This window comes from Nicotiana tabacum, chromosome 15 (assembly GCF_000715075.1).
Source record: "Nicotiana tabacum cultivar K326 chromosome 15, ASM71507v2, whole genome shotgun sequence".
NCBI lineage: Eukaryota > Viridiplantae > Streptophyta > Magnoliopsida > Solanales > Solanaceae > Nicotiana > Nicotiana tabacum.
The window spans coordinates 114,591,663-114,663,751 of NC_134094.1; the positions used below are offsets into that span (position 1 = coordinate 114,591,663).

The 72,089-nt window shown below is 39.7% G+C and overlaps 2 protein-coding genes and 1 long non-coding RNA gene across 3 annotated transcripts; all 3 read right to left on the reverse strand.

Annotated features, from left to right (window-relative positions):
• Positions 1–24,964: 24,964 nt before the first annotated feature.
• On the reverse strand, positions 24,965–30,041 carry LOC107770972 (uncharacterized). The gene is made up of 3 exons (XR_001644718.2): positions 29,757–30,041; positions 29,546–29,659; positions 24,965–25,504 (listed from the first exon to the last, which is right to left on the reverse strand). It is a non-coding gene; the product is annotated as an uncharacterized LOC107770972 (long non-coding RNA).
• Positions 30,042–31,799: 1,758 nt separating this feature from the next.
• On the reverse strand, positions 31,800–34,516 carry LOC107770971 (1-aminocyclopropane-1-carboxylate synthase-like; the record flags this gene model as incomplete). The annotated part of the gene is given in 4 exon segments (NM_001325086.1): positions 31,800–32,888; positions 33,614–33,774; positions 33,893–34,024; positions 34,343–34,516. Coding segments are annotated over 4 exon segments (1,452 nt in total). The 3' UTR covers positions 31,800–31,900.
• Positions 34,517–58,663: 24,147 nt separating this feature from the next.
• On the reverse strand, positions 58,664–59,098 carry LOC142169806 (uncharacterized). The gene has a single exon (XM_075231724.1). The coding sequence runs from the start codon at positions 59,096–59,098 to the stop codon at positions 58,664–58,666; it is 435 nt and encodes a 144-aa protein (XP_075087825.1).
• Between the last annotated feature and the right edge of the window lie 12,991 nt (positions 59,099–72,089).

A 72,089-nucleotide genomic window follows, 5' to 3' on the forward strand; every position in this document is an offset into this window, starting at 1 on the left:
GGAGTAGCTTTCCAATTGCTAAGCTTCACATTTGGCCCAACAAGTTGCACATCGGCGTTACTGGAGCCTTCCCCGATTTTTACCATATTAACCTCATCAAATAGACTCTGGAACCTCTTGATCAGCTCTTCATCAAAGTCGACCACATGTTTTGGGACCGCTGATATTGGGCGTTTTGTGACCCCTGGCTTGACAAAAGACTTGGAGATGTGTGGAACAGGCTTAGGAAGTGACCATACCTTCCTTTTCAAACTTTTAGCCCTTTTCACGTCCTTCCCTGTAAGTGTGAATCCCAAACCAAATGTACCAAAACTCTTACGCTGACACACCGAATGCACAATACCCTACAGAGATGAACCCAGACCTTTGCTCGGCACAAAACCATTCTTCAACATTTCATTTGCTACCATGACGGACGCAGAGGGTAGCTTCGGACCTGGAATGCATTCTCCCTCAAGAATCTTCTCGACAGACACTGTTTCGAATGTTTGGTAAACCCAAGGCCCTTTATCATCTTCAATTTCAATAAATGGAACAATTGTGTCATTGTAAGCAGATAAGTTCTCATCACTGTGCACAACTATTTCCTGCCTGTCCCATTCAAACTTTACCATTTGGTGTAGAGAAGACGGGATTGCCTTGGCAGCATGTATCCAGGGCCTGCCCAACAACAAGTTGTAGGAGACAGCCGCATCTAGCACTTGGAACTCTATAGTGAACTCAACTGGCCCTATTGACAATTCGAGCATTATATCACAGACAGAATCTTTCCCTCCTCCGTCAAAACCTCGAACACATACATTGTTCATGTGGATCCTTAAAGTGCCGATTTTCAACTTTTGCAAAATGGACAAAGGGCAAATATTTGCACTAGAATCATTATCAACTAGTACCCTTGAGACAGCAGAATCCTCGCACTTCACTGTGAGATAAAGAGCTCGGTTGTGCTCTGTACCTTCCATAGGAAGTTCATCATCTGAGAAAGTGATCTTGTTTGCTTCGAAGATCTTGTCAGCAATCTTTTCCAAGTGGTTTACCGTGATCTTATCAAGAATATGGGCCTCATTCAAAATCTTCATCAGGGCTTTGCAGTGTTCATCTGAATGTATCAGCAAAGACAAAAGAGAGATCTGAGCTGGTGTTTTCCTTAACTGCTCCACAATGGAATAGTCTTGCATTTTCATCTTTTTCAGGAACTCTTCAGCCTCTTCTTCGGTGACCGACTTCTTTACTGGGATGTGGCCATCCTTGAATGGCTTGGCTTTCCTCAGTTCCTCCGGGGTAAAACATCTTCCACAACGAGTCAGTCCTCCGGTTTCATTGACTTCTTCCTCTACTACTTTCCCTTTATATGTCACTATCACCTGCTTATAATTCCACGGTACGACCTTTGTGTCAACCATTGGTAACTGGGTCACTGGCTTAATAATAACGAGGGTAATACGAGCCCCTTCCACAATTATGATAGGCTTGCCCGAGATCCCTGGCACGACCACTTTTTGCTTTTCCTGGTTCGCTCTAACACCAATCGGAGGCCCTTTCACAACCAATATAGATGGCTTCACATAGAGCGTGCTTAGATTCTCCGTCGCCCCTTCAACTGTCAAAGGCATTTCTTTTGCAGAATCTGGAGCTTTAACTGGATTGCTTTCGCTAGCCCGGATCATCATGACAGACTTGGAAGAATTCTTGGGCTCCCCATCCTTATGAACTATCTCAATCATATGTGTATCTGCATGGGCCGACAAAGGATTTTGGTTGATGTTTGGCACCTCCGGGCTCTGGACCACAATTTGATTTGTATCAATAAGCTCGTGGATCGCCCTCTTCAAATGCCAGCACTTCTATGTGTCGTGCCCTGGGGCATCAGAACAATATGCGTATCTGAGGGAATAATCAAGGTTCCTTGGAGGTGGATTTGGTATCTTTGGCTCAATCGGCCTCAAGACGTCCAACTGCCTCAACCTTTGAAACAAACTGGTATACGACTCTCCAAGAGGGGTGAAGGTTTCTTTCCACTGTTGCCTCTCTTTTCTATAATCTGGCCTTGGTCGAAAGCTTAGACCAGTAGGGTTTCGGTATGTTTGTGGGTGTGGATAAGGATTTTGTTGAGTTGGAGCACGCCATTGCGGGTAAGGAGGGGGTTGAGCATATGACTATGCGTGGTGAACATAGTATTGGGGTGGTCTGACTGAATATTGAGGGTCTTGTGATGGGAAATAATGTTGGGATAGATTATATGGAGCTTAGATGTAGGCTTGAGGTTGGGGTCGAGGTTGGGTGTACTGATGAGGCGAACTCCTTGGGCCACGCCACGATCCAGAGACAAACATAGCGACATCATCTTTCTTCTTTTTGACTAACAAGCTTTCGGTGCCACTTTCAATTGCCTGTGTGGTTACTTTTATGGCGGAGTAGCTCATGATCTTGCTTGACTTGAGTCCCTCTTCCACCATTCCTCTCATCTTTACCACATCGTTGAAGGACTTACCTATGGCTGAGATCAAATGGCCAAAGTAAGTAGGCTCTAGGGCTTGAAAAAAGTACTCGACCATCTCATCTTCTTCCATTGGAGGATTGACCCGTGCAGCTTGTTCTCTCCATCTGAAACCATATTCCCTAAAGCTCTCACTGGGCTTCTTCTCTACCTTTGTCAAATATAGGCAACCCGGGACAATGTCTATATTGTACTGAAAGTGCTGAGCAAAGGCCTGAGCCAAGTCATCCCATGTGTACCACCTGCTTGCGTCTTGATGGGTGTACCATTCCAGAGCCGCCCCACTCAGACTCTAACTGAAATACGCCATTAATAATTCGTCTTTCCTACCGACGCCTCTCATCTTGCTGCAAAAACCTCTCAAATAGGCCACGGGATCTTCATGTCCATCGTACAGGTCAAACTTGGGCATCTTGAACCCAGCGGGCAGTTGGACATTAGGGAATAAGCATAAATCCTTGTAAGCCACACTTACTTGGCTTCCTATCCCTTGCATGTTCTTCAAAGATTGCTCTAAACTCTTCACTTTCCTGAATATCTCATCCTGCTCCACGTTCCGGGATGGTTTCTCAGTTTCAACAGGAGGTTCAAAGTGAGGGGTGTAGGAATAAGGATCCGAACGCGGGTTCACTAGAAGATCGGTAGAGGGTAGCTCGCGGAGGGGCAACGAAAACAGGAGCAGATGTCGGAGCAGGGTATGCGGTTGTTTTGGCTGGTGGAGCATGGAAAATTTGGGATGAGGTGTCGGGGTAGTGGTGGTAAGGGGTAAAACTCGGTGCATGCTGAGGGGAAAGATCAATGGTAATGGGAACCTGGGCTTGTGGCAGTGGTGGAATGGAAGCAGGGTTTTCTGTATAGTTAGCAGGGAATGAAGGTGGAGGATGTCCCCTGATCCAGGCCTGATACATTTCCGCCATTTAATATTTCAACCTATGGACCTCCTCTTTCAATTCAGACTCTGATTCTACAATCTCCCTCGGCGGGTCAACTACACCCATGTCCGATTCTTTGCTAGTCATGACTGCCTTGCGTTTTGACCTGGTGTTGTATGGGTGACTTGCCAGGATGCCAACAAACTAACCACCTGAACAGAACCTATACTTATCGCATCCAGCAAACTTGTTAGTTTTGAGATGCTTAACAGATTGGAAATCGAACATTGGGATGCAATGCACCTAAACAGTTAAATGCTTCTACCATGTGTTTGAACGGTTGCATGTTTCATCCCGACTTTAACTAACCTTTTTTCACTTTGTACCTCTTTTCTTTCATTTCTGCCTCCCTTTAATCACTCTTGATTTTCTCATTTTGTTTCTGCTGCTCTTTTATTTTTTGGCACTCTCTTTTTATCCTTTTGTTTTAGCCACTCTTTTCTTTCTTTTTCACTCACTTTCTTTTCTCTTTTTTTTTCTAATTTTATGGCTATGATCGAATCCTATGGGGATTGCCTACGTATCATGATGCCTCATGAATCAGATCATTACGTAGTTCAAGGATATAAATACGAAATGAAAGAAAAGAATTTTTTTTTGGGTTTTTCGATATTTTATTAATAAAAGACATCTTTTGAATTTTCTATTACAAGGACTTAAAATTAGTGATGACTACAAAAGAAAATCTACAGACTCGAAATAAAGCAATAAACAGCCTTGACAAAGATGAACAAAACTCGAGAAAAAGTAAAATGCAGACTTAAAAACTGAAAAATCAAAAATACATAAGAGCCTCCGCTGGTTCTCCGGGGGCCTGCAGGACATCAACCGGTCTCCGCACGGGCCTACGGGCAGTATCTTCTTGAAGGTGGTCTAGGTCAACCATCACCTAGCGAACGAATGTCATCACAGAAGCAAAAAACATAGACCTGGTCATGTCTTCACATTTATGGCATTTCATTACAACATAATCAGCTATCTCTTTAATCCTCATTCTGATGACACCCTTTTCTTGAAGAAAACGTCCAATCTGCTAGGCCCGAGCTTCAACACTTGTGTATCTGTGTTGTTTTGGTCTTGTAACTGCTGCATGCTTTCTTGTAGTTGATAAATCAATGCGTAGTAATGCTCTCTTTCTGCCTTGAAATCCTTTGTTTGCTTGACCATTACATTCTCAAGGGCAACCAGCTTTTTCTGTAAAATTGCTACTTCTTTGTCATATTTTTGCTTCAACTGGTGGGCTAATCTAGCTTGTTCTACCGCACCTTTGGCCAACTTTGCTTGACAATTTAACAAGTCTCTTTCGGCCTTTGTCAAATCAGCCGCATAGTCATGCACCTTCATCCTTAAGTTGCCGATGAGTTTTACATCTCTCTCGCTTCTCACGGGCATTTCAGCGACTATCCTCATGTCCGGAGTTGGGCTCGGAGCGCCTCATTTTCCCGAACCAATCTCTTCTTTTATCATTCATCCTCGGTAGCCTGCAAACTACTATCAAATTTGATTTTTCCGATTTGTTGTTCTAATTTACTTATGGTGGCCCGGTATCCCTTTTCTTTGGCTAACCAAGCCCACTGCTCCTGCGAGGCGTCGACAAAATCTTGGTTATGAGGTCTTTTAGTCGGTCGTTCAGATTCATCATTCGTCGCGACTCTCTTTCCATACCAAGCAACATAACTAGGTAAGACCTCGCCCCTAGACAAATCACGTACTCAGGTGTTTGCCCCCAAATACTGGCATTCGCTCCAAATTTAGCGAACCACTTCTTCAGGAAATTGGGCATCAGAGCGGATTTCGACCACATAAGTGCTAAGATCTTCATCTCTAGGAATTGTCTGGAATCTTCCAAGTTGTCTCAAAACCCGGTACGGATCATAGGGTTGGATGCTTCGGAGACCCATTAGCAAGAAGTAGGGACCAGTGGCGGGCATATAAACAATCTCATCAATGAGAAGCCAACCCGATGTCCACTCTATCTGATCTGCGATTGTAGATCGAAGGCGGGTAATCTAATCTTTGACCCCTTCCGGCATTTCGAATCCTGTTACTCGTGTACCAAACTCTTCAATGCAGTTTTTCCCCGTAGACCCATAGTTCATGTATCGAGGACGGTGACAAAGGTGCTCGATCATCCACATTTGCAACAGCAGATTGCATCCCTCGAAAAACCCGACTCCGGCCATACAGAATGTGAGGGCTCGGAATATATCTGATATGATCATGGGTGCGATGGTACTCTTGGCTTGAGTAGTCAGAATGTGGACAACCCCGGCTACCCGTAAATCAATATGCCCGCCTTCCCTTGGAAATACCAAAAGGCATAAAAATGCCACCATGAAGGCAAAACATCTATGGGTCTCCTATTTTGATCGGTTTCCTTTACTACAGAGTCCATTTTTCGGGTCTTGGAATCCCCTTAAATGCCCGTATCACTGGTATAGAAAATGAAAAGTGGAAGTTCCTCCTGCTAGACTTCTAGTCTTGATTTGTGTGCTTATTTTTAGTAAGTCCAGAAACTTGCGGGGAGTAACAGTCCTTGGAGATACCAGGTACTTGTGTCTTAATCCCTCCGTGCTCCCAGTATAACCCGCCATTTCTTCCAAAGTAGGCGTAAGCTCAAAATCTGATAAGTGCAAAACATTATTTGCGGGGTCCCAGAATGCCACTAATGCCTCTATCAGGTCCCTTCTAGGTTGAATTTTTAATAGTCCAGTGAGCGCCTCCAGGTATTAGTTGACCATGTTTCGTCCTTGTTTTCCCAAATCCTCCCACCACATGTGGAGTACTAGTGGAATCTGATCCATAACCTTAACAGGTATGTTTTGAACGGTGCTCATTCTGCACATTTTTAAACTAGGGTGACCAGATTAAAATTTTGTATAAAACTGACCATGAAAAGATTATTTTTGCAAAATCTAACCGAAAACAAATCACGGCTACTTTTGCAAATACGGCCCTTCAACACTTCGGAGGAGAAGATTTTAGGGCTGTGTTTGCTAAGTGGCCAAATTTGTTTTTTTGTTTTTTTAAAACAAAACCATGAGTGGCTATTCTTGCAAAACAGCCTTCCGGCGTCCCGTTGGGATATTTCTGGCTATTTGGGCAAAAAGGGCATCGCTGAACTTTATTTATGACAACATTTCCCTATTTTGATTATTTTTGTAAAAATGGGGCTGGACCCGATGAGGGTTGCCTACGTATCCCACACCTGGTGGGAATCAATCCTGCGTAGTTCGGTGAGTTTTGACGCGTGGAAAAATAGGATTGAAAGATTCTTTTTTCTTTTCTCTTTTTTTTTTAAATTTTGGCAGAGTTTCGGGATATTTTGGACACTGGTATTTTTAGAATCGGATGTTTCTCTATCCTACCTCACTTCTTGGTTTTGCTTGATTTCTTTCCTTACTCTAAAAGCTGATCAACATACAAGCCGAAACCGATAAATGCACAAGTAGCTCGTAAAAATGCATCAGAATGGTCTTTTAAATTGGGTACACCTGTCCTAGACGGACCCAACCCATGTGTTGAGTCCCCAAAGTCAAATGCACGTAATGCAAACAAACGTACCTACTAGGGATCCGGCATGAGGCTATGTTATTCTAGGTTTAAAACTCTGGGTGTATGGTTTTAGACATGGCTTACCCGAGCGGATAACTCGAGTCGAGAGGGGCCAACGTACCGGTAACCAAAAGACCATCCGGCTTTGTAATTGATCCGATCCTCGTTCTAAATTAGGGTATGACACTAAACAGAAAAGAAGTCACGCCAGCGTGCACTTCCCAGAAGATTTAGATGGCCTAGAGAGAAGAAGGGTTTCGTAACAGTTTATATACAGTTCAAATAATATCAAAGCGGTAAAAAGTGGCATTTAGCACATTAGGCTCAAACATGTAATATCAGACAATCACAAGTAACCAAGTATAACAGTTATTCCAAGCTCGAATTCTGAACCCTGAACCAGAGATTCTAGGTTCGTTCCCCAGCAGAGTCGCCAGAGCTGTCACACCTCCTTTTTCCTGAGGGGATATGGAGTTTTTCTAATTAAAGTGACAATAATCGAAATGAAATTATTTATTTGATCAGAGTCGCCACTTAGAATAATTTGTGGTGTCCCAAGTCACCGGTTTATTTTAAATCCCAAATTGAGGAAATTTGACTCTATTTAAAGTCTGCGAAAATCAGAAGACCGGGTAAGGAATTCTGTTAACCCGGGAGAAGGTGTAAGGTACTCCCGAGTTCTATGGTTTTATCACGGTCGCTCAATTATTAATAATTGGCTTAATTATCTGATTTAATACATATTTGAAGCCTATGGTGCATTTTTACGTTTTAACCGCTTTTAATTATTTATAAAATTATTTCTGGAACAAGTCACGATGTCGTGCACTTGTCGTTTTGATACACATTGCAAACCGCGCCACATGAAATGCACCCGCGATTTATGACATGTATATTTTTATTATTATTTTAAGTTATGATCGATTCACGTGAAACGCACACTCGAGTTGGGATTTACATACCATGACCATGCCACGAGAATCATACCCATAGCCACGATAATTTATTAATCGCGCTTAAAGCAAGCTACAATGTTCAAGAGTTAACTAATTTTCTAAGCTTGAGATTGTTGTGAGGCCATGAATTATGGAGTACTTGAGCCGTTTAAGATGTGAAGATCCTTAAAATGTCGCTGTGTCATTTTTCTATGTGTTGTTACTAAGTGAGATTTGCAAAAGATGAATTTAATAATACAAGGAAAAAAATAAAACAAACCACTCTGACCCAGCATACAAGAACGTCATTTAATATTATAAAAGATTAAGAAAAACTTGGACCTAAATACTTCAAAATAGACTCAGATATCAGACAAAATAAGCTTCAAAAATGCTTGGCTAAATTTGGACTCAAACAGAATTGGAATAACTCAAAGAGAAAATTCATGAACTTACTTCCAATTAGGAAACTAAAATAAAATTCACGGGGAGACCTAGCAGACATATGCTACTGACTCAAATTGAAAGGAGAATCTAAGAACATGATATGATACATACTAACGGATCCCAACAACGATGAATGAATTTGCGCGAATACAATGACTTCATCTTACTTCAAAAAAATCTAGGAGATTATCCAAAGCTTCTATCCATTTTAGAGTTTAAAAAACTGAAGAAAGACAATTAAGCAACATGTTATCGGTTCCTCAGAATACTAACCGAACATTTAATACAAATTAAGCATAGTAGTTATGGAAAAATGGACATAAAAACATGCGTTCAACTTGTTATGACCAATCAACAGAAGAGACTGAAGAAGAAAATTAATACAACTAATGTGATTCAAACCAAAAAAATTAAACGAACCCCCCAACTATCGCTAATTAATTTGCTCTATATTGGCTCATCTGAGGCTTAACTCACATAAATAAGATTAAAACAAAGACTATAGGAGTAGAGATAAACCTGTTAAGTACTTCTCTTTTAATATGTAAAGAAAGTTTCTGCAACAGATTCAACAAAATGAAGGCCCGAAGAAAATATAACGACCATATGAAGCAGGAACCGCGAACTCAAACCGAGAAACGATCTCGAACGGAAAATCCGAATCGAATACCCACTTCAACTTGAATCCATTCTTGAAACCAAATTCCGAAATTGAGAAGATGAAAATAAAGGAAAGAAAAACAGAATATATCTTCTTTTTTATATTTTTCTTGAAAATTTGACTTAAGCTCAAAATCTAGAAGAAGCCACAAAATCAGAAGATCTATCCGAAAATCTCCTTCCTCTCCCCGTCTCGAAAATGCTCCCCCCTCCCCCCTCCCCCCCCTTAAATACTCGATCCTAGAACCTTCTATTCCCCTTACCCAAGAAATCCGAAAAATCCAAAAAATGAAAAAGAAAAATCTCTCTGAAATCAACAAACCTCAAGGCAGATGGATGAAGAGGATTAAACACTTATTAATCCCACGGCTCCCATCCCTCCTTCGTTTGTTAAAGAGAGATAAACCACGTGAGATGAGAGAATGAAAAATATTCGGGGTTGTTATATGTCAGGCCACGTGGAGGGAAGAGAGAGGAGTGACGGGGGAAAAAACTCGCGCCGAAAAAGAAAACTTCCAGTGAGATTGGGTTGCGGCAGCGGTGTGGGGTGGGTGGTGCGACCGGTTTGGAAATTAGATTAGGTTTAGGGTTTGATGAATATTTTGTTTATATATAATGGTGAGGAAATAATATTGGCCATTAGACGGGGGAGGGATGGATGACTAAGATTTAGAGGAGAGATGAGGCGGGTCAGGGAATTAAAAGAGGGGAAGTGGGCTGCTGAGGTTAAAGTGCTATTGGGCTCAGAGAGGCTGGTCCGATTTGGGCCATCTATTTGGACTTTTTGAATTAAGCCAAGACGAAAGTTAGCCCCGAAATTTAATTCTCTTTGCAAAGATAAGATCAAAAACAAAACACTACTAAAAACTAATGAACTTTAACTACAACAAAACTCATATTAAAATGAAACTATTCTTGTATATATATTTTTGATTTTTAAATACTGAAACAATAAAATTAAACTAATAAAGTGGTAATAAAATGGATTAAAAATCTATCATAACTCAAGTAAATATTTTAAAAATACTAAAACTAACTTTAAAAATTGTGTGGGTCAAAAATTACGTGCTTACACTTGGCGCCATGTAATCTGAAATATGAATTCGCTTGACTTTAAGATGAACTAATAGCGATTTGGAAATTGGGCCAGTGAAAAATTTAAATTGCGCTAGTGAAAAATTTCATCGTTTGGAACTTGGGCCAGTGACTTCATAATAATCGTCCATTCTTTCTGAGTTTACCAAACAATTTGAGGGAAAAAGCATGTCATCACTTGAGGAGATTATAAATCAATTACATACTTTCTCGCCTTTCTATTTCTCCTTCTTGCTTTGGTTCGAACATACATAAAAATCAATCAAAGGAATTCTGATGACCACGTGGCTGGATTAAAACAAACATTTTATTATAGGTTTAGATTACTTGCATTAATCATTGATAATTTAAGCTCGCTAAACAATTCACTTATGACTATCCTATCTTTTTTTCGTTTCTACGTCCCTTTTATTCTGTACATTTTGTGAGTTTAGCCATTTTTTTAGTGCTTTTAAATTAAGAATACTAAAGGCGCGGCAACAATCGACGTATTTTCTATGCGTAAATGGATGAGTTACTGAAATGATCATAAGTTGGTACCAAATAACTTAAATCAGGATTGAAGCCAGAACATTTTGTCATTCAACTTCTCTTGAAGTGCTAACCAAAAATTGCAAAAATATGACACTTTTTGGGGCCCCATGGGTAGAACTTCATAGTCAAAAATTAAAAGTATTGCCTATAGGGCAAGCGAGGGGCAATTAAACTTGAAGCTCTACCATGGGGTAAGCTAGGACAAAAATTCAAGACCATCCACTTTGAGGGCTATTTGTGTACTTCACCAAAGTGCTAATTGTTTGGAAAGCCCAGATTAAATATGCTAATTAAGATAGTTTTGGACTTTGGTTGTCACGGTCATAATTTAAACTTGCTAAATGGGTCGATCCAACCTGACCGGCCTACTTATAGAGGCCCATAATAGGCCCTTAACCATATGTAGAAGATCAAAATCTCAAGGTAAGTTCAAAACAAAATAATTAAAGGTGACTAGGCATTGAAGACTTATATCAATGTGCATGAATTCTTGATTCACGTGTTAATAAGGGGCTTTTGATCTATACCCGATTTTGAGGTCACAATTGAACTTATACCCACTTTGCAAAAACAATTGCAAGCTTACTCACTTTACGATCAACTTAAAACTTATCGGGTCTGAAGTTAAAAAAAAAATTAGTCTAAAGTGAAAAAACTACACTTCAGATGCACTTAAGGCAAAATAGGTCTGAAGTGCAAACAATGGTTTTTATGCACTTAAGAATAATAAGTCTGAAGTAAAAAATTACACTTCACATGCACTTAAGTCCAAAAGGTCTGAAGTGCAACAAACGTTTCCTACACTTAAGGCCAATAAGTTTGAAGTAAAAAATTGCACTTCAGATGCACTTAAGGCTAAATAGGTCTGAAGTGCAACAAATGGTTTCATGCACTTAAGGCCAACAAGTCTAAAGTAAAAAATTGCACTTCAGATGCACATAAGGTCAAAAAGTCTGAAGTACAACCAACGTTTTCATGCACTTAAGGTCAAATAAGCTTGAACTGCAAATTGCCCACAAACAGAAATATGTTTTTCGAATTTTAACAATCCAATATACGATTTAATACCTAAATCTACTCCAAATGAGCTCAATTTTGAAACATAACCTCCAAGTATCATTAAGAACAAACTTCAATCATCAATTTGTCAAAACAACAATAAATCTAACGAACCCATTTTGCAATTAAGAAAAAGAAAAGAAAAACTCTAAGCAATAGTAAAAAATAAATCGCCATAACAGCTCACCACTGTAAAACATCATAAACTACCTTAAAATATATTCACAGACACCATATAAAATCATTGTTACCCGAAGAAGAAGAAAGATGAGAAAAATGCCTGAAGTTATTTAAACAATGGGTACAAATTAAAATAAATTAAAAAGTGAGTACATGTTAAATGGGGGCGACCAAATAGGACGCCCGTGTAATTTATATTACAACTTTAGTGAGTTGAATAGAAAAAAAATATTTATAAGGAAACGAGGTAGAAAGAACTGTCATGAGAGTGAAAGAAGCTTTAATTTACACTAATTTGCGTGAATGTTTTCTCACTTTTAATGACAAACGGTGAAATAATTACTATTACTTTTTTGTCAAGAATTCTGTTAAGTTTAAATGAAGTTTTATTTAGTCCATGTTATGTTTTAGTGAGTAGTTTACATTATGTCAATTAGGTCCCTTAATTTAGTTTATCTACTCCAATTAAGTCCATATGGTTGTTATCAGAATTAGGATAGGAGTCAGTCTGAGAATTAATATAGTGAATCCAATGTCAGATTATTGATTTATATGCAAAGTATGTATGTGGAGTCTTACAGTTAATGAAATTATTATTTCTTCTTATCCTCCCCCTCTTTATCTTCTCTCTCTCTCTCTTTCTCTTCCTCTTTCCCTTTCTCAATTTTAGTAACAGAGTTCAACTTCTGTTACAATGGTATCAGAGCCAAATGGGCTCCCTACTTCGACTGCTATGTCACAAACCTCAGAATTTCAAGGATTACATAATGAAATGCAAGGTATGCATTTACAACTTTCATCAAATGTGGAGGATACCGGGAAGAGATTTGAATCCTTTGAATCCACTCATACTCGGTTCCAATCGCAGCTAGATGAGGTCAAAGAAGTGAGCAAGAAGTTGGATTTCATCATGGCAAACATGGGTCTGCCGACGCAAGCTCCGTCAAGGCCCTCTACACCATCTCTGGTGATTGTCAGTACTCCCTTGCAGCTGACACCAGCAATAGTTAACTCCTCATTACAAACCCCCCAACCTCTGCTCGTGCGGCACCGGCCATGTATGAACACGGTGGAGTGTCAAATACTAAATCCCTAACCACTTCACATGCTACAGTTACCCCTTAAACTTTTCCAGTTGAGAGGGGATTTACATCTTCACCATCCCTTTTGTTTACCAACCCCCCTTTGTTTCAAAACCCGACTTACTCCTCTTCTTACCCCCTATTACATATCCTTGTTATTCCTGCTGCTAGTCCTGATTCTCCCCATAAAATCTTGGAACCCAAAATGAATTTTCCATAATTTGATAGATGCAATCCTCGTGGTTGGCTGAGAAAGTGTGAAATATTTTTTGAGTTGTATGAAATTCCTGAGCATGAGAAACTAAGTTATGCTTCCATGCATGTGAAAGATAAAGTGGATGTGTGGCTGGATAGTTATTTGGTGAACCACATGGGAAGAATATTTTGGCATAAGTTCTGTTTTGAAGTTTGTAGGAGGTTTGAAAACATTTGACCACATGACATTGTGGACGAATTCAACAAAATCAAGCAGATGGGTAGTGTAGATCAATACCAGAAAAGGTTCGAGGAACTCATTAGCCACATGACCATTATTAACCCCTTATTAAATGAAACCCATTTTGTATCCAGTTTCATTAGTGGTTTGAGACCAGAATTGAAACCTTTAGTAAAGTTGGGTAATCCCACTACCATTATGGATGCATATGAGGTAGCAAGGCTATATGAGGAATCTTTTGCTTCTTTTGCTACTCTTATTCCTTACAGACCTACCCAAAATTTTTCTCACCCTAGACCATTGGCCCTTACTTACCCAAAAAACCCACAAAGCACCAGACCAGCCTAACTTCCAGCTCCTACCCAACCTTTAAGAATTACCTATCCTCACCAGTAAGCACCAACCAAAAACAGAGCTCCCATCAAACCAAACACCATGGAGAACCTCATAGAACAAACACTATGTTATAAGTGTAAGAAAAAATACTTCCTTGGTCATCAATGTAAGCCGAAAACTCTACATGCTATGGAAACTGTGGAGGTAGAAGGAGAACCTGAAGTAAAGGAGTTTGTGGATGTGCCTGAAACTTTAGAGGAGGTAACAGAGGAGCAAACAGAAGTTTCCATTAATGTAGTTATGGGGTTGAGCACTACTGGAGGAGCAACTTTCACCATTAAGTTGCTAGGGTATGCCAAAAAGATTCCAGTAACTGTATTGATAGACAGTGGTTCAACTCACTCTTTTATTGATCCACACATTGTTAAGATGCTGAAACTTCCTGTACAACCCATGAAAACCCCTTCAAGTGTGGTAGTAGCCAATGGGCAAACAATGTTTTGTGACAAAATGAGTCCCTTATTTAATTGGAAAATGCATGATGAACAATTCATTGTCAAAATCAGACTGCTCAAGGTAGGAGGTTGTGACATGGTTCTAGGGATGGATTGGATTAATCATGTAGCTCCAATTATACTTAATACCAGGCCCCATAGTATAAGCTTCATGAAGCATGGAAGAATGGTGACCTTGATGGGAGTCAATGATCAGCCCTGTGTGTCAACTGTGGACACTAAAACATTAGAAAGAATACTGCACTGTGGCACCTGTGAGGTAATGGCTGAAGTAAAAATGTTGAATTCTAGTCCAACAGTCAAAGGAACATAAAGATTGGAGCCTGTTGTGGAGAATGTGCTTTCAACCTTCTTTAAGGTGTTTAAGAAACCAACAGAACTTCCACAAAAGAGAAATTGTGATCATGCTATCAACCTGGTCCTAGGAGCTCAACCATTCAACTTAAGGCCTTACAGGTATTCTGATGACCAAAAGAATGCCATAGAGTCTATTATTAATGACATGTTAAAGGCCAATACTGTGGTCCCTAGTCAGTCTTCCTTTGCTTCCACTGCCTTGTTAGTTAAAAAGAAAGACTCAACTTGAAGGCTTTGTGTAAATTATAGGAGATTGAATACTTTGACAGTCAAGAATAAGTATTCAATTCCCACGGTAGATGATCTGTTGGATGAATTGCATGGGGCTACTATGTTTTCCAAAATAGATTTAAGGGCAGGATATCTTCAAGTGAGGATGAAGGCTAGTGATGAGCATAAAACTACTTTTAGAACCCATCATGGTTTGTGACAATTTAGAGTTATGCCATTTGGACTAATAAATGCTCCAACCACCTTCCAATCCTTGATGAATGCAGTCTTTAAGGAGCAACTCAGAAAGTATATACTAGTTTTCTTTAATGATATTCTAGTATACAGTCAAAATATGAAAGATCACTTGAGGCACTTGGAAATGGTTTTGCAGTTGTTAAAAAAAAAATCAGTTGTTTGCTAGAAAGAGCCAGTGTGCATTTGCTCAACCTCAAGTGGAGTATTTAGAACATATCATTTCAGGAAAATGGGTAAGCACTAATCAAAATAAAGTGTCTGCCATATTGGATTGGCCCCAACCATCTACTGTGAAGGAGTTAAAGAGTTTTTTTTGGATTAACTGGATATTATAGGAAGTTTGTGAAGAACTATGCTCTACTTAGTAGACCTTTGACCAATATATTGAAGAAAGGAGGATTTCAGTGGAACCCTGAAGCTACTGCAGCTTTTAACAGTCTCAAACAGGCCATGACAAATGCTCATGTCACGACCCGAACCTGGGGGCGAGACCGGCACCCGGTACCTTACTCAACCGAGTACTAACATAACGTATCTTTCTTATTACATCATCATATACACGTGACATACGGGCCTAATACGCCAACATGATCAATTATAAACTCAAAACATAGGCCGACAAGGCCGTACAATCTTTCACGCACACGACATATGTCTACAAGCCTCTAAGAGTACATAAATGTCATAAAGGTCGGGACAGAGCCCCGCCATACTAATCAGTACATGTCCTAATTATACTGACCACATAAGCAACTTCAGAGCAAATAGAGCGCACCAACACTTTCCGCTGAGCTGATAGCCTACTTGGAAAACTCTAGACCTGTCTATCAGGACCTGCGGGCGTGAAACGCAACGTCCCCAGGCAAAAGGGATATCAGTATGAATAATGTACCGAGTATGTAAGGCACATAAATAAGTACATAACAAACATGGAAGAATTATAGAGTAAATGACTAACCTGTAAGTCTGGGTAACTTTGTAAATCATAAAATAATTATAGTGTCATGCATATGCGTATGAATGTCATGTCGTGCATAGGTACATGTTTCATAACATCATCAGGCCTCTGAGGGCATCCCATCATATCATCTCGGCCACTGTGGGCAAAATCATCAACGTATACCAGCTGATCAGGTGGTGGTGCGTATATAATGCCGTAACCTTTTCCCATATCCCATATACATATATTTACACATATACACATATATAACGTCCCATATACATATAATATACATATATACGCGTATATAACGCCATCTGGTCATGGGTCAATGTACATGTATAAATGTATGAAATGCATAAGAAATACGTTAATAAAATTTCTCGGAATGTCATAAAAACAATATGCATGTCGGATAAACTTTATCAAATACGTATTTTTCTGAGACCCATTAATAAAAGATATAATAATAATTAAGAGATAACAATATTTTTTTTATATGGGAAAACCATTGTGTTAGTGCTGTTAAGCCTTGCTGCTCAAATATTTCAATGATAAGAGAATCAATAACAGAATATAAGCGAAGCAAGACGATACATGATGGTACATTCAACCTTTTCTCTACAGCTTTAAAAGCCTTTTACAATCATGTGCACTTGCATACAGTCTAGCTTACTGGACTCTTTCCATTTCAGTGATAGATTGCTCAATTATGGCTTATATTTATATTTTATCTCTCTTTGCTCCTTGTGCTGTGATTAATTACTAATTCATATGGGGAATCAAGAATATAGACACCTCTAGTATTTCTATAAATAGAGTCATTTATGGAAGTTGTGTATTTGCTCGTTTCGCTTGTGTCGTATAGATCATGCTAAAATAAATTAAGGGATAGCCTTAATATACCTGGAGTAGGGAAAATCCATATGATATCCTTGGAAAAGGTTACACCGTACTCCTTTAGAACCGCAACATTTTACGTTGCTAAGGAAGAAGGTATACGATTCTTACTTAATTGTTTAATGTCCTAGTGAAAACCAAACTTGAATGTCTTGTAAGTAGACTTATGACTAAGGCATATTACACGTAAGTAGATTGTAATGAGTCTTATTTTAGATAGCCACCTAAGACAATATGTCTAAGATTCATATGTCTTAGTAGTGGCTGCTGCCACGTAGGGGGGGTTATTCTTATGTTATAATTTATTAATTAATTAGGTAATGTCCGGTTATCTGATAATTAATCAATTACCCACATAATTAAGAATTATCTCAAATTACTTAAAATTCTACTTATTTTTAATAAACTTGATATATCCTATTATCATGGTCATATGGTACCTTGCATGGTACTAGTCCATCAATATCGGGTATTATCGCTCGGCCCGTATTTTATCCCAATATGTCAAACTTGGACGAAAATTTATTTTCTTTGATTCGCTTACCACTTTCACCGTCACGAATTTACTCATCATTTGTTTGAAATAGCATAATCCTTATAATCTCCAAATAATCTTTTCCTTGGACTGATGTCAATTACCTACAACAAATTCAACGTACAATACTACAAGGTGCAACATCGTCGTAATTTAATATTGCGAAACGTAACATCATCGTAATGTAGTACTGCAAAGCGTAACATCATCGTAATATAATACAGCAGGACGTAATATCGACGTAATATTGCGAGGCGTAACATCATTCCCCCCTTTGGAACATTCGTCCTCGAATGTTGACTCATGCTCTTGTCATTTTTATAACTTATAGCTCTTGTGAATACCTTAATACTCTCCTTGTCATTTAGGCAGTTGTTCTGTGAATAAATCCAAAGGCCAAGGCATTCCCCCCTTTAGGCCTCTTTCCCACGCCATGACTTGTGATCGAATTCCTTCCAATCTCGTAACTGTTGCTACCTTCTATCATGCAACCTCTACGATACTGACCTTGTAAGTGTGCTTATGCGACTCTCCTCTCCTTTTTCCTCCAGCTTTTAGCCAATCTCTAAGCCTTACTTTATAAACATATACAAGGCTTAATAGGATGCCTCTCTGGGCATCTATAGGTGTACTGAAGTTCTTCGCTCGATACTTTGTAGAACTTGCGAATATGGCTATATCTTATTTCATAGACCTGGTTATCCATTCGTATGACTTTACTGTATCTATGTAGGTCATACTATACCATAATTCTTACTTCGATTTATCGTTATTGAGGTCTGCAACCAACTCCAGGTTACTCTCGTTGCTTATCCTTAAGACTGATGGTCCAATCTCATCTCATACTGTTGAACTTTTATCCATCAATTATTAATTCGCTTCAATATTAATCTACAATATACCACTGATAACTTAAAACTTTTTACGTCATACCTTGCCACTAAAGCTTACGTTGCATCGAGAAATATTTGAAGTGATTTTTCTGATCCACTTAGGGGTGATACTGTACTTCAATGACCGTATTTTTTAGCATCCCAATGTGATTCATTTACGTGGGTATTTTAATCTCGTACACTCCATGGAATCCTCTTCAAATCATTACTCAATCGAAGGCCTAAATGTCATCCATTATCCATCACAATTACACCCTCATTGTACTATCAAGGCAGCATTCCATCTCTTCTAAATGCTACTGGTCTTAGACTCCTTTGAGTTCATTCAGACTATATTGAGCTTTCTATAACTTAGAGAAACCATCAGCTCTTCATGTCTTCATGGATTTAATCCCGAGGACTTATCTATTCTCGTCACCTTCTCACTCGCCCTTTCTTATCCTTACTCCTGTCTTCCTACAACCTTGTTGCTCTACCATACTTTTAGCTTGCAATCCATACATATCCATTTATACTACTCGCAGCCTTCTTTCAACTTCTTTTCACCATAGACTTCCTTGTTTTATTCTGGAATATCAAGCAAGACATTACCTCGTCTCTAACTCTTCTTTATTCTCTTAAATAGACCTCTCAGTACCTATAAACCATAGGTTGGAAGATATGTCACTGACGACGCTGCTATCATTCCTGGATACTGAATCCCAGTGCTTCTAGTCTTTTACCTAAAGTATGGACCACTCACATCCTTCTACACTTGAGTATTTCGTATGCTGTTCACCTTTACCTTACTTATTTTAAAATATCACCTCACATTCTTTTATCTCTTTCATAACCTTCCCCCACCCCCCCACCCCCACATAGGTATAAATCACATCCACCATTTGAAGCTCTATTATAATACTTGTACCTCTGGTGCCTATACAATCCGGTAGGAGCTCCATACTGAATTCTTATGAGGCTGGTATTTTCCTAACTGGCTTTATCGTAGAGCCGTTATAGAATATGGTTGTTGTACTATCTCTTTTGCACATCTGATATTAAGAGTGATTATGCTATGTTCTCAATCATGATTCCTATAACTTCTGGGTCCAATAATCGAATTCCTGATTTACTTCGTCGATGTAACTATTTAGTTTCCTCCTTCTTCTGATCGGCCTTTATGTAGGCTTAAGTTGTCTCCCGATCTGCAGTTCATGGTATTAGTTATTCTGTTTAGCCTTTCGTGGGCGCTGAGGAATATTCATGATACAATCCTTTAACAATTCAATCCTTCGTCTATGACCTGGGCTCAATTCTTTCTTTTAACGTATACCAGAATCTTCTACGATTGTATATGTTGTATGTATAAAACTCCGAACCCTTAAGTGCGTCCATAATGTAACTAACCCTGGATCATTAATCGAATAATTCTTTTGGTTCCATCTCAGCTTTCTTCAAACGTAAGCAATTACTTTTCCTGGTCCTTCTGCCCCCTTTTTTGCGTGCATACTTAACTTATCTTAGTGCCCACGCATATTGAAATTCCATACAACTCACATGACCTTGAATATCACGGCTGATTTTACTTTTCGTTCATTAGCTATGGTAGGTTCTATTTTCTTATGGAGTGCATACAATATTGTTGTGAGATTGTTTTTACATGACCATTTCTTCTTCAAGGTACTATGCTTAGGTTGAAGTCTTCTGCCATATTTCCTCAACTGGTCTTCCATTGTAGTACTTAGGGAGGACCACCTGATTTTTGCAAGGCTGCGAGCTTATTACCTTGTTTACCCGACGGAATTTTTGATGTCCTTCATCGCCTATAATTATCCGTAGTTACTTACCTCCACGCCCTTATGCTTGTAGGTTTGCTTCTAAACTTGATATTTTTACTATCTTCCCAACGGCATTCTCTTTTATTTCTGTAATACTCATACGGTACCTTTTTAACTCCCCCATATGAATAGAATCTATCTCAAGTATTATAATGTCATAACTGTGAGGCTGAATCCCCCATTTAGGGAAGTACTAAGATTTAGCGCTACAATGATCTACGTATAGATGTTTTACCTCATTGGCATCTTTTCACATTATCGACGACTCTTACCCGCCTTGCGGTAATCCTTCTGCACTAAGGATAATAAAATTCCTTACTCACGAGGGTGACACTTAATGTAACTGGCACACTTAGTCCTTTAAGCTTAACTTTGCTCACATTGCTTCCTTTTAGGAAAGTGTCTTCTTGAATGACCTTTCTCTGAATTCCTCATGAATATTCTTCTGTTGTCCATTCTTTTATCGCCGGAACGAAATCTGAAATTCTCATGATGCTGACTATTATCAAATCACTCAGTCCCTAATTCATGTTTAATTTATCTTGTTCACCAATCCATACTGGTTTCTATTACTCTGGGGTCTAACTTTTCCTTCTGTTAATCACGTTAGAGTCGCGAACTTATTTCTCGAAATTAGGATGTGACTGTATGGCCTATACTCTCTTGTTGTCTTAAGGCACATCACCTCCCGTATCCTTTTTTCATTTGACTATAGATTCTGTAACACTCTACTGTTGCCATCCATGTATCACATCTCACCCATAATGCTTCATTATCCCTCTTCGTACTTCCCTGCTAATATTTCTATTTATCACTTTATCCTGAAAACTTTAACAAGACATTTTTTCGCTTTTTACCTTCCCTTGCTCCATCTACTGGCTCTTCGGGCTGCCTAACATTCTCCCTCTACTAGGGACGGGAGCCATACTAAGATAATATTTATCCATTCAAGGTTTCTAGTTCCTATCTTTGTAGTACTCATATCTAGCTGTACTATTTTAGTGTGCATCATCTGGGTGTCTCACAAGGAGATCTATTAGCACATTTGCAATATCCTTCAGAAATGTCAACTAACGCAAATAATTCATCCACCATTTTGGCTCACCCTAACCCCAGCCGGATTATGATATTATGTCCTTCTCTTAAACCATATTTGTTAGCTCCCATAGAGCATAACTCAGATCAGTGTGGCCAATTATACATACCTATGTTACTGTTAAAGGTAACTCAAAATGCTTATATCTCTCTTCCTGAATGGTAAATAAGGATAATCTTTATTAACTGGGTACCTCGTACCCTTCTTCACCTTGCTTCTTTTACTTGCTGCAATGCGTGTCTAACTTTCGATTCCGTTATTCTATTTTACCGTAAGAGTGGATAAGTATTCTTTCCTAAAAACTCCTTATCAAGAACCGTACACCTTTTAGTATACGCATGATCTGCTTAAGACCTCTTATTTACTCATCATAAGCAAGATGCAAAATCGAGTTTCCTTTAACTTAACACTTCCACAGCTATATTTCTTATCGATCGTCTTTCTGAATGTAGGCATTGACTTATTACGAATAGAAGTTCGGGATTTAAATTCTTATAAGTGAGCTCTACCACACGATCTAGAGTAAGAAAAAAGAGTGACAGTCCTAAATGCCCTATAGCCTCCTGCTTATAAGTATGGTGCACGACACACCCATAAATAAAACTCTACTAGACACGGCTTGTAGACATCCCTAGGACAGAACTGCTCTAATACCACTTTTGTCACGATCCAAACCGATGGGCCGCGATGGGCACCCGGTACCTTACTCAACCGAGTACCAACGTAACGTATCTTTCTTATTACATCATCATATACACGTGACATACGGGCCTAATAGGCCAACATGATCATTTATAAACTCAAAACATAGGCCGACAAGGCCGTACAATCTTTCACGTACACGACATATGTATACAAGCCTCTAAGAGTACATAAATGTCGTAAAGGTCAGGACATAGTCCCGCCATACCAAACAATATGTGTCTAAATCATACTAACCAAACAAGCAATTCCGAAGCAAATAGAGCACACCAACATCTTCCCCTAAGCTGATAGCCTACTTGGAGGACTCTAGACCTGTCTATCAGGACCTGCGGGCATGAAACGCAGCATCCCCAGGCAAAAGGGACGTCAGTACGAATAATGTACCGAGTATGTAAGGCACATAAATAAGTACATAACAGACATGGAAGAATTATAGAGTAAATGACTAAACCTGTAAGTCTGGATAACTCAGTAAATCATGAAATAATTATAGTGTCATGCATATGCGTATGATTGTCATGTCGTGCATAGGTACATGTTTCATAACACCATCAGGCCTCTGAGGGCATCCCATCATATCATCTCGGCCACTGTGGGAAAAATCATCAACGTATACCAGCTAATCAGGTGGTGGTGCGTATATAACGCCGTAACCTTTTCCCATATCCCATATATATATATATATATATATATATATATATATATATATATACGCGTATATAACGCCATCTGGTCATAGGTCAATATACATGTATAAATGCATGAAATGCATAAGAAATACGTTAATAAGATTTTCTCGGAATCTCATAAAAATAAGAGTCATACTTTGAAAAAGCCTTGGCTGCCACATTTTTGTAGTTAAGGTGTAGTAACTGTAGTTAGTAGTGTTAACTGAAGTAAGATAGTTAGTTATAACTGTAATTAGGAGTGTTAAGAAGGTCGGTTAATTATGTTGAGAAACACGTGTATAAAGCCATGTACAGCTATTGAAATATTCATTCAAAAAATTTCCAAAACTCAGTGCACAACTAATTGCTTCATTTCTTCTCTCTAAAACTAGCTCCCTCTCGATCTGCATGTGTTAGGGCTCACAGAGATTGTGAGCCATGAGTTGAGAAATGATATTCTTCACATGGTATCAGAGCCCTAGCGACCATTAATGTGGACGTATTCTTCAATTGAAGCTTTATTACACACGGAGTTTGTGAGAAATATGGCGACAGAGGTAGACAATGAAGTACCAAAGAAATTGAGCCATAATCATCCTCTTTTCCTTAATTCTACCAACAATTCAGGGATTGCGTTGATCTCTATGCAACTGACATGATCAGAAAACTACTCAGTGTGGAGTCGTGAGATGAGAATTGCAATCCTAGGTCATAACAAGTTAGGTTTCATCGATTGAACATGTAGGAAGGAGAAGTTTGGTCTGAATTTGACTGGTCTTTGGGAGAGATGCAATGCGATTGTGTTGTCGTGGATAATAAATTGTGTTTCAAGTCAATTGCTTAGTAGAATAGTGTATTCATCAAGTGTCAGTGTAGTTTGGAGTGATTTGAAGGAGAGATTCGACAAAATTGATGGATCTCGAATATTCCAGCTTCACAAACAAATTGCGATTGTGACTTATGGAACCAGTAGTGTTGCTACTTATTTTTCAAAATTACGCTTGTTGTGGGATGAGGTTGATGCCCTACATCTATCTCCATGCGATTGCCTTAGATCTCATGTTTATGTGTAGTTCATGAAGAGACAGAAGTTACTGCAATTTCTGATAGGATGGAACGAATCATATGGGCAAGCTCGTAGCCAAATCCTAATGATGATTCCCATACCAACAGTGAACAAGGCTTACTCGATGTTGATTGAACAAGGCATGGAAAATGTAGTAGAAAACTCAGTCAATTCAGTCAACATGGCAGGTAATGATGCTATTATTGCTTTCTTCATAGGATCATAAAACAAAGAGTGGATTATAGACACTGGAGCGACAAATCATATGACCTCTAACTTGAGTCTGTTGGAAAACACGGTTAAAGTAGGAGATCCAAAAGAAAAAAGAGTTAATCTACCTAATGGATCCTTCACGCATGTGACTCATTCAGGGACTTGTAGATTGACAGATAAGGAAGTAGTGAGCAATGTGCTGTCCTAGATTTTAAGAATAATCTACTATCAGTGTCAAAGCTTACAAGAGAATTAATATGCTCAACTTTATTTTTTCCTGAATTCTGTGTGTTCCAGGACCTTTGCAGTGGGAAGGTAAGGAGGATTGGTAAGGAAAGAGGAGGACTATATCTGCTTACATAAGCTCCTACTAAAGACAGTGCAAATCAGTTGGTTAGCTTGGTTGCAAGCAAGGAGAAACAAGATGTTGAAATTTGGCATAATAGATTAGGCCATGCCTCTTTGAAGCCATTGAGTCAAATTTTTCATTTTTCTCAGAATAATTGTAGAAGTCAGTTGAAAAAATGTGGTGTGCCCATTATCTAGACACACTAGATTGCCTTTCCCAGACAGTACTAGTAGAGCTTGTGAAGTTTTCAACTTGTTGCACATTGATGTATGGGGGCCTTATAATGTACAAACCTTTGATGGAAATAAACTCTTTCTTACTATGGTAGATGATCACTCTAGAATGACTTGTCTGTACTTATTAAAGCTGAAAAATGATGTGGTGGTTGTGCTAAGAAACTTCATTAAACTGTTATTGAATCAGTTTAACAGAACAATCAGTGCAATTAGATCAGTTAATGGAGGAGAATTTTTAAGCAATGGGTGTAGTGATCTCTTACAGCAATATGGAATTGTGCATTAGAAGACTTGTGTCTATACTCCTCGGCAGAATGGAATAGCTGAGAGGAAGCATAGACATATATTAGAAGTAGCAAGAGCCTTGAGATTTCAAGGAGGAATTCCTTCGAGGTACTTGGGGCACTATGTTCTCACTGCAGTCTACATCATTAATAGACTACCATCAGTGGTTCTGAGGGGTAAAAGTCCATATGAAATATTCCATAAACACAAAGCCAACTTGTATCATTTAAGGACATTTGAATGTCTTTGCTATGCCAAGAAACTGAACAGCCATGATAAGTTTGATACAAAAGCTATAGCAGTTGTTCTAATGGGGTGTTCAGAAGTGATAAAAGGCTATGTGTTACTTGATTTGAATAATCAGAAGTTCTTTGTGAATAGGGATGTTATCTTCAGGGAAACAGTCTTTCCTTTCAAAAATAGGAGGCAATCACAATACCATCTGTTTTTGGAACCAGATGACTCTTATAATGATGCATTTCCTGGTGTAGAAACTCCTTCTATAACAGAACCAGATGACGCATCTTCTCCTCTTGAGGATGTGAAAGTGATAGATCAACCTAGTACTCCATATGTACAGGATATTGACATTGGCCATGAGGACCATCTGAATTAACTGCCTACTCCAAATGTGCAGGACATTGGTTATGAGAACCAACTCAACCATGAGTCTCATGCACCTCAGGAGCCCATATTGCCTTCCTCTGCACAACCTGTTGTTCCAGATATGGAGCCTTTGAGAAGATCAGATAGAGATAAAATGAATCATGCATGATGAGTGACTACATTACAGCTACAACAACACTAGACCCGATATCCCATATGTTATGCAGAACTATATTAGTTATGATAAGCTAAAGCCACACTATCAACACTACCTAGAAGATTTTACATCAATCATTGAACCAAGAACTTTCTCAGAAACTTCACAGGACCCACGTTGGATGGAAGCAATGAAGGCAGAGATACAGGCCCTTGAAGAGAACAAAATATGGAAAATTGTTCAACTGCCACCAGGGAAGTCTCCTATAGGCTGCAAATGGGTCTTCAAGGTTAAATATCAAGCCAATGGTACTATAGAGAGATTTAAAGCAAGGCTCATAGCTAAAGGGTACAATCAGCATGAGGGAGTTGACTATCAAGAAACCTTCTCACCAATGGTGGAAATAGTGATTGTTAGAGCAGTGATTTCTATGGCAACTGCTCAAGATTGGTATCTCCGTCAAATGGATGTTTACAATGCCTTTTTACAAGGCGACCTCTATGAAGAGGTTTACATGCAGCTCCCAAAAGGTTTTGCAAGCTAGGGGAGAATAAAGGAGCAGTTTGTAAGCTTGTCAAATCCTTGTATGGACTCAAGCAAGATAGAAGACAGTGGAATGTGAAGCACTGACCAAGCAAGATTTTGTGCAAAGTAACATGGACTATTCCTTTTTCACAAAGAAACAGAGAAGCAACATAGTGATCATCCTAGTGTATGTGGATGATATGTTAGTGACAGGAAATAACTTAGCACAAATTCTTGCTACAAAAGGGGATTTGCAGGAAGCTTTCAAAGTAAAAGACCTTGGTGAGCTAAAGTATTTCTTGGGGATTGAATTTTGTAGGTCACAACAAAGAATCTTGATGAACCAGAGAAAATATTCTTTAGAACTCATCTCAGATGTGGGACTGAGTGCCTCCAAAACAGTAAACACACCTCTTGACAACAATCAGAAATTCACCAGCAAAGAATCAAATGATGTTGCAGGGGAAAACACTGATGAGCTGTTTGAAGATAGAGAGCAGTACCAAAGGCTGATTTGTAAGTTATTGTACCTGACATTAACCAGACTTGATATTGCTTTTGCTGTGCAGACACTTAGCCAATTCATGCAATATCCTAAAAGGTCTCATTGGGAGGCATCATTAAGAATTGTAAGGTATATTAAAAGGGAACCAGGAATGGGAGTATTGATGAGTAGCAAGAAGAGTAACAAAATAACTACATATTGTGATGCGGACTGGGCATCATGTTCAAATACTAGAAAGTCAGTCACAGGATTCATAGTAAAGAATGGTGATTCACTTATTTCTTGAAAATCAAAGAAAAAAATACTGTGTCAAGGAGTTCAGCAGAGTCTGAGTAAAGAAGCATGGCTTCTACTATGTCAGAATTAGTTTGGGTGATTGGATTGTTCAGGGAACTTGGAACTAAAATTGAAATGCATGTTGAGTTACACTGTGACAACAAGGAAGTACTACAGATAGCTGCAAATCTAGTGTATCACAAAAGAACAAAGTATATCGAGATAGATTGCCACTTTATTCGAGAAAAGATCCAACAAGGAATTATAAAGATTGTTCATGTCAATACAAGGGACCAGCTGGCAAATATTCTTACAAAGGCTTTAAGAAACCCACAACATGAGTACCTGATGTCCAAGCTGGGAGTGCTTAATGTTTTTGTACCAACCAGCTTAAGGGGGAGTATTGAGAGTGGGATTGGTTAAGTAACTATGGTGTAGTAACTATAGTTAGTAGCACTAACAGAGTAACTTTCGTTAGTAGTGTTAACTGAAGTTGGATAGTTAGTTATAACTGTAATTAGGAGTGTTAAGAAGGTCGAGTAATTATGTTGAGAAACACGTGTATAAAGCCCTGTACAACTGTTGAAATATTCATTCAGAAAATTTCCAAAACTCAGTGCACAACTTTTGCTTCATCACTTCTCTCTGAAACTAGCTCCCTCTAGATCTGCATGTATTAGGACTCATAGAGATTGTGTGCCATGAGCTGAAAATTGATCTTCTTCACAGGAACTAATTAAGGGTGGTCACTAATGACCGCAGTCATCCTCACTTTCTTCTCACTTCCTCTTTTCTTTAGCTTTTGCAGTTGTATCTGTACATCCAATACTCTTCTACTGCAAGAAGTTTACTTATATAAAAAATATAATTTGTGTCCTCATATCTAACTAAAAACTTTAAGAAATATTATTTACAATCGAATACTTTTAAAGGATATTGTTGGGTCATGCTTTAGCATGGAATAACCACATGTAATTCTTTTATAAATAGAGCCCCTAAGCTTTTGTCGTCTATGATAACAACAAACTTTAAATTAATAACTCGTACAATTTTATTAAGAGTATCCGCATACGAGGCCTTGTAGCCACAAAGATGTCCTTGCTTGATAGAGGTTCAGAAGTTTCTTTCTTTTTTTCCTGATTATATAAAAAGTGGTGTATACCAGATTAAAGTTAGTAAGTTCATATTTAAACGAATAATAAGAAAAAAGACTAGCGACCAAATCAGTAATATCTCATGAAACATTTATCTAGCTCTCATTCGCCATGTAGAATATTTGATTCTTGTTGCTAGCTCTCAATAAACATTATTTGATTCTTGTTGCTAGCTCTCATATCTTGATAAAAAACAAATGACGAATTTTGTCTTTCTCACTTTGATTTATTATGGTTTCTCCACTCGTATGAGGTTGCTGAAGCCAACATGTCACTTTCTGGAGATTAATAATATTTCTTCTGTGGGTTTTTATAGGAAAATCTCAATAAGAGTCATGGTGAAAACTCTTTTTCCTTCTTCAGGGATATTAATAGCACCAAGTCAACACCACTTTTGATTGGGAGGAAACAAGATCCTTCTGAGGGGGGTGCCACACGAATGACTTCGTCACTCTCAAACAAGTTTCAACCGTATGTTTACCCACACCAGTTGAGGCAAAAACTACAGATTCAATAAAATCATATAGCGTACACCCTCAAACAAGGTGAACTATCCAGACTGCTAGTGTACTTCACTCATGGCATTCGTCCCCTTTGGATCAGTTCAAAAATGAAAAGCTTGTGGCAGATGAGAAGTTATATGGACCTATCACCTCGAATACACAATCAGTTCTCACAGAGATATTAAATGCCATGAAAGTGTAAGGTCTTTCATCTATCTGCAATCTGTCACTCTGATTTATATGTGTACCCTACTGAATAACCAAAAAAGGTAATATTGGATGCCTTAAATTTCTAAAATTGCTTCACTAGAAAGAAAGAAAGAGAGAAACAGTGCACGGGCATCATTTCTGGAGTAGTCTGGTGAAGTTTATGGTTCAATAGCTAAAACGAATGACAATTCAATCACGTTTTACTCCTCGGATGTGCTCTGTTATGAAGATAGTCAAGCAGCTTAGTAGTAAAACCAACAATCTGGCTAGTAAATTAAGTTTATCAAATGTAAGGCTGTCACATTACTCTTGTTCAAATTGAATGTTGTGAATTATAGGAGCTCTTAGACTTCTTTAATAATCTTATAGGATAAAATTTAGGATTCTTGAAGTAAACTTCCATTTCTACACGTTAAAGCTAAGTGGAAAAGTTATCTTGTTGGCTGCTCTGTTGAATGCCTTTTTACAGTGACCAGTTCTGTGTTTTCACGGCGATATTGTAAAGAATAATAGAATGACCAGTTGTGTGTTAGTGAAGGAAGAAACGGAAGCTAATGAATCTCTGATGAAATAGGAAGAAAGATCAGGGACAACTGAACATTGTAAGAGAAATTACAAGTTTCCTAGACAAGAGAAAAAGGCAAAAAACATCACAAGTTTCCATTGTCATTTAAGATAAATATCATCAAAATCCAAACTTTATAAAAATTTGTACTGTTGGCTCTACTATGCACAATTTATATATCCTCCACAAAAATGAAATCACCATAAAGATACAACTAAAATATAATGTAATAAACTGAGCAGACCACAACTACCTTGATTTTTGACTGTAGTAACAACACATTTCTCTCTCCAATCCAAAGACGAACGACTATCAACAATAGCAATATCACTCAAAACTCCAGTAGAAGACGATCCACATTAATAATCTAAAATTCAAGAACTCGGTGTGGGTTACAAACGACCTAAAATTAAAGAAAAAGGAACGATTAAAGGAAAAAAACCAAATCAGATAACAAAACTTACATATTCGTTTAGACGGCTTCTCCGATTCTAGCATAAAATTGATTTTGGAATTTGGGGATTTGGGAAAGGTTAGAAACTATCCTTGAGATGAATCTATAAGGATATGAAATACATTAGAAGTAGAAAGATCTTAGGGAAAGAGAGGATTTTGAGATGAATCTATTTCTGGATTTGGAGTTTAGGAGTGAAAGAGAGGATTTTGAGGGAATGAATCTTGAGAGGAAAAAAGAAGAAGATGGGTTCATTGGATATATCTAATGAACCGGTGGGTGGGTTTGCTGGGAAAAGGAGAAAAGGTTTTAATTAACTTCATATTTACATTATTAAAATTAATCAAAAATACAAAAAAAAAAATGGGGGTTCATTTGGCGGGTTTACCAAATTTCGGGGGGGAAATGAAAAGGGAATGAAAAATTGTTCCCATAAAAAAACATCCAGAACCGTTCCATAAATCTGTTTATTGGAACGGTTACATTCTATGGCAACGGTTCTGCTACAATTGGAACGGTTTGACAGTTAAAGTATGCTGATATCACCCAAATGCTATTGTAACGGTTGTAACGATTACTATATCCTCTTTATGGCAACGATTTGTGAACCGTTACTAACAAACTGTTGCCATAGGCCCATTTTCTAGTTGTGTGAAAAGATCTCTCAACACTGAGAAAATGGCAACCTCTTCTCTTCAACCCCAACTAGCCAAAAGGTTTTTGCGTTTGCTTTTTGTTATGGATTTAAATTATATATATTAGCAATATAAAGAACTTTACTATCGATAAATCTTACTAGTATTTACCTAGTAAGTCATGACTTGCATGTAATAAGTTACTTTCTTCTTTTTTCATGGTTCACTCTAGTTCTTAATCTCGTACCCGTTATTATATTATAAAAGTAGAAAAAAATCATGAAAAAGAATCATACAAGTCATTGAGAAAAGAAAAATGCATGTTAGTCTAGTCCTTAATTAGTCTTTGAGTAAAACCATAAAAAGAAAATCTATTTTTTATAAGAAGAAGAGAAATGCATTTGCAACATGCATATGTTTTAGCATTTCATTCTATTTAGCGGGATGGATTTTAATTTTTAGCTTGTCAAGTTGGGTGTACGGGGGATTTTCTATATTTTGTTTGGGTGTTAATTATTTTATTTTGTCCAAAAATATAAAAAGTTCTATATGGACTACCATGTCATATTTTTTCATCGGAAAGTTTGATAATTTCTGTTGAGTGATCATTTGTGTACAATAAGAATAGTTGAGTGACTTTCATGTTACAAACGAAAAAAAGTAACTTTAGTCCATAATATTTTGAAGTTGGATAATCATCTGAGTAATGAACTCTTAAAATAATGCCAGCTTAACTTTCAACATATTTTATTATTCCCTCCATTCCCTTTTACTAGTCTTATACTAAAAATAAATTTTTCCTTTTACTTTCTAATTTTAGTAAATCATGAGACATTTATTATTATTTTTCAATATTATCGTTAGTATTAAGTATCTGCACTTTCCAAATAACCCCTTGCATTGCCAAATCAAATAGAGGACTAGTAAAAGCTAGATAATGGAGGGATTTTAAGAGATTTAGTTGACTTGTTGATGATAGTCAAAATACTAATGAGTTGGAGTTTGGATGGTTTTAACATCAATTTGTGTTGAAGAGTGCTTTAGTCCAGATACTCTGAACTCAATGGATATTAGAGAATTTAGCAGCCTAATGATAAGCTCCACCCTATTTTTTAAGTGCGTACGGATAAGTCTTACCATCCAATTGAAATGGCAACCGCGTACCAACATTTTATTAAATTTATGCTATTCCTAAATAAAGTAATATGTCAAATTGTACCAAAAGAGAGTCAACATTGTATTATTGTATAACTGTACAATTTTGGAAACACTTTTATTACGTCCTTTTAATTTAAAATTTCAAATAAGGTAAACCCCACCAATCCTTTTCTTCAGTAAAAAAAAATTGAAAGCCAAGGTAAAAAATGTTCAAGGCCGAAGACTGAACAATACAAATATTACTAAATGCAGTAAAAGCGGTGGTTAAGACTTGATTATTCATTCAATTTCGAACAAGGAAATATAAAGAAAAAGAAACATTACAAGTTCTAATAAGTAATAACCCCCCTTTTTTTAACTTTTATGTCCTAGCCTGGACCAAAGGCGAAGACATTGGAGAGTGAGGAGAGTTCATAAAATCATCCAATTTTCTGAACGATAAACTAATCTCCAATTTACTCCTCCGACATTGTAATTTCTTGACTCCTCCTTCAATCCCTTTACGTTGAATCACAAAGTTGTTAATCCTTCTTAAGGCAATCCTCATAGTTTCATCATCCATATTTGCAAAACAAACTCTAAACCAACCAGGCTCTGAACAATGAAAAGAACAACCGGGCGAAACATTAAGTTTAACTTCATTAATAATTATTCGCCAAAGTTCGAGCTCAGCTTCGAATGTAAGCTCCTTAAGAAGCCTTCTCAAATCCATCCATATAAACAAGCCAGCGTTACTCTTCAATGTGTTAATCCCCACTTGTGCAAGTCCCCTAGTAAACATGCCATGTCTTTTTTGTAACCTTTCACTACTCTCACCAATGAATTTCGTAACGAAATTTTCGTCCGATAGCATGTTTGAAATCAAGAATTGAGTTTGTGTTGAAACTAACCCGAAACTTGACATTTTTCGGGCACAATTTGTTACAACATCGTTGTATGAGTAAATAATCCCGACTCTGAATCCAGGAAATCCCAAATCCTTTGACAGGCTATAAACAATGTGTATTAAATCGCGGTCACATTCAACATCTTCCTCCATTATTACTTCGGATATGCTGATGAAATCGGGCTTGTTAAAGATTGTGGCAGCGTATATTTCGTCACATACGAGGTGGATGTTTTTCTCGTTAATGAACCTTACTGTGTCTTTTAATGTTTCCCTGTCTAAGATTGTGCCCAGTGGATTAGATGGATTGTTTAAAAGCAAGCCCTTTACTGTAATATTGGATTCTTGAGCTTTCTGGTATGCAGCTTCTAAGGCTTCTTTTGTGACCTTGAAATTGTTAGAGCTTTCACAAACAACAGGAAAAAGTTGCACCCCAGTTCGCCACCTCAAATCTCTGTCAAATCTGCAAATAAAAAAATTTGAAAATACTTATTAGTACTTCAATATTTTGTCCCAGAAAAAAACTTAAGGAGAATTTCTTTCCGGGTGCTGAAGACAAAATAGAAAACCATGCATGTTACACGATCCGTCCTGTAATTTGTTTGGTGGTGTTTGATCGAACACGAATTTAAGTAAAAAAACAAAGGCTTCTACATGAGAATTAACTATCCTTAATTAAAATATCAAAAGTATATCGTTATTACTAATGTAGAAGTGGTACTATTTGTTTATGCTCCAAAGAGGCATACTATACACATCGTGTCAATTCCTATAGGAGTTGGTATGAAGAAAAAGTAAATATTTAAATATATAATGCTGTTAATCTTTTTTGGATTAAATAAAATAAAATAAAAAGAAGTCGTGGAGGAAATATTATCTTTTACTATACTAGAATATAATTTCCAATATTCGTAGTTTCATATAATAAAAGGGGTTATTCATAATGCTAGGGTTTGGGGTGAATGACTAAGGTATGAGAATCACCATGGGCTGTAGTGGAATGAACTAGGACCTCTCGACTCTTAATTGGAGATTTCGAGTTTGAGCTCTAAGAATGAAAAAAATCCTAGTAGAGAACGATTCTCCCTTTAGTATAGGCCCTATATGACGCAAATTAATTAGTCGAGACGTCTGTAGGATACTGGAGGAGAAAGCAAAAAAATACTAAGATATGAGATGGTGCTTTACCCTGGATAATAGGGTGTAGGAACCAGAAATGCCTCTCCAGGATCAGCCAAGCAGAAGGCCAGTAATTCATGAGCTCCAGTTGCCCCTCCACTCATCACTATGCGCTCTGCCTCAATTCTGATTCTGTCTCCTCTCACTTTTTCCATAAACCTTGCAACAGCCTGCACATATATACAACACTGGTTTAAAAAAAGGTAAAAGAAAAAGAAATGTTGATATAATAACTTTTCAGGTTTTAGTTAATGTTGGTATAATAATTTTTCAGTTTAAAGTTCATACACTTCGGAATTCTGGCAAACCATGATAATCTTGATAAATTGCAATATCCTTGAAATCTTGAGACCCTTCAGCTGTGCAAATGGAGGCTTTTGGATTCTTCACCACCCATTCTTGTATTAAATCAAAGCAAAGCTGCAACAACATCAACAAAAACATAAACCTATGTTTCTGGAAACGCATCGTTTAAACAATATATACTCCCTCAGTTTCATTTTAAATGGAAATGTTTGACTGAGCATAGCGTTTTGAAAAAGAATACTTTTGACACATACCAAAAGTTCTGTTTTAGAGGCTTGGGGGCTATAAAAGTATATCATCAAAGATAAACGAAAAGTTTAACATCAAAAAGATCTAAATATATAAAGATAACATTCTTTATTTTAGAACAGATTAAAAGAAAAGAGTATCATATGGAACCGAGGAAGCGTGTTACTAGTTTTTTCTTGTTACCTGATTTTCTGCGAGACCCATCTGAATAACCCCATCAGAATTTTGTGTTGGATGAAAAGGATCAATTTCATAGGCCTTCCAACCATCAAAATAGGCTGAGTTTTCACCATGCCCATTATTGGTTGCTACCTTAGAAAGCAGCTCATTGTCGATGCTTGAAATGAACCCCATCTTCTCAATCTTAATTTCTTGAAACGGGAGAAGAATAAAAGAATAACAAGAAAATGATGTACGTATATCGTAGCTAATTAATATTTCTCTAGAATTCTAATCCTTTAGTAGTTTTCAAAATTTGTAGAATGGATATCTAAGAAGTAGTCATGTCCTATTTATAGTTGTTGTTCACAAGCTCTATTGTTTAAGTGGTAAAGAAGTTTCCATGAAGTAAACGACCTAACCATTCGAAAGCTCTCCCTCTGAAAAACTATTTTGAGATACGGTGGGCGGCTTACTATGTAATAGTGTGTTAATAACGCACTACTTATGGACTGGACATGGCCCCATCTTTCGTTAATCTCCTCTTTCCTCCCTACTAAACACAAGTACAATTAGGATAAAAATGAAATTAAATAGTATGATTTGATTCTCAACTTATGTTTTCAATGTCTTAATGGTTGGATTATGCTATGGAAAAAGGCTCTAATTGTTTAGTGCCATATAGGTGAATACGGGCATTGCATGTCAAATAATATATACTCCCTCTATTTTAAAAAGATTGACATAGTTTAGAGTCAGAGTACTTAACTTTGACGGTGAATTTGGGCATAAATTCTTCAAGTTTTTTTAAACAAAATTTATATTTTTGAAAATTACATAAAAAGTATTATAAGTCATAATAATTCATAATTCAAAATATTTATAAAACTTTTAAGAAAAACGTGATCAAAGAACAATCTCGTAGACTTTCCAAATAGTAGTGATGCCAAAAGTATATCTTATTTTCCGGTTTACTAAAGTGATATGATAGTGTAAGAAAATTTATTATGAAAAATAAACTCTTAGAACTATGTTATATGATGTGATCACAATCATGTGGGATCGTGTCTTCATACTTTTGATTAAATGCAATACGCTATTAACTACCCAACATTATTACCTTCTTACACACATATGATATGTTTTGCTTAAAACATAAAGTTGAGTAGAATAAGCCATATAATTACCTCCTCGTTAAAGCTAGTCATGCTCATAAATAGGAAAGGGAAACTCGATTGAATAACTGTTCATTTGATAACATTAGCAATCTCTCCTAATTCCAACAACAGATGTGCGGTCGAAGCATCACATGTTTAATTTCTTAACTGATATTCGCATATGGTGTTATCGTCACCTTTATTACGGAGTGATTTACTCCCAATATGAGATTTTCCGATATAAATTTAACGGACTTCAATACAGATACCGGATAGTGGATGAAAAATAAAAAATAATATTTGTACTATAAATAACCTATTATAAAAGTTAGTAATTAATCACCAATTAAAGTTTAATTATAAGTTATAACAAATATTTACCTTTATATACTTTTTGACCTAATTTTATAAATATTTGTATAACGTAAATACATAAAACTTAAACTCACTTTCATGTTCGCCATAAGTTTTAGCACATAAAAAATGTTTTCCATATAAGGGAAATTTTTGATATCCTAACTAGGCACTATCGCACGCATTGTTGGGGTGGTGGGAGGGGGTAGGGGTACATTCATATTATTATCTTTCTTTTTTTGGCCATGAAAGCGTCAAGCGTGCACAGAATATTGTGATTCCTACTTAGGTCTACTTAAGTAGTTGTCAACCTTAACTAATATCAACGCGCTTACCTTTTCCACGGCTTATTAATACATTAAACAAGAGTCGATCTTTTGCGTGGACACTTGGATAAGTTTGGAAAAAAGAAAAAAGAAATTAGGTGATCGTATAATTTTGTCTGAGATTAATACATAAAACCCTCTTCTACTTGGTTCAATTTGCAACATATACACCTAAACTATGTTGTATTTGTATTACCTTATGAACTTTGTTTTCAGTGTCTATTAAAACCATGGCGCATTTTCACATTTTTAAAAAAATTATTCTTCTTAAACGCAATTTTTTGGCACTTTCTCTAGTCTAGCCACCAGATATGTAAAAGTTGGCTGGAACTCTATTTTTTGGCGTAATTACAGTTCTAAATTTTAAACACATGGTATTTTATTTTAAATTAACTTAACTGTTAGGATCGGGAACCGGGTGCGAAATTTAGCCAAACAACGGTATAATGACAATAACAAAGGCAATAGAAGTTTATAACAACGGCAATTAAAGCAGATACAGAAGAGACCAATTTAACGTGGTTCGGTCAGTGTGACCTACGTCCATAAGCGGAGAGGAGCAATTTTACTATATCAATAAGAGTACAAAAGAGAGTACAAAATTAGAGTAAACACTCTAATTAATCCCAAATACCCTAAGAGAATAACCTCACAAGATCACTCCAAAGAAAGGGTTCACACAAGTGCTTCCCAACACTCAACTCTCACACAAAATACTCTTAATAAAGGAGGAAAGGAAGAAACGAGAAATGAAGACTCAAGTTTTGTTGGTGTGTCTAAAATGAACTAATGGCCTTCCTTTTTATAGGCAAAAAAGTCTTGGTCTCTTAGGTGTAAAAGAAGAGATACAACTTGTGCAAATGATATTCACCACACAATACAATATTTTTGGGTCCCAAAGAATATTGTCAACAAAGTCTATACTTTGCAAAGATGGTTATGCTTATGTGAAATGGTGTAACGATCCGGCCGGTCGTTTTGAGAGTTAGAGCCCCGAACGCCTATTAACTGCTTTCCCCATATCTATTTCTGTTATTGTAACCTGTCGGGATGATTGATTTTGAGTTTCGGAGTGTTTTGGGACACTTAGTCCCTAAATAAGAACTTGAGTCTTAGAATTTGGACCGTAGTCGGAACTGTGTGAAGACGGTCCCGGAATGGAATTTTTGTCGGTTCCGTTTGCTCCGTTAGGTAATTTTGGATTTAGAGGCGTGCCCGAATTATATTTTGGAGGTCCGTAGCTTATTTAGGCTTGAACTGGCGAAAGTCGAATTTTTGGAGTTTGGACAGGTAGTAAAAATTTTGATATCGGGGTCGGAATCCGATTTCAGAAGTTGGAGTAACTCCGTAATGTTTAATATAACTTGTATGCAAAATTTGGGATCAATCGGACGTGGTTTGATTGGTTTCGGCATCGGTTGTCGAATTTAGAAGTTTCAAGTTCTATAAGTTTGAATCGAGGATGAATTGTGATTTTAACATTGTTTGATGTGGTTTGAGGGCTCGACTAAATTAGTATGGTGTTTTAGGATTGGTTGGTATGCTTGGTTGAAGTCTTGAGGGCCTCAGGTGTATTTCGAATAGTGAACGAGTGAGGTGGTCAGGAATTGGTCTTTGAAGTTTGGAACGCGGAACGCGGCGGAAATTCTGCGGACAGCGGTGGAATTCCGCGGGGGCAAAATTTTTTCGCGGTCAGCAAAATACCCTTTGCGGCCGCGGTGGAAATTCCGCAGACCGCGGAATGAGGTTCGCGGCCGCGATGGAATTTCGCGGACTGCGGTGAGGTTCGCGGGGGCGGTGAGAATTTCGCGGTTAGCAAAATTGGAATCCGAGGGTGCACTATAATTACGAGATTTGGGATTTTATTTTCATATTTTGACCTAGAGAGCTCGGGTTTTGACGATTGTTTGAGTGATTTTCAAGAAAATCAACGGGGTAAGTGATTCTAATTCAGTTTTGGCTAAAATACATGATTATATCACTGATTTCATCATTTGATTCATACTTTGGAGTGGAAAATTGGAGAAAATAGTAGAAACTTCATGAAATGGGTTTTGAGAGTTGAATGTCGATTCGAAGTCGGATTTTGACAATTTTGGTATGATTGGACTCGTGAGAATGGGTGTTCGTAATTTGTAATTTTTACCCGATTCCGATACGTGGGCTCGGACCGACTTTTTAGGGCAAATTTTGAAATATTTTTTTGTTAAAATGTTAGAACCACAACAACAACAACAACAACAACAACAACAACAACCCAGTAAAATCCTACTAATGGGGTCTGGGGAGGGTAGTGTGTACGCAGACCTTACCCCTACCCCAAAGAAGTAGAGAAGCTGTTTTCGAAAGACCCTCGGGTAGTGTTAAAATGTTGATTTCATTAATTAGATGAGTCTATTATGGTTGTATTTATGATATGTAATTGCTTTTGGCTAGATTTGGGCCATTCGGAGCCGGATATTCGTGGGAAAGGCATTGGGACCGATTAATTGAGCTTGACTCGAGGTAAGTGGCTTGCCTAACTTTGTGTTGGAAAAATCTCCTTAAGATTTGAAACTATTGTGATATGTGAGCGCCGTGTACGTGAGGTGACAAGTACGTACAAGGGCTAATTGTGGTAAAACCTGATTTTCTTACTGAGCAGTAACATGTTTTCCTATTATTTTGAGTTATACCATTTTAATGAGTACAAATCTATTTTCATTCTTAATTGAGTTATTCCAATATGTGTAGCTATCATGTTTAGTCTAATACAACATGTCTACGTGTCTTAATTGTTTATGTGAATTCTGTGCAGCATGCTTAGAGAATTTCCGGCTCCTTCCCTGACTGGAACCTAGCCTAAATTTTAAGAATTTCGTGATGTAGTTGTATTTCTATCGTTCGCGCTGCATATTTACTTTGGGACTACGGAACGGTATTTCGGGAGATCCCCCTGTCTTGCATATTTAAATTGGGACTACGGACATATTTCGGGAGATCCCCCTGTACTGCATATTTACTTTGGGACTACGGACGTATTTCGGAAGATCCCACAGTACTGCATATTTACTTTGGGACTACAGACGTATTACGGGAGATCCCCATGTACTGCATATTCATTCGGGACTACGGGATGGTATCCCGGGAGATTCCACATTGTGTATACCTTGTTCTGAGCCGAGAGTTCCCTTGACTATTAAATTTTTGAAAATTTTCTTTAACTGTTTACCGTAAAACTTACTTATATCTTTTACTATTTAATTTATTATATTTACTCCGATAGGGCCTTAACCTGACCTCGTCACTACTCGACCGAGGTTAGGCTTAGCACTTACTGGGTACCATTGTGGTGTACTCATGCTACTCTCTGCACATGTTTTTCGTGTGCAGATATAGGCGCACCTTATCAGCCGCACTATCAGTGAGCCGGGACAACTTTGGAGATTTCAAGGTATATCTGCCGCATCTGCAAACCTCGGAGATCCCTTCTACTCTCCCCATGTCCATTATTTTCTTTATCTTCCTTGTTAGATTATAACGTATAGAGACACTAGACTTTTCCTTCTGTAGTTTGTGATTCACGATGTTCCGGGTTTTGGGGATTATTGTATATTTTTGAATAGTTGGTTAAATTTATATTTTTATTTCATTAATCCACAAAGTGTTAGGCTTACCTAGTTGTAGAGACTAGGTGCCGTCATGACGTCACACGGAGGGGAAATTGGGTCGTGACAAGTTGGTATCAGAGCTCTAGATTCATAGGTGTCGTGAGTCACAAACCAGTTTAGTAGAGTCTCACGGATCGGTACAGAGATCTCTGTACTTATCTTCGTGAGGCTATGGAACTGTTAGGAAAATTTCACTACTTGATTCCTTGTCGTGCAAAAATTGTTGACTTCAAAAAAAAAATCTAAACTTTTGTATTCTGTTTTCTCACAGATGGTGAGGACACGTACAAGCGGATCTGACAAAAAGGCACCCGCGCCCCCTGCTAGAGCCGCGAGAGGCCGGGGCCGGGGCCGGGTTAGAGGCCGAGGACATCCACGTGGTGCAGCCAGAGCACTCGCACAAGCTGCTACAGAGGAGCCCCAAGTAGCTCCAGCTGGAGGGCAAACACTAGAGGTACCTGCTTCTGCACCAGCCCTCCAGGAGACTCTAGACCAGTTTCTGAGCATGTTCAGCACCTTAGCTCAGGCTGGATTGATTCCACTTGCTCCTGCCACATCTTAGGCCGGGGGAGGGGCACAGACTCCCATCACCGGTACTCTAGAGCAGCGGGTTCAAGTCGATCTGGTTCCAGAGATTATACCAATGCAGCCGGTAGTTCCAGCTCAGCCCGAGGTTAGGGCAGCAGCTTCTGAGGCAGAGAAGCTCAGACTTGAGAGGTTCAAGAAGTACCACCCACCTACTTTCAGCGGATTGGCTACAGATGATGCTCAGGGTTTTCTGGAGGAGTGTCATCGTATTCTCCGTACTATGGGCGTAGCGGAGATGAGTGGGGTTTCTTTTACTACATTCCAGCTTAGAGGAATAGCCTATCCGTGGTGGCGTGCTTATGAGTTGAGTAGTCCGGCTAAGGCAGTTTCACTTACATGGACTCAATTCTCGGACATGTTTTCGAGAGAGTATATCCCTCAGAGCCTCAGGGACTCATGGCGTGCGGAGTTTGAGCAGCTGCACCAGGGATCTATGACTGTGTCAGAGTATACAATCTGTTTCAGTGATTTGGCCCGACATGCACCGGCCTTGGTTGCCACAGTTCGAGAGAGAGTTCGATGGTTTATTGAGGGACTCTATCCCAGCATCTGGATTAGTATGGCCAGGGATTTGGAGATGGATATTTCTTATCAGTAGCTTGTGAGTATTGCCTGGATATTGGAGGGCATGCTTGCTTGGGATAGAGAGGAGAGGGAGGCCAAGAGGTCTCGAGAGACTGGTTATTATTCTAGAGCTCGTGTCCCAGCAGCTCGCCATGGTAGGGTTTATGTGAGTCGCCTTGTTCATTTAGCTCTTCCAGCCGCCAGCGGTGTTCCAGCTCCTTCTAGGCCCCAGGAGCCTTATTATGCACCGCCAATATCTAGTTTGCCTCCTGCACGGGGTGTTCCTAGTGGCCAGTCTAGCAGACCTGGCCCGAGCCAGTCATAGAAGTCATGCCCTCCCAAAGCTTGTTTTGAGTGTTGTGACACTCGCCATGTGGTGAAGGATTGCCCCAGGATTAGAAGGGGTGCACCTCTACAGACTTCTCAGCCACAGCGTGCTCCACCGGGTCCTTAGGCTATGATTACAGCACCAGCTACCACCCCACCTGCTCAGCCAGCTCGAGGTGGTGGTCGGGGAGGTAGAGGTCGCCCTAGAGGGGGAGGCCAGGCTAGATATTATGCACTTCCTGCTCGTATAGAGGCAGTTGCTTCTAATTCTGTCATTAGAGGTATTGTTCCAGTTTGTCATAGAGATGCGTTGGTATTATTTGACCCAGGCTCAACATATTCTTATGTGTCCTCTTATTTTGCCCCGTATTTGGGCGTATCTCGGGATTCTTTGAGTTCCCCTATTTATGTGTCTACTCATGTGGGAGATTCTCTTGTTGTGGACCGCGTGTATCGGTCGTGTTTGATTGCTCTTAGTGGTTTTGAGACCAGAGCCGATTTATTATTGCTCAGCATGGTGGACTTTGATATTATTTTAGGCATAGACTGGATGTCGCCCCATTATGCTATTCTTGATTGTCACGCTAAGACCGTGATGCTAGTTATGCCAGGTTTACTGCGATTAGAGTGGAGAAGTACCTTAGAGTATACTCCCAACAGAGTTATTTCTTTTCTTAAAGCTCAACGAATGGTTGAGAAGGGGTGTGACGTGTATGTAGCTTATATGAGAGATGTCAGTATTGATACCCCTACAGTTGAGTCAGTTCCAGTAGTGAGGGACTTTCCAGATATGTTTCCAGCTGATCTTTCGGGTATGCCGCCCGACAGAGATATTGATTTTGGCATCGATCTGATGCCGGGCACTCAGCCCATATCTATTCCTCCATATCGTATGGCTCCTCCTGAGTTAAAGGAGTTGAAGGAGAAGTTACAGGAATTGCTTATTAAAGGCTTCATTTGGCCCAGTGTGTCACCTTGGGGTGCTCCTGTCTTATTTGTGAAGAAGAAGGATGGTTCAATGTAGATGTGTATTGATTATCGCCAGTTGAACAAAGTCACAGTGAAGAACAGGTATCCATTTCCTCGTATTGATGACTTATTTGATCAATTACAGGGTGCCAGAGTATTTTTCAAGATTGACTTACGTTCAGGTTATCATCAGTTGAAGATTCGAGATCGAAATATCCCGAAGACTGCTTTCAGGACCAGATATGGTCACTATAAGTTTCTTGTTATGTCTTTTGGGCTGACCAACGCCCCAGTAGCTTTTATGCACTTGATGCACAGTGTGTTCCGTCCTTATCTTGACTCATTCGTCATCGTGTTTATTGACGACATTCTGGTATACTCCCGGAGTAGGGAAGATCATGAGCAGCACCTGAGGACTACACTTCAGACTTTGAGAGAAAAGAAATTATATGCAAAATTTTCAAAGTGTGAGTTTTGCCTAGACTCAGTGGCATTCTTGGGTCATATAGTATCGAGTGAGGGGATCCAGGTGGATCCGAAAAAGATTGAAGCAGTGTAGAGTTGGCACAGACCATCCTCAGCTACAGAGATCCGGAGTTTTCTTGGTTTAGTAGGGTATTACCGTCGATTTGTAGAGGGTTTCTCATCTATTGCAGCACCTATGACTAGGTTGACCCTGAAGGGTGCTCCGTTCAGGTGGACAGAGGAGTGTAATGAGAGCTTTCAGAAGCTCAAGACAGCTTTGACTACAGCCCCAGTATTAGTATTGCCTTCAGGTTCAGGGTCTTATACAGTTTATTATGATGCATCATGAGTTGGCCTCGGCGCGGTGTTGATGCAGGACCATAGGGAGATTGCCTACGCGTCCAGACAGCTGAAGGTGCATGAAAAGAACTATCATGTCCACGACCTTGAGCTAGAAGCTACTGTTTATGCCTTGAAGATTTGGAGGCATTATTTGTACGAAGTTCCTTATGAGATTTACACTGATCAGTGGAGTTTGCAGCACTTGTTCAGGCAGAAGGACCTTAATTTGCGTCAGCGGAGGTTGTTGGAGCTACTTAAAGAGTATTATATCACTATATTGTACCACCCGAGGAAGGTCAATGTAGTGGCCGACGCCTTGAGTCGCCGGGCAGATAGTTTGGGGAGTTTGGCATATCTTCCGGCAGTTGACAGGCCCTTAGCCTTGGATGTTCAGGCCTTAGCCAGTCAGTTCATGAGATTGGATATTTCAGAGCCTAGCCGGGTATTAGCTTGTGTGGTTTCTCGGTCTTCTTTTTATGAACGTATCAGGGAGTGCCATTATGATGATCCTCATCTTCTAGTTCTTCAAGACAGGGTTCGGCGAGGTGATGCCAGATATGTGACTATTGGTGATGACGGTGTGATGATGATGCAGGGCCGAATCTGTGTGCCCAATGTAGATGGGCTTTGGGAGTTGATTCTCGAGGAGGCCCACAGCTCGCGGTACTCCATTCATCCCGGTGCCGCAAAGATGCACCAGGATTTGAGACAACACTATTGGTGGAGAAGAATGAAAAAGGATATAGTTGGGTTTGTGGCCAAGTGTCTCAACTGTCAGCAAGTTAAATATGAGCATAAGAGACCGGGTGGATTACATCAGAGGTTAGAAATCCCAGAATGGAAGTGACAGCGGATCACCATGGACTTTGTAGTTGGATTTCCACGGACTTTGAGAAAGTTCGATGCTATTTGGGTAATCGTGGATCGGCTGACCAAGTCAGCTCATTTTATTCCAGTGCTGACCACATATTCTTCTGAGAGGTTGGCTGAGATTTATATCAGAGAGATTGTCCGCCTCCATGGTATTCCAGTATCCATCATTTCAGACAGAGGTACACAGTTCACATCACGGTTTTGGAGAGCAGTACAACAGGAGTTGGGTACTAGGGTGGAGTTGAACACAGCCTTTCATCCTGAGGCGGACGGGCAGTCCGAGCACATAATTCAGATTCTTGAAGATATGCTCAGTGCTTGTGTGATGGAGTTCGGAGGGTCATGGGACCAATACTTTCCACTTACAGAGTTTGCTTACCACATCAGTTACCAGTCCAGCATTCAGATGGCACCATATGAGGCTTTGTATGGTAGGCGGTGCTGGTCCCCAGTGGGATGGTTTGAGCCAGGTGAGGCCCGATTGTTGGGTACAGATTTGGTCCAGGATGCCCTGGATAAGGTGAAGGTGATTCAGGAGAGACTTCGCATAGCCCAGTCCAGGCAGAATAGTTATGCGGACCGAAAGGTTCGTGATTTGGCATTTATGGTTGGTGAGTGGGTCTTGCTTCGGGTATCGCCTATGAAGGGCGTCATGAGATTCGAGAAGAAGGGCAATCTGAGCCTGAGGTTCATTGGTCCTTTTGAGATATTGCGGCGAGTTAGGGAGGTTGCTTATGAGCTTGCCTTGCCTCCCAGCCTAGCAGGAGTTCACCCAGTATTTCATGTATCTATGCTCCGGAAGTATCACGGTGATCCGACTCATGTGTTGGATTTCAGCTCAGTCCAGTTGGACAAGGATCTATCTTATGTTGAGGAGCCAGTAGCCATTTTGGACAGGCAGGTCAGAAAGCTCATGTCAAAGAATATTGCTTCAGTAAAGGTCCAGTAGAGGGGTCAGCCGGCCGAGGAGGCGACTTGAGAGACCGAGTAGGATATGCACAGCCAGTACACTCATCTTTTCACAGTTTCAGGTATGTCTTTATACTCGTTCGAGGACGAACGATTGTTTTAAGAGGGGGAGGATGTAACGACCCGACCGGTCATTTTGAGAGTTAGAGCCCCGAACCTCTATTAACTGTTTTCCCTATATTTATTTTTGTTATTGTGACTTGCCGGGATGATTGGTTTTGAGTTTCGAGGTGTTTTGGGATACTTAGTCCCTAAATGAGAACTTGAGTCTTAGAATTTGGACTGTAGTTGGAACTGTGTGAAGATGGTCCCGGAATGGAATTTTTGTCGGTTCCGTTAGCTCCGTTAGGTGATTTTGGACTTAGGGGCGTGTCTGGAGTGTGTTTTGGAGGTCTGTAGCATATTTAGGCTTGAACTGGCGAAAGTCGAATTTTTGGAGTTTGGACCAGTAGTGGAAATTTTGATATTGGGGTCGAAATTCAATTCTGGAAGTTGGAGTAGGTCCGTAATGTTTAATATAACTTGTGTGCAAAATTTGGGGTCAATCGGACGTGGTTTGGTTGGTTTCGGCATCGGTTATCAAATTTAGAAGTTTCAAGTTCTTTAAGTTTGAATCGAGAATGAATTGTGATTTTAGCATTGTTTGATGTGGTTTGAGGGCTCGACTAAGTTAGTATGGTGTTTTAGTATTGGTTGGCATGCTTGGTTAAGGTCCCGAGGGCCTCGGGTGTGTTTCAAATAGTGAACGGGTGAGTTCAACTGTTAGAAAGATCTGTTGATGTTCAGGTATTGGTCTCTGAAGTTTGGAACGCGGACCGCGGCGGAAATTCCACGGACATCGGTGGAATTCCGCGAGGGCTGAACTTTTCCGCGGTCAGCGAAATTCCCTTTGGAGACTTCAAGGTATATCTGTCGCATCCGCAGACCTCGGAGTCCCCTTCTACTCTCCTCGTGTCCATTATTTTCTGTATCTTCCTTGTTAGATTCTGATGTTTAGAGACACTAAACTTTTCCTTCTGTAGTTTGTGATTCACGATGTTCTGGGTTTTGGGGATTGTTGTATATTTTTGAATAGTTGGTTAAATTTATATTTTTATTTCATTAATCCGCAAAGTGTTAGGCTTACCTAGTTGTAGAGACTAGATGTCGTCACGACGTCACACGGAGGGGAAATTGGGTCGTGACAGATGGACTCCATTAGCCAAAATATTGGTCATAATTACAAATCTCTACCTTGGCCTAATTTTGGTTGATATAGTAAATTTGTTTCACCTTCTCCGCAAAAGACCCAATGGGCATATGTCAAAATTTAATGCCATCAAAATCAGACAAGTTGTCTGATACCGAAACTGTAGTAGGGCCGATAACAGTGGATTCCAATAAAGTATACAATGAACCAGATGTGTGTGCGTTCATGATCACAAGAGCACCATGAGAAACTTTCTTAACTCCCCCTTCACCTGTGTACTTGCACCCAAGAGTTTCTAGAGTGCCCAAAGAGATGAGATTTTTCTTCATGTCAGGAACATGTCTAACATCGGTGAGAGTTATCACCACACCATCGTGTATTTTGATTCGGATTGTACCTTTTCCAATAACTTTCCAGGCAGCATTGTTTTCCATCAAGACAAATCCACCTCCAATAGATTCATATGTGGTAAATAAATCCCGATTGGGACACATATGATAAGAACAACCCGAATCTAAAATCCACTCATTGTTAGATTTGAAATTATTATTAGTTGCTAAAAATATAGTTCCCTCAGTCTCATCAGCAGCTACACTTGCTTCGGCAGTGTCAGTATTTTTGTGCTCATTTTTCCTTTCCTTATGTTTTTCTTTATTTTTCAGCTTATAGCATTCGGAGATAATGTGACCTTTCTTATGACAATAGCGACACTCTAAATTATTGTATCTGGATATGGAGTCGGATTTGCACCCTAACAAACAAGCCAACTTCCGTTTGAGTTCCACTAGCTTCCCCAGTAATATCAATATCTATCTGTTCTTTTGATTTTAAGATAGATTTAATATCCTTATAAGAGATATTATCCTTTGCATAAAGTATAGTATCTCTTATATGCTTAAAATATGGGGTTAGAGAACAAAGCAGTAACACGGCTTGATCCTCATCTTTAATTTCAGCATCTATATTACTCAAATCTATAAGAATGGAATAAAAGGTGTCAAGATGAGAGAGAATAGAGGTACCTTCACCCATACGAATTGTATAAAGCTTCTGCTTCAGGTAAAGTCTATATTCCACCGTCCTCTTCATATATAAAGTTTTTAAAAATTTTCCCACATGCCTTTGGTTGTGGTTTCTATAGAAACTTCACGTAAAACCTCATTTGAGAGATTTAAAATGATACCTGCTTTTTCCCTTTTGTCTATGACGGCAAACTCCTCGTCCGTCATTTTATCCGGCTTCTTCTCCTTTCCTTGCAATGCCAAGTCTAAGCCATCCTGAATTAGGATAGCTTCCATCTTTAATTGCCACATTTCGAAGTTTTCACTTCGGTCAAATTTCTCAACATAGGTCTTTATTAGAGTCATTTTGGCTATTGAAACTAACTCGGATAGATCCGGATCTGATATCAATTTATTAGGATCGGGAACCCGGGTAGTGAAAAAATTAGTCAAACAACGGTATAATGACAATAACAAAGACAATAGAAGTTGATAACAACAGCAATTAAAACAGATAAAGAAGATACCGATTTAACATGGTTCGGTCAGTGTGACCTACGTCCACAAGCGGAGAGGAGCAATTTTACTATACCAATAAGAGTACAAAATTAGAGTAAACACTCTAATTAATCCCAAATACCCTAAGAGAATAACCTCACAAGATCACTACAAAGAAAGGGTTCACATAAGTGTTTTCCAACACTCAACTCTCACACAAAACACTCAACTCTCACCCAAATACCCTAAGAGAATAACCTCAGAAGAAATAAGAAATGAAGACTCAAGTCTTGTTGGTGTATCTAAAATGAACTAATGGCCTTCCCTTTTATAGGCAAAAAAGTCTTGGCCTCTTAGGTATAAAAGAAGAGACACAACTTGTGCAAATGATGTCCACCACACAATGTAGTATTTTTGGGTCCCAAAGAATATTGTCAACAAAGTCTACACTTTGTAAAGATGCTTATGCTTGTGTAAGATGGACTCCATTAGCCAAAATATTGGCCATAATTACATTAACTTTCGGTTTAAATGTACATATTTTAATATAACGAGCTTGGCTGGAATTTTACTATTTCCGGCATGACAACTGTTTGACCAAAAAATATAGATGGTTCAACTAATTGAATTTATATAAATGAGGGTTAATCTTAGTTAACAATAATATCCCCAAAGATGAAGTTCTCAGAGGTGCAATAAATACAACGTAGATATGTTTTAGTAGCAGTGGTAACATACAACCAATATTTAAGAAGTTAAAGGCAATAATGTAACATTAAATATTGATGAATAGCAATAAATGTATTTAAGTAAATAGAATGAACGAGTCACTCAAGAAAGGATGGAATCGGTGAATGTTCTTTTTGACAATGATGAGAGATGGACAATCCTTTGAATATCTGAGTTATCCTCAGATCTGGTGTTAAAGTGTTGACAAGAATCTTAGTAAAAAGGTTATATTTGTGTGCTTGCAATAAGCTCCGATTCTCTTTCTAAAGTCAAAGTGTATTTTACAAATGAATATCACATGTCCCCTATCATTGTGTTTCTTTCTATTTATAGGGAACATGTTCCTAAAAAAGCCTAATAGTACAAAAGCAAAGAATATCCACTCAAATATTCTCTTTTGTGTCCTATCTTGAAACTAGCCGTTATAACTCTGTCAACGGTGCTTGGCCTCGGCCTCGATGACAGCTCCTGACTTCAGTCTTGCTGACTCTTTGACCACAACCTTCACTGATAATTAGATTACTTCGACACGTGGCGTCCCAGGAATGTTTTACTAATACCATTTCGACTAAGATGGATTTTGTCCCCTACAGTTAGTCCCCCCACTTATCGAGGTCGTTCCCGCGGATGAGGTCGGTGAGCGGACAATGTCATTCATGATACAATTCTATAAAGTTAGTTGAGGTCGTGGTCGTGGAGACAGGGCTACGTGGCCTTCTGAGATCCGTATATTTTGAATTTTTGGAATTACCTGGGAAGTCTGTTGGAGACATCTGGTCTAAGAGAAAAAGTGACGCCATGACATCATGCGTCATAATGATGCAGTTTCCCGATGCATTACATCGATTCAGGTGTGACCCTTGATTGGCTATATTGTTTCGATTTTTGTGTTAATCATGACCCGTCATTTTGATTATGGTGCCCTTCAAACATTATAAATAGGGGAAGCTTTGTTGATTTTGAAACTTTTTCCAAACTCTTCCTTCTCTTAAGCAATAGCTTCTCCTTCATCTACCTTGCAGAATCCTTTCAACTCTCTGTTTTCTTCGACGGTTATTCTCTTTTGCTTTACTATCTTTTCTCTACAACAATGTCTTTACAATTGTCGGATGTTCATATGGGAGATCACTTTATTCCTTTAGACGTCATTTTTCCGGATCAGGGGGAAGAGGGTGGAACTTCCACTGTAGAGGAGATTGTACCCTGGTACCTAGATTCCAAAATTGAGTTCCATAAGGCACCGGAAGTGGTGACGGAGTGGTTCAAATATGCTATAATGGTTTAGCGATTAGCCGAGCTTAAGGTTAGACTCGGCCTTCCGGGTCACGTGGACTTGATCCCAGCGGGTGAGGATGAGGTTCGGGTACACCGTCCTGGCTTCTGCGCCCTCTATGCATACCCGTTCCTGATCAGGTACTCGTTTCCTTTGCCATCATTGATAGAAGACTTGTGTAGGTACTACAACGTGTGTCTGGCATAGCTCACCCCTTATGTTTTTAAGGTGGCCATGATATTGACAAAGTTCACCAAATTAGCCGGCATCGACATCACAGTGTGCCACCTAGTCCATCTCTTCGCCCCTCAATTCTTCCGAGGGACCTTGCTGAATCGTCGCCACTTCGGGGGAAAATGTTTGGTGGTGAGGATGGATGACAAAGCTATTCGGCACTTCTAGATCGACTACTTCTATGTTAGGACTGAAGACGTAGTGTCTACCGCTGCAGACTTTCTCGAGGCTTGGAACCCATGAGTACTCATACTAGATTACATACTTTATGTTTTCAATGTTTTCCTTATTGTGGGTCGGTTAATCAGTTTTCTTCTATTTATAGCTACTATTCGGCCTCTTCAGATGGTAACCCACCTTGCTGATTGGGTTAGACGGATCTTTCCCCATACAGCGGAGGTACAAGTCTGGTCTAGTTTCTCTCTGCGATTTCGGCTGTCTCCTCCCTCGGCAGGTAATTTTTTCTTTTTATCATCAGTGCCTTGATTTCTTTGCTCGTTTTCCTTCGCTAATTTTCCCTTTTCATATTTTGTCCATAGCTTTGTCCAGGGGGTCTACAAGGTGGTCGAGAGCTCTCGCGCCCTCGTTCTAGAAGAGGAAGGCTATTACACTCTCAGTTTCTGCCCCTGCTTTGATCGCGGCTGAACCTATCTTAGTTATAGCTCCTCCTGGTGCCGCGCCCGACTCTGTTTCCACTTCGGCCGCTCCTCTATATTCTCTCATTGATGAGGACGATGAACCTTTTCCTGGTGATGGAGATCTCTAACCTCGAAAGAGGAGGTCCTTGGACGCGGGTGAAGGAGTCACCCGAGCCGTCGATGTGGCAGAAGGGGGATTTTTGCTGCATGAGACGGCGACCGTTGTCGTGTGGGATGGTGTCGAGCCAAGTCCCGGGGCTCCGAGATTGGTAGGAGTCGATGTTGATGTGTCTCTTCCCTCTACGATGATGGATACTGGAGCGACGACTGCTGATGTTCTCGACCTTTCGAGGTGAGTGGAGGCATTGACTTCTCGGATAGCCGCAAATACCTCTTTGCCCACTAACGAGAGAGGCAAAGGCATCTCTGAGGGGGGTGATGAGTCAGGTTCTGACGTTGATGCGGACAACCTGAGGATGATGGAGGAAGGGGTTACCTAGCTTGAGATAAGGTTGGAGGGGTCTACGAAGACTATCGCGATCCCCATGGATCGTGACATGTTGAAGAACACCAAGGATGCAATCCCTACCTTCGGTCCCCTCTGTTCCAAAATAGAGGGTAAGAAGCTTAAAGAGATAGACGACGGTGCTTTGTTGAGGAGCATTGCTAGCCTTGATCTTAGGGTAAGTGTTTGTGCTTCGACCTCTTCTCTCTTTCTTCTTTTTTTAGGGCGTCTTTGATTCTGACTTTTTTCTTCTCTTTCCTTCTTATGATTGCAAACGGTGAGTTTGGAGATCGAGAGAACCCGGAGGGAGAAGAGGCGAAAAGAAATTTTTGTGAATTTGAAAGATAAGTATTTTGAGTATCGTGGCAAGTATCAAGATATCTGCAGGCGATTTCGCGAAGGCGACGATATGCATGCCCTTCGGGACGAGTTGAAAGAGAAAGATGATGATTTGGTGAAGGCTGAGAAATATAGCATCCTTGAGGGGACCTTGAGGAGTAGGGAAGAGGAGCTGTAGGTCAGCAGTGGTGTGGAGGCCCAATGCAGCGACCTTCAATATCAAGTGGTCGAGTTGTGGGGGCAGTTATAAGAGTGTCGACTTCAACCAGAGGGCCCTCAATAGTGAGATCACCGAGAAACAAAAGGAGCTTGCAAAGGCGGAGTCCTCTTATTTGGATGCTCGGAGGAAGACGAAGATACATGAGTTGGCGAATAAGACTCTCTGAGCCGAACGGGAGAATGATCGGTCAATGGTGAGAGCTAAGGAAGATCGACTCGAGGAAAGGATCGGAGAGCTGGATAAAGATAACTCAATTCTTCATGATCGAGTGGCTACTTTGGAGGCCGAGAAGGCCCAATTACTTGCACAGTCTTCCTCTTCCCGGACTTCAGATTTTCCTAATGTTCCTCGGTAGTTATATGAGGAATGGATTCATGTTGAGGCCTAATTAGATGTCTTTTGAGATTTGTATACGGCTGGATCCGTTTCTGAGGCTGCCCTCGAAGATGTTCGTGTTAAGGATCTTGAAGCTCAAGTCGCTTGTGGATATGATCTCGCTACGCCTGAGGCCGATGAGGAGGAGGGGAACGAGCGCTTAGAACGGCTTGAGAAGAACGCCTGGTATGATACCACTTATCCTAAAGGTGAAGGTGGCGATGGCGAGGGGGATCGAGATGGTGAGGGTATCGGTGGTCAGGGTGGCGACACCATTGAAGACTGAGTTGGCGAGGGCGTGTGTTTCTTTGTTGATATGTGGTCAAGGGCCGATAGGTGTTTGTTCAAACGAGGTCGAACATAACCTTTCGTTATATCACAACCGAGGGCCGGTAGATGTTTATTCGAGCCTAATCGAACATAACCTTTCGTTAAATAGTGGCCGAGGGCCGGTAGGTGTTTGTTCGAGCGTAGTCAAACATAACCTTTCGTTAAGTTGCGGTCGAGGGCCGGTAGGTCTTTGTTCAAGCGGGGTCGATTATAACCTTTCGTTAAGTCGCAGCCGAGGGCCGGTATGTGTTTGTTCGAAACTTAGTCGAACATAAACTTTTGCTAAGTCACGTCCGAGGGCCAATGGGTATTTGTTCGAGTGGGATCGAACATAAACTTTTGTTAAGTCGTGGTCGAGGGCCGATAGGTGTTTATTCGAGCAGGGTTTAACATAACCTTTCGTTAAGTCGCGGTCGAGGTTTGGTAGGCATTTGTTCGAGCTTAGTCGAACATAACCTCTCATTAAATCGCAGCCAAAGGCCGGTAGGTGTTTGTTCGAGTGGGTTCGAACATAATATTTCGTTAAGTCGCGGCCGAGGGCCGGTAGGTGTTGTTCGAGCGAGGTCAAACATAACCTTAATACGAAAAAAGGTGTCCTGATAAAAGTAGGTTTCTTAGTGCTTTGACATTGTTGCTTTGGTTACATACTTGGAGAAAAATACAGATTTTGGGTGTTGGCTGGTGTTCTAGTCCCAGTCTACCTAGTCCCTTCATTGTTTGGCTTGGAGAGTATTGAGAAGTTGAGCAATGAAATAGTAACAATGGTCCTACCCTCGCGTACTTCGACTCAAAGTGTTCGCTTCACTACCTCGTTAAAATTCTCCTTGAGAAAACCCAAATGGGACAAAACTCAAGTGAGGGTAAAAGAGTGCGACTTGGGAGATGCTTTTTCTCTTAGAAGTTGAAGTATTTGAGGTGGCTGATGTTCTAGTTGTTTGGTAGTTGCTTTCCTTCCATTGTCTCTAGTTGGAATAAACCCTTGTTCGCTTTAGCTATGATTTTGTACGGGCCATCCCAGTTCGTTCCCAGCTTTCCTTCCCGGGGGTCTTTGCTCGCTTGAGTTTTGGCTTTCAGTACGTAGTCCTCGACTTTAAGCGGCCGGACCTTTGCTTTCTTGTTGTAATAGCGATCTGCTTGTTGTTTTTTGGCGACCATTTTTATGGATGCCATATCTCTTCGTTCGTCAATTTCGTCGAGTTCCTGCCTTCTGCTCTCATTGTTACTCATGCCGCTTTCATAGGAGTACCTTAGGCTTGGTTCTCTGACCTCGACCAGTATCACTGCCTCGGTCCTATAGAACAAAGAGTAGGGCGTCTCTCCCGTGCTCGCCTTCGAAGTTATTCGATAGGCCCATAATACTTCTGGTAGTATTTTCGGCCATAGTCCCACAGCGTCTTCGAGCTTTTTCTTCATGATATTTAGTATGAACGTATTGGAGGATTCTGCTTGCCCGTTACCCGCTGGGTGATATGGGGTTGAAAGTATCCTCTTGATATGCTATTTCTTGAAGAACTCAGCGATTTTTTTTCCTATGAACTGGGGTCCGTTTTCACAACTGATTTCCTTGGGTAGGCCGAATCGGCAGATAATGTTTCTCCATATAATGGTGATTACCTCATGTTCTCATATTTTGAAAAATGCTCCTGCTTCCATCCACTTAGAGAAATAGTCAATTAAAGCCAAAAGGAATCGTACATTACCTCGCCCTTCTAGGAGGGGGCCCACGATGTCCATTCCCCATTTGATGAACGGCCAAGAGGAGGTGACTGAGTGGAGGTGTTCACCTGCTTGGTGAATTATTGGGGCTTACTCTTGGTGACTAGTGCCGCAGAACAACTTTTGTTGCAGCAACCATAAATGCGTGGTCCGCACAAATCTACTGCAGTCTGCAATTCTTGCAATACTTAGCCAGATATTTGTCCACAATTCCTGTAAATCGCACTCAGCCTATAGCACACTTCAAATCAAGTTAGAATAAAAACAACACCTAACTAAAAAAGGAAAAGGAAAAGAAATATGGGTTGTCGCCTAAGAAGCGCCTTATTTAATGTCGCGGCACGACGCAGAATACCATCAATTGAAATGAATGACCGCCACGACGTGGCTATCTCCAACTTTTCCCAAGTAGTGCTTCACCCGGTGACCATTGACTCGGAATACTTCATTATTTTTGTTCTTCAAGTCCAATGCACCAAAAGGTGTCACGCCCATAATTTTAAAAGGACCACACCATTTGAACTTTAGCTTCCCGGGAAACATCCTCAACCTTGAGTTAAACAACAATACAAATCGCCCACCTTGAACTCTTTGTTCCAAATGTATTTGACATGAAGATATTTCATTTTTCTTTGTACAAGGACGAACTTGCATAAGCATGGTATCGAAACTCATCTAATTCATTCAAATGTGAAGCCCTCAAGTTAGCGGCTACATCCCAATCAAGATTCAACTTCTTTAGAGCCCACATCACCTTGTGCTCAAGTTCCACCGGAAGGTGACAAGCTTTCTTGAACACCAACCGGTATGGTGACATTCCGATAGGTGTTTTGTAAGTCGTCTGATAAGCCCATAGTGCATCATCAAGCTTCTTGGCCCAATCCGTCCGATTAGCATTCACTGTTTTAGACAAAATACTCTTTATCTCCCAGTATGAAACTTCCACTTGACTGCTCGTTTGTGGATAATAGGGAGTCGTGACTTTATGAGTAACACCATACTTGCTAAGTAAAGTGTCGAAAGCCTTGTTGCAAAAAGGTGACCCCCCCCTCAATCACTTATAATTGCCCGCGGAGTACCAAACCTTGTGACAATATTATTCTTCAAGAACTCCACCACACTTCTCACCTCATTGTTGGGTAGAGCAACGGCCTCAACCCATTTGGACACATAATCCACGGCGACCAAGATGTAGGTGTTTCCACAAGAACTCAAAAAAGGACCCATGAAGTTAATACCCCACACATCAAAAATATCAATCTCCAAAATGGTAGTAAGAGGCATTTCATTCTTCTTTGAGATTCCACCGGCCCGTTGACATTCATCACATCTTTTCATTAGCTCACTAGCATCCTTGTAAAGAGTGAGCCAATAGAAATCGCAACTCAGCATTTTGGCCGCTGTTCTTACTCCACCATAATGACCACCATATGGCGAAGAATGACAAGCCCCAAGAATTTCACCATGCTCTTCTTCCGGTACACATCTTCTAATAACCCCATCCATACAAATCCGGAAGAGGTATGATTCATCCCAATAATAATCTTGACAATCTCGTTTGAGCTTCATCCTTTGGTTTGAAGAGAACTCATCCGGGATGATTCCACACACAAGGAAATTTTTTAAATCCGCGAACCATAGCACATCTTTCATTAAAATAGCCAAGAGTTGCTCATCGGGGAAGGAGTCATTGATTTCAAGGCCATCATGTGGCCTCCCCTCCTCCTCCAAAACGAGACAAGTGATTCGCCACTTGATTTTCGCTCCCTTTTCTATCCTGGATGTCAATATCAAACTCTTACAACAAAAGAACCCATCTCACCAACAGAGCTTTGGAGTCCTTCTTGCTCATAAGATGACGAAGCACCACATGATCCGCGTGGACAATGACCTTTGCACCCATCAAGTACGGGCGAAACTTCTCAATTGCAAACACAATGGCAAGGAGAATAAAAAGACCTAATTAAGTCATGCTCGAAGAGTCAACCATGCTTTAATTGGTACCAACATACTTAACTATGTGCTTATGGTTAGAGACAAGTGTTTTTGAAAGAAATAGCTCTAGTTAGTGACTTTGTGACTCTTGTGTTGACTTTGGCAATCATCAAGTGGTTTAATTGAACCATAGTGATTTTTAACCTTGAATGTGGTCGTTGCGGGCCCTCAACTCAAAATTTCATTTGTGGACCGCACATTTGTGCTTCTCCGCCCTTTATTGCCTTGTGCTTTGGCACACTCGTTTTTGAGTCGAATTTCATCTCGGGAGACCAAACTTCCAGCATTCCTACACTTTTTCATAATTTCATTAGTTCTGAGAACACGATTCAATATTTTCGTACTAAAACAAAAGCTAAAAGGTGCTAATAAGTAGTCAAAATGCCCACTTATCAGTGAGGATGATAGGTATGCCTTCAGTTCTCACAGAGCCTGGACACACTCGGGAGTCCATTTGAGGTCGTTGTCTTTTTTAGTACGCCAAAAATTTATGACATCTATCTGACAACCGCGAGATGAATCTTGATACGGTGGCGATTCGACCAGTCAACCTTTGGACTTGCTTTTTGGTGGTTAAGAGTTCTGGTATTTCCTCGATAGCTTTGATTTGGTCTGGGATAACCTCGAGGCTACACCAAACGCGCAATTCTCTGGGTTCAGCTTCATTCGGTACCCTCTTAGAATGTCGAAAGTTTTTTTCAAGTGATCGATGTGATCCTCTGCCTTTTCGAACTTGACCAATATGCCGTCTATATATACCTCCATGGTCTTGTGGAGCTGGTCTTTGAACATCCTTTTTACCAATCTTTGGTACGTAGCACTCGTGTTCTTCAGCCCAAACGGCATGACTCTACAACAATATATTTTTTGGTGGGTGATGAATATGGTATTCTCCTGGTCTTCTTCCTCCATAAGGATTTGGTTATAGCCTCAGTAAACGTCCAAGAAACTCAATAGTTCGTGCCCAACTATTGCGTCGATGAGTTGGTCGATGTGGGGTAATGGGAACAAATCCTTCGGACATGCTTTATTCAAATTTGTGAAATCCACGCACATCCGCCATTTCCCATTTTTCTGTTTTACTATCACTACGTTGGCGATCCACTTAGGGTACTTCAACTCCCTGATGGAGCCGTTCTCTAACAGTTTTTCCACTTCTTCGCGAACTACATCGTTAATGGTGGAGTTGAATTTGTGCCTGACTTGTCTTACTGGGGGTGGAACAGGTCAACATTTAATTTGTGTGTGGTAATTTCCCTTGGGATGCCCGACATATCTACATGGTTGAAGGCAAACAAATCTGCATTAGATATTAAGAATTGACTTAATTTACCTGGTTCCTAGAGTTTGCAGCCGATATAGGCCTTTTTTCTTCGGTCGTTGAGATCTAATTGAACGGGGTCGAGGTCTTCTATGGTCGAATCTGTAGCCTCAACTGTGTCGGGATCCATGATGACGTCCCCGGTCTTTTCTTGCGTCTACCTCAGCCCTGTTGATTGGTATTCCTCTTTTTCTTTGTCTTTTTCTGTTGGGTTGCCATGCTATCCAAGGCAATGCAATAGCATTCCCGAGATGTGCGTTGTTCCCCGCGTATGCTGAATATTCCCCATAGTGTTGGGAATTTAATTGCTTGGTATAAGCTGGAGGGGATGGCTCTCATGGGATGTATCCATAGTCTTCCCACTATGGCGTTGTACATTGTGGCATGTTCCATGATGTGGAAAGTTGTCTCTAGAGTCACGCCGCCGGCCAAGACGAGGAGTGTAATTTCCCCGGATGTCCGCTCAACTGCATTATTAAAACCGGTTAGCGTGATGCATAGCGGCATTATCTTATCCTCAAGTCTCATTTGGGTAAGGACTCGGGGATGGATAATGCATGCTCCACTTCTATCGTCCACCATGTTGCGTTTGACATCGGTATCTAAAATACATATAGTAATACCGAGGGCATCATTATGAGGAAAAGTCAAACCGTCGGCATCCGACTCATCGAAAATGATACTTTCTTCGAGTCTGTTGTACCATTCGCGGATGATAGACTGCTTGAGCTTGTGGGTGGTGGTGAACTTCACGTCGTTGATAAAGGTGTCATCATCGCCTCCGATGATCATGTTGGTAGTATGAGCTGGCGATGGCGACTTTGGTGGGCCTTGATGTTCACGTCCTCTAGCGAAGTTGGTTCTCCCCTTATCTCTTAACAACTCTTTGAGGTGCCCTTACCACAACATGTTTATGACTTCTTGTTTGAGGGAGATGCAATCTTCTGTTTTGTTCTCACGTTCCTGGTGGAACTCACAGAGCGCGTCCGATTTCCTGGTGTTTGGATCTGAACTCATCTTCGGCGGCCACTTTACTTTCGTTTCGAGTTTCTCAAGAGTGTAGACTATCTCTGTAGGTGACACACAAAAATTGTGAGCAGATAGTAAAGGGGGCATATATTTTTCGTTCCGATGAGTCCTTGTCCTTGGCCTGGATGGGCCTTCTTCATAGCGGTGGGAAGGGGCGGCAGCCGCCCTGACATAAGGTTGATGTCGTTCCATGTTGGGTCGCGGGACAGGGTGATCCCTCCTGATGTTGTCTCTTCATTCTTTTCTGGATTCAGCTTGTACCGAGGTTAGCCAGTGAGTTGGTCTATTGAGGTCGTCCTTGTCTGCCCGGACCTCTGCACAGTAAGCATTATGGATTTCGTCCCAAGTGGTTGGGGGATATTTCATCAATCAGCTCAACAGTTTTCTAGTTTCTCTTGAACCATCCCTACTCAGTCCGTTCTGGAAAGCGGCGACTGCCATGACTTCGGATTCCTTCGGTAGAGTCATCCTTACTTTATTGAAATGGGCGAGGAAGTCCCTTAGTCCCTCTCCCAAGGACTGCTTAATAGCGAATATGTCGTTTACTCTTGTTTTGGCCTTCTTGGCTCCGGCATGGGCGGATAGGAACTTATTGGTCATTTCCTCAAAAGTTTGTATGGAGCGGGCTGGTAGCTTTGAATACCATGTTAATGCCCCTCCCGTAAGAGTTTCGCCAAACTTCTTCAGCAAAATAGAGGACACTTGTTCCTTGGCGAGGTCATTGCCTTTCACAACGGTGACGTAGTGAGTCACATGATCCTCGGGATCTGTCGTTCCGTCGTATATCCTAAGGTAGGGCGGCATTTTACAAGTCTTTTGTATGGTATACGGGGCTGCGTCATCGATGTACGGTTGCTCTATGAACCTGCCGGCATCCCTTTTTGGCAGTAGCTTAAGAGCGCCCGGTATCTTGTTGACTCATTCTTGATGTTCTTTCATCTGGTCTCGGAGTGCTTTGTTTTCATTCTCCATTTCTTCCATTCTTTTTAGAATGGCGGCGAGGGTGTTGTCACCTGCACTGTTAGTAATATTGTGAGTTATACCTGTCGATGGAGGGTTTGGTCGGTTGCAATGCTCGTCTGTTTGTTGTATCATGCAGGCTCTTACGATTTCTGTTGTCATGCCTGGAGCAGGTTTGTTGAGGATGCTCACTAGCGTGTCGGTCAGCCATGCTTCAAGGATTTTTTTCACAGCTGGGGGCATCCCTTCTTCTGCATACGTGGAGGCCCCTTTTTCACTGTGTTTTGTTATGTTGTAGTGTAGGGGAGGCAGCCTCTCACGCCTAGGAGACGCGTTGGGCTTCATGTCCTCGCCTACTATTTCGCAACTTTCGTTGGTAACATTCATGAGGTTGCTTGGGAAGTCACTTGTTATTTTTGTCTTTTCTCCTTGGTTACCTGCCATGTAGGGTTTTGTACGCACAAAGAAAGGAGATCTCGGGATTTTTGATGTTAGTGACTTGCGTTAATTGTAGATCTAGAGTAAACTAAAAATTTAACTAAGAAATCCCCACAAACGGCGCCAAATTGTTTGACCAAAAAATATAGATCTTGGTTCAACTAATTGAATTTATATAAATGAGGGTTAGTCTTAGTTAACAATAATATCTCCAAAGATGAAGTTCTCAGAGGTGCAATAAATATAATGTAGATATGTTTTAGTAGCAGTGGTAACATACAACTAATATTTAAGAAGTCAAATGCAATAATGTAGCATTAAATATTGATGAATAGTAATAAATGGTATTTAAATAAATATAATGAATGAGTCACCCAAGAAAAGATGGAATCAATGAATGTTCTTTTTGACAATGATGAGTGATGGACAATCCTTCGAATATCTGAGTTATCCTCGGATCCGGTGAAAAAGTATAGACACGAATCTTAGTAAAAAGGTTGTGTTTGTGTGCTTGCAATAAGATTCGATTCTCTTTCTAAAGTCAAAGTATACTTTACAAATGAATATCACATGTCCCCTATTATTTTGTTTCTTTCTATTTATAGGGAACATGTTCCTAAAAAACTCTAACAGTACAAATGGAGAGAATATCCATTAGAATATTCGCTTTTGTGTCCTATCTTGAAACTAGCTGTTATAACTCTGTCAACGGTGCTCGACCTCGGCCTCGAAGACAACTCCTCGACTTCAGTCTTGCTGACTCTTCGACCACGGCCTTCGTTGATAATTAGATTACTTCGACACGTGGCATCCCAGGAATGTTTTAGTGATTTTGACCTATACAGCTGTAGTTTTAAATTTTAAGCACAACGCATTTTATTTAAGATTAAATAACTTTTTTTCTGCTTAACACCCTATTTTTGGAAAATCACTCTTCCTATCAGATTTGTAACAGGGTTTGGCCAAAATTCTATTTAGAGATTTAGCAATTTAGCGAAAGATATGGCTTTGAAGTTTGTCATTCAGAATATTGTTAAATAAAATTATTAAAACTTAAGATAATTAACTTTCGGTAGCACATCAAAGAGGGTTTTTTTTTGTGTGTTTAGTTAGCCATCCGGATAATATATTATTTAATTTCCACACGCTTCTGTGCTGTTACTGATAGCTCTCCGTTACCAAATCTTTTGCCGGTGTTGGCGTTATCTCTAAAATCTAAAATTAAGAATGGAGTGTGAAAAAATTATTCTCCCTCTGCACTCTGCACTGTTTTAATAATTATGCTATTTGTATTTTATTAGTTATTAACCTGGAATCTTAGTTTGACTAGCATGTTATATAATTAATACTTGAAAAAAATAATTAAGATAATAGTTGAAAGATAGTTTATAATGTGAGCACCTGATTTTTGACTATATTTGAATTTTTACCACCTTCTACTATGTAAATATTTTTAGAAATTTAATATATAATTTTTTAGCTTTGTTATATTTTTTTTAATATAGGGTAAGAATTAAAAATAATTTAAAAGGTCAAATTATTATTATTAGTATTATTTTTATTTTTATATCTTTATTTTAAAATAAAATAAATTAAAAAAACCGAAAAAATAAATATATATTTTTTATTTTAGGATGGGAATAAAATAATAGGAAAATTAAAAGTATGGAATAAAAAATTAAAAGTAAAAGTAGGTGGAAATTATTTTTGTAAAAAATTAAAAGAAAGTGGAAAATTAAAAAAAATATAAGTAAAAGAATGTGGAAATTTAAAAAAATGAAAGTAAAAGAAATATGAAATTAAAAAATAAAAGTAAAGGTAGCTAAAAATATTTAAAAAAAAAGTAAAAGAAAGTGGAAATTTAAAAAGAGAAAAGTAAAATAAGTTGAAATTAAAAAAAGAAAATTAAATAAGTGGGGGAAAAAAAGTAAAGTAAAAAAAGTGAGAAATTAAAAAATAAAAGTAAAGGAAAGTGGGGAATTATTTTATTTTAAAAAGAAAAAAAATGGGAAGTGGAATTCTTTTAAATTAAAAAATAATATAATAATAAAATAAAAATAAATCTGAAACAATTCCGAATTTGTTTCCCATAAATAGAAGAGAAATGTGAGGAGAAAAGAGGAAAAATAAGAAGGAAAAAATAGAGGAGAGAATTGAGAGAGAAAAAAATTATTCTTCTGCGCTAAGGGAATTTCTACTCGTTTCATTCTTTCTTTCGAAAATTCAAGCAATTCATCACCCTGTTTAAGACCCAAAAATGCCTCAAATTCAAGCCTAAAAACACCTTGTGAAGTTTCATTGATAGTCACCTCTCTCACGCCAAAAACCAGCAGCCTCACGAGGTACAATCGAGTTTCGGTCCTAGCTCGAATTTTAGAAGGTTCGTCGCTAGATTTTCTGCTCATCTGCCGATTTGCCCTTGGTTTGGTGTACTTGTCGGCTCTAAATTATTTTTGCATTAATCAAGTTCTGAAGGAAATTATTTTCTTAAAGGTTCATTGCTTATCCTCCCTTTGTTAATTATTTCATTGTTTTGTGTGATGTTCTTATAGAGTCTGTTCATGTGATAATTTTTTGTGTTGTTTTATTTATACACATTATCATGTTGTAGTTTCTTTTTACATGTTTCAAGCGATTTGTCAACAGATTATTTGAATAGTATTTCATCTTAATGAGATTTGCTATCTAGAATTAAGAATGAAGATCTTGCCATATTAATGGGTCATGCGTTGAAGTTCAAGTAAGTAAACCAAAAATGAGTTACCACATTTAATAAGAAAGAAAGAATTAGATATGGGTTGGGTTGAGTATAAATCTGTCAGGCCCAATAATTTTATCACTAGACTAATAAATTAGTTCATTCTTCTATAATGGATAAATGCCTCCTAATTTCAAAGATAGAGTAGTAAGTTGTAAATATTTCTCAGTGTGGATAACTTTTCAATACTTTAAATAACTAATATATTCCCCGACTTTCAAATAATTTCCTATCCATAAACTCTTGGTCTTACAATAATTTTAAATTAACTTAAGAAAATAATACAAGTGCGCGTTCACGTGACTTGACCAATCAACTTCGAATAATAATAAATGTGTTATTGATTGTGTACACGTACGCGTGACATGATTCTTGACGCCAAACAAAAATGAGTACACGTACGCATGACTTATTTCAAGATAATTTTCATAAATCTAATCAAGCAATAAAAGCGGATATAGGTAAAACATGAGAACCAATAAAACACAGGTTATCCAAAAATAATATAAGCCAAATATAGTCAATAAAGTGACCGTGCTAGAACCACAAGACTCGGCGAATGCCTTACACCTTCTTCCCGCTCAACAGAATTCCTTACCCGGACTTTATTTTCGCAGACCAATAATAATAGAGTCAAACCTTCCTTTGACTAGGGATTCAAATAAATGGTGACTTGGAACACCCAAAAAGTCAATTCCAAGTGGCGACTTTGTAAATAAAATAATTCCTACTCAAATTTGTCACTTTAAAAAACTATTTAACCCACAACAATCCATAATACATATCTTTTTGGGGGGTATAAAAGGGGTGTGACAGCTCTGGCGACTCTGCTGGGGAACAAGAACCCAGAACCTCTGGTTCAGGATTCAGAATTCGAGCTTGTAATATGATCTATACTTGGCTTTCTTTATTGTTGATATTACTGTGTTTGTGGGCCTAATGTGCTAATTGCCGATCATTTACCGCTTTGATATTATTTGAACTATATAAACTGCATTCTTATGCCTCCCTTCTGAGTTTTCTGAATTTATGAGTTACACGTGCGCGTGGCCTACTTTTCTGTTAGAGGTCATACCAAATAGAACGAGGCCGGATCAGTAACTAGGTCGGGTAGACTTTCGTGCTCCCGGTACGTTGCCCCCACCTCGGCTCAAGCTGTCCGCTTAGGTAATCCAGGTCTAAAATACTCCGCCCAGAATTTTAAACCTACAATAACATATCCTCATGCCGGATCCCTAGTAGGAACGTTTGTTTGCATCATGGTGCATTTGACTTTGGGGACTCAACACAGGGGTTGGGTCAGTCTAGGACAGGTGTACTTGAAAATTACAAAACTATCCTGATGCATCTTATGTGCTACATGTACATTATGTTTGATTCGGTTTGTTCATATTGACCAGCTCTAAAAAATAAAAAATAAGAATTGAGAGAAAACCAAAAGGAAGAAAAAAGGAGAGAAAATTTACCCTTTTTAAAAAAAAAACAATATCGGTATTTAAAAATCCAAAAACCTTGTCAAAAGTTTACCCCAAAATGATTATTACAAAATAAGATTGAAATTTTCCAAAAAAAAAAGAGAGAGAGAAGGTGTCATCCCATTCCTGAAATATTTACGAACTACGCGAGTGTGATTCTCACTGGATGTGAGATACTTAAGCAACCTTCATAGGGTTCGACCCCATTTTTGTAAAAATAACCAAAAGAAAGAAATGTGTCTAGTTTTTTCTTTTATTTTGTCCAAATAAGCCGACCCAACTTCGGTTAATCCCGAGCCGTTTCTGTCAGAATAGCCTTAGAACATCTTCAAAATTGTCAAAGGACTGTACTAGCAAGAACGGACGTGTCTGTCAATTGGCACCACTTTTACCATAATGTCCTTCCCTTTGTCCTAAAGTTTTCCTTAGAAGTATGAAGGGGCATAGTTGTAAAAATAGCCACCCTCTCTTTGACTTTTTTTTTTTAAATTAGGTTATTTACAAAAACTTATTTTACAAAAATAGTGCATTGGTTTTGTCTTTTGAACTAGCGTCAACCCTTACCTTAACCACCCACAGGTACAAAATGAGCATTGTTCAGAACGCACATTTGAAGGTTGTAGACGAAGCTCCACTTTAGCTTCAGATGTGGTGGTATGACTTTGGGAAAGATGGTCAGAAATGGGTCACCAAGCACCTAGGATCCCTCACAGATATTATGAAAGTTAAACCACAAAACAATTTGATTGAGGCACAAGTGACTTTTTGGGACCCCGTTCACAATGTCTTCCGCTTCTCAGATTTTGAGCTTACTCCCACTTTAGAAGAGATAGCTGGATATTCCGGGTTTGGCAGGGATTTGAGAAACCAGAAGCTCATATTCCCGAGGACCCTCTCTGTACACCAATTCTTTGATCTTCTGAACATCAGTAAGCAAATCAGAAAGACCAACGTAGTCGAAAGGTATTATTCTTTCTACTTCCTGTACTCCAGGTTCGGCAGCCAAATGGGTTTGAAATACATGAAAATGGCCTTAACAATAAGCAGAATAAGGACACATGGCAGATTTACCGTCGCTTCGCCTTCATGGTGGCGTTTCTAGGAATTATGGTCTTCCCAAATGAGGAGCGGACAATTGATATCCGCACAGCCAAAGTTGTACAAGGCCTCACTACCAAAGAACATCACACTCTTGCCCCGATCATTTTATCAGAAATTTATCGGGCATTGACTTTGTGTAAGTCTGGGGCAAAAAATTTCGAAGGGTGCAATATTTTATTGCAAATGTGGTTGATTGAGCATCTCCGACGTCACCCCAAGTTCATGAGCTATGGTCCGAGCACGGATAATTTTATTGAGAGCTACAAAGAAAGAGTAAAAGATTACAACTCTCCAGAAGCGGTGGAAGCCTGGATATCCCACCTAAGATCTTTAAACGCAAGTCAAATTGAATGGACTTTAGGATGTCTCCCGGTAAGAGAGGTGATATACATGTCGGCCTTAAGAAATTATTTGCTGCTGTTGGGTTTGAGAAGTGTCCAACCGTATGCGCCACAGAGAATTCTAAGACAACTAGGAAGGTACCAGATAGTGCCCGAGGATGAAGATTTGAGCGTGCAAGTGATTGAGCTACACCCCGAAGCCCCACTCCCTCAGGTTTTAATCCAGCAAATTTGGAATGGTTGTCGCTACTTGAAAGATGATACCCAGGTACCAGATACTGCGAGAGGTGAGGTAGATCCGGGTTATTCTAGGTGGTTTGAGAAGAGGTCCTGTGTAAATGATGAACCAGATCTCGAGCCCGAAAGGCCCGCAAAAAGGCCGCATGTTCAAGCCTTTAATGATAAGATCCACGAACGGTTAGCTTGGGGTGAAAAGGAAAAGGGATACCAAGCAACTATCCATATTTGGAAGAAAAGCTGAGGAACCTCCATTTTGAGAAAGACTTGCAAGAACAAGAATCTGAAGGGAAAAAGAAGAGTCTGATCCGCAAAAATGAAGCCATTCGTGTCCAACTTCAACAGATGAAGAAAGCCTCCAAAGTACCGGTCAGAAGTTGGAAAGACCAGAAAACCATTGCCAATTTGATCGGAAAGGTGCAAGATTATGACGCCATCTTGGCAAAAACTGAAAAGGCATTGGACAATGCCAAGGAAAAAATTGTACAGTTAAATGATGAGGCCAAATCTAGAAAGGATCGCCAAGCAACAGAACTTGAAGAAGAAAGGGCTCAGTTCAAGAGAGAGAGGGTCCATTGGGTACGTTTGGAAGCTCAACTTCAGGCAGAATTGAAAGAAATGATGAGGTACAATAGAGACTACCAACATGCAACTTTTGATAGGGAGAGGGCTCAGGTAACACTCGAGCAGGCTAGACTTCAGGCTCAGTTGGAGTCAGCTTTAGATCGCGAGGGACACATAAGAGAGATAGCCACTACTCGCCAGCAATAGTAACAAGATCGAGACCAGAACTTTCAGTACTTCAAAGAGCAAGTCCGTGATTTGGTTGTTTATACCGCTAAAAGCTATGTGAACTGTCAAGGGATGAATTATGAGAAGTTTTTGGATCATGCACCTACCTTTGCCCGTCATCTTGCAGAAGAGTTAGAGAGGATGTACCGTATATTTGGGGGGTCAGCCAGGGCCAGCGCCACCATGAGCAGATGTTCCAGTGGTTGAAAGCAAAGATTGTGGAGTTTGAAACATCGTCGTAGTCGTTAAGACTTTTCAAACCCAATAATATTTTAGTTTGAGTCATCGTTGAGTTTTTTTAATCATTGTATTTTATTCCTGTTAGAGTCTGTTAAGTCATTTTCGATGTAATTTCCTTTCTGTCATTGTATTTGGAATTGATTTGAAAAACAAAAACAAGACTATTACTTTTTACCCTGAACTACGTAATGATCTTATTCATGCAGCGACATGATACGTAGGCAACTCCCAAAAGGTTCGATCAAAATATTTTTCAACAATTCTAAGATTAGGGATAAAAATGAGGCGCGAGTAAAAAGAAAAACAATGGAGAGAAAAAAATAAGAGCGTCAATAAAAAACAACATGGTAAGCCGGAATGAAACATGAAGCATTCCAAAAGCATGTTAGAAATTGTGATGATATTAGGAGCATGGCATATTACGTGTGATTCATATCAATAAAATGTCTAACCCTAACACATTTGATGTCTCTTATAAAGTAAGCTTAAGGTGGTTGGTTTGTGGTGAAACTGGAAACACATCATTACTTCACTAGATCAAATGGAATGGTAGTAATGGATAATAATGTTGAAATCGAGTTGGTCAGTGATAATCCCCAGGGTCAGTCAGTTGAGCAAGAGTAGGAGGAAATAAGAAAATTGAGACATCAACTGTCTGATATATATCAAGCTTGGGTTTTCGGTCAGCCTCCACCCCAGGGTCCCTCAGAGGGAACTTCCACCGTACCCCGGTCTACTCAACCACCGCTCCATGCAGTGAGCAATCACATTCTACCACCATGGTACGTGCCAAACTACAGCCTCCATGCTAGCCCTGGTATCTCTAATGTGCGACCTCCAGTCGCACCGGTCAGGAACATTCCTCTCATCATGTCTGGCGCACCGGTATATGCAATCCTGCCACCACCTCTTGTGACAAGGCCAAACAACGAGCCACCATCTCATGCTTATGATGGCCAATACTACTCTCCAAATATGGCTTTCAAGGTCTTAGCTCCACACAATCTGACTCCTCAATACGAGTCACCAGTAAAAAATGAAAAGCCTGCCAAATCGGTTGAGCCGAATAAAATGGCCAGGAAAATGAAAAGTCTTGAACAAAACATAAAGAACATACAAGGACTAGGTGGTCACAAAAGTGTTTCGTTCAGCGATTTATGCATGTTCGCTCACATCCATTTGCCACCAGGGTTCAAGACCCCAAAATTCGAGAAGTATGATGGACATGGCGACCCTATCGCCCACTTGAAAAGATATTGCAACCAGCTGAGGGGTGCAGGTGGAAAAGAAGAATTATTGATGGCTTATTTTGGGGAAAGTCTTATGGGGGTAGCCTCCGAATGGTTCATTGACCAAGATATCTATCACTGTCATGTCTGGGATGACATGGCCTGAGCCTTCGTCAAATAATTCCAATACAACATTGATATTGCACCAGATCGCAATTCCTTGTCCAATATGAAGAAAAAGCCGACTGAAAGCTTTAGGGAATATGCCATAAAGTGGAGGGAGTAAGCGGCTAGGGTTAAGCCACCAATGGATAACCATTAGTTGATCACTGTTATTCTGGAGGCTCAAGAGCCTGATTACTTTTAGAACATGATGTCAGCGATGGTTAGACCTTTTGCAGAAGCAATTAAGATAGGGGAGATGGTCGAAAATGGCCTCAAGACTGGCAGAATTGTAAGTCAAGCTGCTCTCAAAGCCACCACCCAAGATATCCAAAATGGGTCGGGAAGTTTGGCAAATAGAAAGAAGAGAGATGAAGGGTCCATGATGACTTCAGAATCCAGGGAAGTTCAAAGAGGGGCATCGCACCCTTATGTGCAAGTTCAGCATGGGCAATCCAGCTACCCTCAACATTACTATCCCTCTCCAATTCCTCAGTACTCTGTGGGTCTGCCACAGTATACAGTGTTTAATGCTCAATCCTATGCTCGGCCTCCCAATCAATAGGTATAAGCACCGGCTCCAAGATTTCCCCGACCTCAGCAGCAAACGTTTTGGGCACCATATAATACTCGTCCTAGGCAGGATTATGGTCGAGAGCAGAGGCCGGTGGAAATATTTACTCTATTGGCTGAATCATACTCTAGTCTGTTCTAGAAGTTGAAGCAGATAGGCGTGATTGGACCCATCGCTCCCCACCATATGTATCCCGATTCACGTGAATTTCAAGCAAATGCTAGATGTGAATATCATTCAGGTGCTCTGGAGTATAGCACTGATGACTGTTGGACCCTGAAAAGAGCCATAGAAAGACTCATTGCTGAAAAATTGATTGTAGTCACGAATGGCGAGGACCCTCCTAATGTGACCAATAACCCGTTGCCATTACGCAATGATGTTCATTTTGTAGGAATGCTTGGCCGAGATCAAGAATGCAAGCTGGTTGGTCAAGAAGAAATGACAGCTGGAACGATTCAAGAGAGAACCAAGCCGTTGATTGTGAAAGGCGACCCGAGCTTAGAAAAGGCAACTTTATTTGTTCCCAATGTCTCAAGGTTGGAAGTTCACTCCAATGTTCCAAGTCCAAGGTTGTATGTCCTTGGAGGTCACCTCATCATAAGGCAGAATCAGGGTGGTACGAGCGGTATAATAGAGCCGATCATAATTAAGCCTTCCATACAACCCCGCGTGACAAACACGAAAACCATTCCCTGGAACTACAACAAAATTGTGGTGACCTACAAAGGCAAGGAAATCATAGAAGAAGTGGGGGAAACTGGAGGTTTGACTCGATCAGGGAGGTGTTACTCTCCAGAAGAATTGAGGAAGGCCAAGCAAATCAGAGAAGACCAAATGCCAATAAAGAAACCAGTCACTGAAGAAGAGGCAGAAGAGTTTTTGAAAAAGATGAAAGTTCAGGATTACTCAATCATTGACCAGTTGAGAAAGACTCCTGCTCAAATCTCTCTGTTATCTCTTCTCATACACTCAGAAGAGCATGCCCGTGTACTAATCAAGATCCTGAACGAGGCACATGTCTCAGAGAAGACCACCGTAAATCAGTTAGAGAAGGTGGCCAATAGATTTTTCGAGGTGAACAGAATCTCCTTTAATGATGATGAACTTCCAGAGAAGGGAGTCGGGCACAATAGGGCTTTGCACATTATTGTCAAATGTGAGGGGCATTATGTAAAGTGAGTCATGGTTGATGGAGGCTCGAGTGTAGATGTATGCCCTCTCTCTACCTTGCAAAGCATGAAGATCAATACAAACAGAATCCGACCCAGCAAAATTCACATTCGGGCTTTTGATGGCTCAGCGAGAGATACTATTGGGGAGATCAACCTCACCATGACAATTGGGCCGGTCGATTTTTGAAATTGTCTTCCAAGTAGTGGACATGGAAACTTCTTATAAATTTCTTCTTGGAAGGCCATGGATCCATACGGCTCGAGCTGTGCCATCCACCTTGCTTCAGATGCTCAAGTTCGAACATGACAGGCAAGATATTATTGTTCACGGAGAAGACGAATTATCCATTTATAAAGATCCGTTAATTCCGTGTATTGAGGACAAGGAAGGGTGCGAGTCCATTGTCTATCAAGCTTTTGAAGTGGTTGTTGTGGACCACATTGTGGAAGGAAAGAACATTCTGCATCCTCGTCTTTCCGCCACATCTGTAATGGTGGCTGCACTTATGCTGAGACAAGGTTACGAGCCAGGAAAAGGCTTGAGACATCATTGCAAGGAATTTCAGAACCCATCTCTCCCTTTAGCAACAAGGGTACTTTTGGCTTAGGTTTCAGGCCAACACAAGCAGATGAAGATAAAGCTAAGCACCGCAAAAAGCAAGGTTGGGTCTTGCAACATCCCATCCCTCACATTTTGTACACTTTTGTTAAGCCACGACTCCAAGAGGGTCAAAATTCCTCGGCATAGGCAAACATTGATGAAATTTGCCATGACCTTAGTGAGATGTTTTCTGAAGTGAATATGATCCAGGCTGGTGAAGGCACTAGCTGTGCCGATGTGCAACTAATTGGCCCAGACACCATGCTCAACAACTGGGAAGCAACTCCTCTCCCCACAAGGAAAGAGTCTTGGTGGTTTGCTTTTGCAGCTTCTTTTTATAATTTGGGTTACTTTCAGGGTTGTAATCCAAATATCTCAGTATGATTATTTTGTTTTGATGTTAACCCTTCTATCTTTTCAAATTCAATGAAATGCAGTTCAATTTCGTATTGTATCTTTTCCTTTTCCTAAATCTTGTCATTTTGTTTCCATTTCAGTTTTGTTAATGCCGGCTTTAATAACATGACATGCATGCAAAATTTACGCCCAGATCTTAAAAAGCTGTCTAATTTTGAAATAATGCATCAAGAGGTCGAATATGATAAAAATGAGGTTGTTGAGGAAATAAAAAGAGAGTTGGAATAATTTGAAAACAAGCCTAGGCCCAACCTCAATGAAACTGAGCCAATTCATATCGGAGGTCATAAAGAAGTCAGAGAAACAAAGATAAGCACTCACGCTAAACAAGAAACTAGAGATGCCTTGATTCAAATTTTATTTGAATATAAAGATGTATTTTCTTGGTCTTATGATGATATGTCGGGTTTAAGTGCTGATTTAGTGGTTCATAAGCTTCCCATGTATCCTGATTTTCCACCAGTCCAACAGAAGCAACAAAAATTTAAAACGGACATGAGTGATAAAATCAAAGAGGAAATAATGAAGCAACTGAGCGCCAATATAGTTAGAGCCGTATGATACACCACCTGGGTGGCAAATGTTGTGCCTGTGCCAAAGAAGGATGGAAAAACCAGAGTCTGTGTTGACTACAGGGACCTGAACAAAGAAAGTCCAAAGGATAATTTTCCCTTACCAAACATTCACATACTTGTAGATAACTGCGCTAAGCATGAGATACAATCTTTTGTGGATTGCTATGCCGGATACCACCAGATTCTAATGGATGAGGATGATGCAAAAAAAACCGCTTTCATCACTCTATGGGGTACCTATTGTTACAGGGTTATGCCATTTGGTTTAAAGAATGCGGGGGCAACTTACATGAGGGCCATGACCACCATTTTTCATGACATGATGTACAAAGAGATTGAATTATATATTGATGATATCATCATAAAATCAAAGACACAAGCTGATAATGTGCGTGATTTGAAAAAGTTTTTCGAGCGGCCATCTGGGGTGCATTTGGGGTGCCATCTGGGAAACTCCTCAATTTTATAGTCAGCCGGAGAGGCATTGAATTGGATCCATCTAAGATAATGTACATTCAAGATCTGCCACCCTCGAAGAATAAAACGGAAGTCATGAGTTTGCTCGGGAGATTAAACTACATCAGTAGGTTCATTGCTCAGCTCACAAACACATTCGAGCCCATCTTTAAGTTGCTGAAAAAGGATGCTGCTATCAAGTAGACGGACGATTGCCAAAAAGCTTTTGACAGGATCAAAGATTATCTGTCAAAACCCCATGTA

What these genes read in the sequence shown, in the direction of transcription:
- LOC142169806 (XM_075231724.1), bottom strand. Translation starts at nt 59,098, where the DNA reads ATGCCGCCCTACCTTAGGATATACGACGGAACGACAGATCCCGAGGAT.